Source organism: Pseudorca crassidens, chromosome 6, assembly GCF_039906515.1.
Source record: "Pseudorca crassidens isolate mPseCra1 chromosome 6, mPseCra1.hap1, whole genome shotgun sequence".
Lineage (NCBI taxonomy): Eukaryota > Metazoa > Chordata > Mammalia > Artiodactyla > Delphinidae > Pseudorca > Pseudorca crassidens.
This window is the reverse complement of record NC_090301.1, coordinates 111,073,869-111,141,875: the sequence shown is the minus strand read 5'-3', so window position 1 is coordinate 111,141,875 and position 68,007 is coordinate 111,073,869.

Sequence of the window (68,007 nt, the reverse complement as noted above, 5' to 3'; positions counted from 1 at the left end):
GTTAGTGTTAGCGTGCGAGTTAGGATTAGGGGACGGGTGAGGGTCAGGCTTCGGGGAAGTGTTAGGGTTAGGGTTCGGGCTAGGGTTAGTGTTAGGGGACGGGGACGGTTTAGGGTCCAGGGGAGGGTACGACAACGCTTTAGGGGGAGCGTACGTGTGAGGGCGAGGGTTAGTGTTAGCGTACGGGTTAGGATTAGGGGACGGGTGAGGGTCAGGCTTCGGGGAAGGGTTAGGGTTAGGGTTCGGGCTAGGGTTAGGGTTAGGGGTCGGGGACGGTTTAGGGTCCAGGGGAGGGTACGACAACGCTTTAGGGGGAGCGTACGTGTGAGGGCGCGGGTTAGTGTTAGCGTACGGGTTAGGATTAGGGGACGGGTGAGGGTCAGGCTTCGGGGAAGTGTTAGGGGTAGGGTTCGGGCTAGGGTTAGGGTTAGGGGACGGGGACGGTTTAGGGTCCAGGGGATGGTACGACAACGCTTTAGGGGGAGCGTACGTGTGAGGGCGCGGGTTAGTGTTAGCGTAAGGTTTAGGTATAGGGGACGGGTGAGGGTCAGGCTTCGGGGATCGGTTAGGGTTAGGGTTCGGGCTAGGGTTAGAGTTAGGGGACGGGGACGGTTTAGGGTCCAGGGGAGGGTACGACAACGCTTTAGGGGGAGCGTACATGTGAGGGCGCGGGTTAGTGTTAGCGTACGGGTTAGGATTAGGGGACGGGTGAGGGGCAGGCTTCGGGGAAGGGTTAGGGTTAGGGTTCGGGCTAGGGTTAGTGTTAGGGGACGGGGACGGTTTAGGGTCCAGGGGAGGGTACGACAACGCTTTAGGGGGAGCGTACGTGTGAGGGCGAGGGTTAGTGTTAGCGTACGGGTTAGGATTAGGGGACGGGTGAGGGTCAGGCTTCGGGGAAGGGTTAGGGTTAGGGTTCGGGCTAGGGTTAGGGTTAGGGGTGGGGGACGGTTTAGGGTCCAGGGGAGGGTACGACAACGCTTTAGGGGGAGCGTACGTGTGAGGGCGCGGGTTAGTGTTAGCGTACGGGTTAGGATTAGGGGACGGGTGAGGGTCAGGCTTCGGGGAAGGGTTAGGGTTAGGGTTCGGGCTAGGGTTAGGGTTAGGGGACGGGGAAGGTTTAGGGTCCAGGGGAGGGTGCGACAACGCTTTAGGGGGATCGTACGCGTGAGGGCGCGGGTTAGTGTTAGCGTACGGGTTAGGATTAGGGGACGGGTGAGGGTCAGGCTTCGGGGAACGGTTAGGGTTAGGGTTCGGGCTAGGGTTAGGGTTAGGGGACGGGGACGGTTTAGGGTCCAGGGGAGGGTACGACAACGCTTTAGGGGGAGCGTACGTGTGAGGGCGCGGGTTAGTGTTAGCGTGCGAGTTAGGATTAGGGGACGGGTGAGGGTCAGGCTTCGGGGAAGTGTTAGGGTTAGGGTTCGGGCTAGGGTTAGTGTTAGGGGACGGGGACGGTTTAGGGTCCAGGGGAGGGTACGACAACGCTTTAGGGGGAGCGTACGTGTGAGGCCGAGGGTTAGTGTTAGCGTACGGGTTAGGATTAGGGGACGGGTGAGGGTCAGGCTTCGGGGAAGGGTTAGGGTTAGGGTTCGGGCTAGGGTTAGGGTTAGGGGTCGGGGACGGTTTAGGGTCCAGGGGAGGGTACGACAACGCTTTAGGGGGAGCGTACGTGTGAGGGCGCGGGTTAGTGTTAGCGTACGGGTTAGGATTAGGGGACGGGTGAGGGTCAGGCTTCGGGGAAGTGTTAGGGGTAGGGTTCGGGCTAGGGTTAGGGTTAGGGGACGGGGACGGTTTAGGGTCCAGGGGATGGTACGACAACGCTTTAGGGGGAGCGTACGTGTGAGGGCGCGGGTTAGTGTTAGCGTAAGGGTTAGGTATAGGGGACGGGTGAGGGTCAGGCTTCGGGGATCGGTTAGGGTTAGGGTTCGGGCTAGGGTTAGAGTTAGGGGACGGGGACGGTTTAGGGTCCAGGGGAGGGTACGACAACGCTTTAGGGGGAGCGTACATGTGAGGGCGCGGGTTAGTGTTAGCGTACGGGTTAGGATTAGGGGACGGGTGAGGGGCAGGCTTCGGGGAAGGGTTAGGGTTAGGGTTCGGGCTAGGGTTAGGGTTAGGGGACGGGGACGGTTTGGCGTCCAGGGGAGGGTACGACAACGCTTTTGAGGGAGCGTACATGTGAGGGCGCGGGTTAGTGTTAGCGTACGGGTTAGGATTAGGGGACGGGTGAGGGTCAGGCTTCGGGGAAGTGTTAGGGTTAGGGTTGGGGCTAGGGTTAGGGTTAGGGTACGGGGACGGTTTAGGGTCCAGGGGAGGGTACGACAACGCTTTAGGGGGAGCGTACGCGTGAGGGCGCGGGTTAGTGTTAGCGTACGGGTTAGGATTAGGTGACGGGTGAGGGTCAGGCTTCGGGGAAGGGTTAGGGTTAGGTTTTGGGCTAGGGTTAGGGTTAGGGGACGGGGACGGTTTAGGGTCCAGGGGAGGGTACGACAACGCTTTAGGGGGAGCGTACGTGTGAGGGCGCGGGTTTGTGTTAGCGTACGGGTTAGGATTAGGGGACGGGTGAGGGTCAGGCTTCGGGGAAGGGTTAGGGTTAGGGTTCGGGCTAGGGTTAGGGTTAGGGGACGGGGAAGGTTTAGGGTCCAGGGGAGGGTGCGACAACGCTTTAGGGGGATCGTACGCGTGAGGGCGCGGGTTAGTGTTAGCGTACGGGTTAGGATTAGGGGACGGGTGAGGGTCAGGCTTCGGGGAACGGTTAGGGTTAGGGTTCGGGCTAGGGTTAGGGTTAGGAGACGGGGACGGTTTAGGGTCCAGGGGAGGGTACGACAACGCTTTAGGGGGAGCGTACGTGTGAGGGCGCGGGTTAGTGTTAGCGTACGGGTTAGGATTAGGGGACGGGTGAGGGTCAGGCTTCGGGGAAGGGTTAGGGTTAGGGTTCGGGCTAGGGTTAGGTTTAGGGGACGGGGACGGTTTAGGGTCCAGGGGAGGGTACGACAACGCTTTAGGGGGAGCGTACGTGTGAGGGCGCGGGTTAGTGTTAGCGTAAGGGTTAGGTTTAGGGGACGGGTGAGGGTCAGGCTTCGGGGAAGTGTTAGGGTTAAGGTTCGGGCTAGGGTTAGTGTTAGGGGACGGGGACGGTTTAGGGTCCAGGGGAGGGTACGACAACGCTTTAGGGGGAGCGTACGTGTGAGGGCGCGGGTTAGTGTTAGCGTACGGGTTAGGATTAAGGGACGGGTGAGGGTCAGGCTTCGGGGAAGGGTTAGGGTTAGGGTTCGGGCTAGGGTTAGGGTTAGGGGTCGGGGACGGTTTAGGGTCCAGGGGAGGGTACGACAACGCTTTAGGGGGAGCGTACGTGTGAGGGCGCGGGTTAGTGTTAGCGTACGGGTTAGGATTAGGGGACGGGTGAGGGTCAGGCTTCGGGGAAGTGTTAGGGGTAGGGTTCGGGCTAGGGTTAGGGTTAGGGGACGGGGACGGTTTAGGGTCCAGGGGATGGTACGACAACGCTCTAGGGGGAGCGTACGTGTGAGGGCGCGGGTTAGTGTTAGCGTAAGGGTTAGGTATAGGGGACGGGTGAGGATCAGGCTTCGGGGATCGGTTAGGGTTAGTGTTCGGGCTAGGGTTAGAGTTAGGGGACGGGGACGGTTTAGGGTCCAGGGGAGGGTACGACAACGCTTTAGGGGGAGCGTACATGTGAGGGCGCGGGTTAGTGTTAGCGTACGGGTTAGGATTAGAGGACGGGTGAGGGGCAGGCTTCGGGGAAGGGTTAGGGTTAGGGTTCGGGCTAGGGTTAGGGTTAGGGGACGGGGACGGTTTGGCGTCCAGGGGAGGGTACGACAACGCTTTTGAGGGAGCGTACATGTGAGGGCGCGGGTTAGTGTTAACGTACGTGTTAGGATTAGGGGACGGGTGAGGGCCAGGCTTCGGGGAAGTGTTAGGGTTAGGTTTGGGGCTAGGGTTAGGGTTAGGGGTCGGGGACGGTTTAGGGTCCAGGGGAGGGTACGACAACGCTTTAGGGGGAGCGTACGCGTGAGGGCGCGGGTTAGTGTTAGCGTACGGGTTAGGATTAGGGGACGGGTGAGGGTCAGGCTTCGGGGAAGGGTTAGGGTTAGGTTTTGGGCTAGGGTTAGGGTTAGGGGACGGGGACGGTTTAGGGTCCAGGGGAGGGTACGACAACGCTTTAGGGGGAGCGTACGTGTGAGGGCGCGGGTTTGTGTTAGCGTACGGGTTAGGATTAGGGGACGGGTGAGGGTCAGGCTTCGGGGAAGGGTTAGGGTTAGGGTTCGGGCTAGGGTTAGGGTTAGGGGACGGGGAAGGTTTAGGGTCCAGGGGAGGGTGCGACAACGCTTTAGGGGGATCGTACGCGTGAGGGCGCGGGTTAGTGTTAGCGTACGGGTTAGGATTAGGGGACGGGTGAGTGTCAGGCTTCGGGGAACGGTTAGGGTTAGGGTTCGGGCTAGGGTTAGGGTTAGGGGACGGGGACGGTTTAGGGTCCAGGGGAGGGTACGACAACGCTTTAGGGGGAGCGTACGTGTGAGGGCGCGGGTTAGTGTTAGCGTACGGGTTAGGATTAGGGGACGGGTGAGGGTCAGGCTTCGGGGAAGGGTTAGGGTTAGGGTTCGGGCTAGGGTTAGGTTTAGGGGACGGGGACGGTTTAGGGTCCAGGGGAGGGTACGACAACGCTTTAGGGGGAGCGTACGTGTGAGGGCGCGGGTTAGTGTTAGCGTAAGGGTTAGGTTTAGGGGACGGGTGAGGGTCAGGCTTCGGGGAAGTGTTAGGGTTAGGGTTCGGGCTAGGGTTAGTGTTAGGGGACGGGGACGGTTTAGGGTCCAGGGGAGGGTACGACAACGCTTTAGGGGGAGCGTACGTGTGAGGGCGCGGGTTAGTGTTAGCGTACGGGTTAGGATTAAGGGACGGGTGAGGGTCAGGCTTCGGGGAAGGGTTAGGGTTAGGGTTCGGGCTAGGGTTAGGGTTAGGGGTCGGGGACGGTTTAGGGTCCAGGGGAGGGTACGACAACGCTTTAGGGGGAGCGTACGTGTGAGGGCGCGGGTTAGTGTTAGCGTACGGGTTAGGATTAGGGGACGGGTGAGGGTCAGGCTTCGGGGAAGTGTTAGGGGTAGGGTTCGGGCTAGGGTTAGGGTTAGGGGACGGGGACGGTTTAGGGTCCAGGGGATGGTACGACAACGCTTTAGGGGGAGCGTACGTGTGAGGGCGCGGGTTAGTGTTAGCGTAAGGGTTAGGTATAGGGGACGGGTGAGGGTCAGGCTTCGGGGATCGGTTAGGGTTAGTGTTCGGGCTAGGGTTAGAGTTAGGGGACGGGGACGGTTTAGGGTCCAGGGGAGGGTACGACAACTCTTTAGGGGGAGCGTACATGTGAGGGCGCGGGTTAGTGTTAGCGTACGGGTTAGGATTAGGGGACGGGTGAGGGGCAGGCTTCGGGGAAGGGTTAGGGTTAGAGTTCGGGCTAGGGTTAGGGTTAGGGGACGGGGACGGTTTGGCGTCCAGGGGAGGGTACGACAACGCTTTTGAGGGAGCGTACATGTGAGGGCGCGGGTTAGTGTTAGCGTACGGGTTAGGATTAGGGGACGGGTGAGGGTCAGGCTTCGGGGAAGTGTTAGGGTTAGGGTTGGGGCTAGGGTTAGGGTTAGGGTACGGGGACGGTTTAGGGTCCAGGGGAGGGTACGACAACGCTTTAGGGGGAGCGTACGCGTGAGGGCGCGGGTTAGTGTTAGCGTACGGGTTAGGATTAGGGGACGGGTGAGGGTCAGGCTTCGGGGAAGGGTTAGGGTTAGGTTTTGGGCTAGGGTTAGGGTTAGGGGACGGGGACGGTTTAGGGTCCAGGGGAGGGTACGACAACGCTTTAGGGGGAGCGTACGTGTGAGGGCGCGGGTTTGTGTTAGCGTACGGGTTAGGATTAGGGGACGGGTGAGGGTCAGGCTTCGGGAAAGGGTTAGGGTTAGGGTTCGGGCTAGGGTTAGGGTTAGGGGACGGGGAAGGTTTAGGGTCCAGGGGAGGGTGCGACAACGCTTTAGGGGGATCGTACGCGTGAGGGCGCGGGTTAGTGTTAGCGTACGGGTTAGGATTAGGGGACGGGTGAGGGTCAGGCTTCGGGGAACGGTTAGGGTTAGGGTTCGGGCTAGGGTTAGGGTTAGGGGACGGGGACGGTTTAGGGTCCAGGGGAGGGTACGACAACGCTTTAGGGGGAGCGTACGTGTGAGGGCGCGGGTTAGTGTTAGCGTACGGGTTAGGATTAGGGGACGGGTGAGGGTCAGGCTTCGGGGAAGTGTTAGGGTTAGGGTTGGGGCTAGGGTTAGTGTTTGGGGACGGGGACGGTTTAGGGTCCAGGGGAGGGTACGACAACGCTTTAGGGGGAGCGTACGTGTGAGGGCGCGGTTTATTGTTAGCGTACGGGTTAGGATTAGGGGAGGGGTGAGGGTCAGGCTTCGGGGAAGGGTTAGGGTTAGGGTTCGGGCTAGGGTTAGGGTTAGGGGTCGGGGACGGTTTAGGGTCCAGGGGAGGGTGCGACAACGCTTTAGGGGGAGCGTACGTGGGAGGGCGCGGGTTAGTGTTAGCGTACGGGTTAGGATTAGGGGACGGGTGAGGGTCAGGCTTCAGGGAAGTGTTAGGGGTGGGGTTCGGGCTAGGGTTAGGGTTAGGGGACGGGGACGGTTTAGGGTCCAGGGGAGGGTACGACAACGCTTTAGGGGGAGCGTACGTGTGAGGGCGCGGGTTAGTGTTAGCGTAAGGGTTAGGTTTAGGGGACGGGTGAGGGTCAGGCTTCGGGGAAGGGTTAGGGTTAGGGTTCGGGCTACGGTTAGGGTTAGGGGACGGGGACGGTTTAGGGTCCAGGGGAGGGTACGACAACGCTTTAGGGGGAGCGTACGTGTGAGGGCGCGGGTTAGTGTTAGCGTACGGGTTAGGATTAGGGGACGGGTGACGGTCAGGCTTCGGGGAAGGGTTAGGGTTAGGGTTCGGGCTAGGGTTAGGGTTAGGGCACGGGGACGGTTTAGGGTCCAGGGGAGGGTACGACAACGCTTTAGGGGGAGTGTACGCGTGAGGGCGCGGGTTAGTTTTAGCGTACGGGTTAGATTTAGGGGACGCGTGAGAGTCAGGCTTCGGGGAAGGGTTAGGGTTGGGGCTAGGGTTAGAGTTAGGGGACGGGGAAGGTTTAGGGTCCAGGGGAGGGTACGACAACGCTTTAGGGAGAGCGTACGTGTGAGGGCGCGGGTTAGTGTTAGCGTACGGGTTAGGATTAGGGGACGGGTGTGGGTCAGGCTTCGGGGAAGGTTTAGGGTTAGGGTTCGGGCTAGGGTTAGGGTTAGGGGACGGGGACGGTTTAGGGTCCAGGGGAGGGTAGGACAACGCTTTAGGGGGAGCGTACGTGTGAGGGCGTGGGTTAGTGTTAGCGTACGGGTTAGGATTAGGGGACGGGTGAGGGTCAGGCTTCGGGGAAGGGTTAGGGTTAGGGTTCGGGCTAGGGTTAGGGTTAGGGGACGGGGACGGTTTAGGGTCCAGGGGAGGGTACGACAACGCTTTAGGGGGAGCGTACGTGTGAGGGTGCGGCTTAGTGTTAGAGTACGGGTTAGGATTAGGGGACGGGTGAGGGTCAGGCTTCGGGGAAGGGTTAGGGTTAGGGGACGGGGACTGTTTAAGGTCCAGGTGAGGGTACGACAATGCTTTAGGGGGAGCGTACGTGTGAGGGTGCGGCTTAGTGTTAGAGTACGGGTTAGGATTAGGGGACGGGTGAGGGTCAGGCTTCGGGGAAGGGTTAGGGTTAGGGTTCGGGCTAGGGTTAGGGTTAGGGGACGGGGACGGTTTAGGGTCCAGGGGAGGGTAAGACAACTCTTTAGGGGGAGCGTACGTGTGAGGGGGCGGGTTAGAGTTAGCGTACGGGTTAGCATTAGGGGACGGGTGAGGGTCAGTCTTCGGGGAAGGGTTAGGGTTAGGTTTCGGGCTAGGGTTAGGGTTAGGGGACGGGGACGGTTTAGGGTCCAGGGAAGGGTACGACAACGCTTTAGGGGGAGCGTACGTGTGAGGGGGCGGGTTAGTGTTAGCGTACGGGTTAGGATTAGGGGACGGGTGAGGGTCAGGGTTCGGGGAAGGGTTAGGGATAGGGTTCGGGCTAGGGTTAGAGTTAGGGGACGGGGACGGTTTAGGGTCCAGGGGAGGGTATGACAACGCTTTAGGGGGAGCGTACGCGTGAGGGCGCGGGTTAGTGTTAGCGTACGGGTTAGGATTAGGGGACGGGTGAGGGTCAGGCTTCGGGGAAGGGTTAGGGTTAGGGTTCGGGCTAGGGTTAGGGTTAGGGGACGGGGACGGTTTAGCGTCCAGGGGAGGGTACGACAACGCTTTAGGGGGAGCGTACGTGTGAGGCTGCGGTTTAGTGTTAGCGTACGGGTTAGGATTAGGGGACGGTTGAGTTTCAGGCTTCGGGGAAGGGTTAGGGTTAGGGTTCGGGCTAGGGTTAGGGTTAGGGGACGGGGACGGTTTAGGGTCCAGGGGAGGGTACGACAACGCTTTAGGGGGAGCGTACGTGTGAGGGCGCGGGTTAGTGTTAGCGTACGGATTAGGATTAGGGGACGGGTGAGGGTCAGGTTTCGGGGAAGTGTTAGGGTTAGGGTTCGGGCTAGGGTTAGGGCTAGCGGACGGGGACGGTTTAGCGTCCAGGGGAGGGTACGACAACGCTTTATGGGGAGCGTACGTGTGAGGGCGTGGGTTAGTGTTAGCGTACGGGTTAGGATTAGTGGACGGGAGAGGGTCAGGCTCCGGGGAAGGGTTAGGGTTAGGGTTCGGGCTAGGGTTAGGGTTAGGGGACGGCGATGGTTTAGGGTCCAGGGGAGGGTACGACAACGCTTTAGGGGGAGCGTACGTTTGAGGGCGCGGGTTAGTGTTAGCGTATGGGTTAGGATTAGTGGACGGGTGAGGGTCAGGCTTCGGGGAAGGGTTAGGGTTAGGGTTCGGGCTAGGGTTAGGGTTAGGGGACGGGGAAGGTTTAGGATCCGGAGGAGGGTACGACAACGCTTTAGGGGGAGCGTACGCGTGAGGGCGTGGGTTAGTGTTAGCGAACGGGTTAGGATTAGGGGACGGCTGAGGGTCAGGCTTCGGGGAAGGGTTAGGGTTAGGGTTCGGGCTACGGTTAGGGTTAGGGGACGGGAACGGTTTAGCGTCCAGGGGAGGGTACGACAATGCTTTACGGGGAGCGTACGTGTGAGGGCGCGGGTTAGTGTTAGCGTACGGGTTAGGATTAGGGGACGGGTGAGGGTCAGGCTCCGGGGAAGGGTTAGGGTCAGGGTTCGGGCTAGGGTTAGGGTTAGGGAACGGGGACGGTTTAGGGTCAAGTAGAGGGTACGACAACGCTTTAGGGGGAGCGTACATGTGAGGGCACGGGTTAGTGTTAGCGTACGCGTTAGGGTTAGGGGACGCCTGAGGGTCAGGCTTTGGGGAAGGGTTAGGGTTAGGGTTCGGGCTAGGGTTAGGGTTAGGGGAGGGGGACGGTTTAGGGTCCAGGGGAGGGTACGACAATGCTTTAGGGGGAGCGTACGTGTGAGGGGGCGGGTTAGAGTTAGCGTACGGGTTAGCATTAGGGGACGGGTGAGGGTCAGTCTTCGGGGAAGGGTTAGGGTTAGGTTTCGGGCTAGGGTTAGGGTTAGGGGACGGGGACGGTTTAGGGTCCAGGGAAGGGTACGACAACGCTTTAGGGGGAGCGTACGTGTGAGGGGGCGGGTTAGTGTTAGCGTAAGGGTTAGGATTAGGGGACGTGTGAGGGTCAGGGTTCGGGGAAGGGTTAGGGATAGGGTTCGGGCTAGGGTTAGAGTTAGGGGACGGGGACGGTTTAGGGTCCAGGGGAGGGTATGACAACGCTTTAGGGGGAGCGTACGCGTGAGGGCGCGGGTTAGTGTTAGCGTACGGGTTAGGATTAGGGGACGGGTGAGGGTCAGGCTTCGGGGAAGGGTTAGGGTTAGGGTTCGGGCTAGGGTTAGGGTTAGGGGACGGGGACGGTTTAGCGTCCAGGGGAGGGTACGACAACGCTTTAGGGGGAGCGTACGCGTGAGGGCGTGGGTTAGTGTTAGCGTACGGGTTAGGATTAGGGGACGGCTGAGGGTCAGGCTTCGGGGAAGGGTTAGGGTTAGGGTTCGGGCTACGGTTAGGGTTAGGGGACGGGAACGGTTTAGCGTCCAGGGGAGGGTACGACAATGCTTTACGGGGAGCGTACGTGTGAGGGCGCGGGTTAGTGTTAGCGTACGGGTTAGGATTAGGGGACGGGTGAGGGTCAGGCTCCGGGGAAGGGTTAGGGTCAGGGTTCGGGCTAGGGTTAGGGTTAGGGGACGGGGACGGTTTAGGGTCAAGTAGAGGGTACGACAACGCTTTAGGGGGAGCGTACATGTGAGGGCACGGGTTAGTGTTAGCGTACGCGTTAGGGTTAGGGGACGCCTGAGGGTCAGGCTTTGGGGAAGGGTTAGGGTTAGGGTTCGGGCTAGGGTTAGGGTTAGGGGAGGGGGACGGTTTAGGGTCCAGGGGAGGGTACGACAATGCTTTAGGGGGAGCGTACGTGTGAGGGCGCGGGTTAGTGTTAGCGTACGGGTTAGGATTAGGGATCGGGTGAGGGTCAGGCTTCGGGGAAGGGTTAGGGTTAGGGTTCGGGCTAGGGTTAGGGTTAGGGGACGGGGACGGTTTAGGGTCCAGGGGAGGGTACGACAACGCTTTAAGGGGAGCGTACGTGTGAGGGCGCGGGTTAGTGTTAGCGTACGGGTTAGGATTAGCGGATGGGTGAGGGTCAGGCTCCGGGAAAGGGTTAGGGTTAGGGTTCGGGCTAGGGTTAGGGTTAGGGGACAGGGACGGTTTAGGGTCCAGGGGAGGGTACGACAACGTTTTAGGGGGAGCGTACGTGTGAGGGCGCGGGTTAGTGTTAGCGTACGGGTTAGGATTAGGGGACGGGTGAGGGTCAGGCTTCGGGGAAGGGTTGGTGTTAGGGTTCGGGCTAGGGTTAGGGTTAGGGGACGGGGACGGTTTAGGGTCCAGGTGAGGGTATGACAACGCTTTAGGGGGAGCGTACGTGTGAGGGCGCGTGTTAGTGTTAGCGTACGGGTTAGGATTAGGGGACGGGTGAGGGTCAGGCTTCGGGGAAGGGTTAGGGTTAGGGTTCCGGCTAGGGTTAGGGTTAGGGGACGGGAACAGTTTAGAGTCCAGGGGAGGGTACGACAATGCTTTACGGGGAGCGTACGCGTGAGGGCGCGGGTTAGTGTTAGCGTATGGGTTAGGATTAGGGGACGGGTGAGGGTCAGGCTTCGGGGAAGGGATAGGGTTACTGTTCGGGCTAGGGTTAGGGTTAGGGGACGGGGACGGTTTAGGGTCCAGGGGAGGGTACGACAACACTTTAGAGGGAGAGTACGCGTGAGGGCGCGGGTTAGTGTTAGCGTACGGGTTAGATTTAGGGGACGGGTGAGGGTCAGGCTTCGGGGAAGGGTTAGGGTTAGGGTTCGGCCTAGGCTTAGGGATAGGGGACGGGGATGGTTTAGGGTCCAGGGGAAGGTACGACAACGCTTTAGGGGGAGCGTACGTGTGAGGGCGCGGGTTAGTGTTAGCGTACGGGTTAGGATAAGGGGACGGGTGAGGGTCAGGCTTCGGGGAAGGGTTAGGGTTAGGGTTCGGGCTAGGGTTAGGGTTAGGGGACGGGGACGGTTTAGGGTCCAGGTGAGGGTATGACAACGCTTTAGGGGGAGCGTACGTGTGAGGGCGCGGGTTAGTGTTAGCGTACGGGTTAGGATTAGGGGACGGGTGAGGGTCAGGCTTCGGGGAAGGGTTAGGGTTAGGGTTCCGGCTAGGGTTAGGGTTAGGGGACGGGAACGGTTTAGAGTCCAGGGGAGGGTACGACAATGCTTTACGGGGAGCGTACGCGTGAGGGCGCGGGTTAGTGTTAGCGTATGGGTTAGGATTAGGGGACGGGTGAGGGTCAGGCTTCGGGGAAGGGTTAGGGTTAGTGTTCGGGCTAGTGTTAGGGTTAGGGGACGGGGACGGTTTAGGGTCCAGGGGAGGGTACTACAACGCTTTAGAGGGAGAGTACGCGTGAGGGCGCGAGTTAGTGTTAGCGTACGGGTTAGATTTAGGGGACGGGTGAGGGTCAGGCTTCGGGGAAGGGTTAGGGTTAGGGTTCGGGCTAGGGTTAGGGTTAGGGGACGGGGACGGTTTAGGGTCCAGGGGAGGGTACGACAACGCTTTAGGGGGAGCGTACGTGTGAGGGCGTGGGTTAGTGTTAGCGTACGGGTTAGGATTAGGGGACGGGTGAGGGTCAGGCTTCGGGGAAGGGTTAGGGTTAGGGTTCGGGCTCGGGTTAGGGTTAGGGTCGGGGACGGTTTAGGGTCCAGGGGAGGGTACGACAACGCTTAGGGGGAGTGTACGTGTGAGGGCTTTGGTTAGTGTTAGCGTACGGGTTAGGGTTAGGGGACGGGTGAGGGTCAGGCTCCGGGGAAGGGTTAGGGTTAGGGTTCGGGCTAGGGTTAGGGTTAGGGGACGGGGACGGTTTAGGGTCCAGGGGAGGGTACGACAACGCTTTAGGGGGAGCGTATATGTGAGGGCGCGGGTTAGTGTTAGCGTACGGGTTAGGGTTAGGGGACGGGTGAGGGTCAGGCTTCGGGGAAGGGTTGGGGTTAGGGTTCGGGCTAGGGTTAGGGTTAGGGGACGGGGACGGTTTATGGTCCAGGGGAGGGTATGACAACGCTTTAGCGGGAGCGTACGTGTGAGGGCGCGGTTTAGTGTTAGCGTACGGGTTAGGATTAGGGGACGGGTGAGGGTCAGGCTTCGGGGAAGGGTTAGGGTTAGGGTTTGGCCTAGGGTTAGGGTTAGGGGACGGGGATGGTTTAGGGTCCAGGGGATGGTACGACAACGCTTTAGGGAGTGAGTACGTGTGAGGGCGCGGGTTAGTGTTAGCGTACGGGTTAGGATTAGGGGACTGGTGAGGGTCAGGCTTCGGGGAAGGGTTAGGGTTAGGGTTCGGGCTAGGGTTAGTTTTAGGGGACGGGGACGGTTTAGGGTCCAGGGGAGGGTACGACAACGCTTTAGGGGGAGCGTTCGTGTGAGGGCGCGGGTTAGTGTTAGCGTACGGATTAGGTTTAGGGGACCGGTGAGGGTCAGGATTCGAGGAAGGGTTAGGGTTAGGGTTCGGGCTAGGGTTAGAGTTAGGGGACGGGGACGGTTTAGGGTCCAGGGGAGGGTATGACAATGCTTTAGGGGGAGCGTACATGTGAGGGCGCGGGTTACTGTTATCGTACGGGTTAGGATTAGGGGACGGGTGAGGGTCAGGCTTCGGGGAAGTGTTAGGGTTAGGGTTCGGGCTAGGGTTAGGGTTAGGGGACGGGGACGGTTTAGGGTCCAGGGGAGGGTACGACAACGCTTTAGGGGGAGCGTACGTGTGAGGGCGTGGGTTAGTGTTAGCGTACGGGTTAGGATTAGGGGACGGGTGAGGGTCAGGCTTCGGGGAAGGGTTAGGGTTAGGGTTCGGGCTAGGGTTAGGGTTAGGGTCGGGGACGGTTTAGGGTCCAGGGGAGGGTACGACAACGCTTTAGGGGGAGCGTACGTGTGAGGGCGTGGGTTAGTGTTAGCGTACGGGTTAGGATTAGGGGACGGGTGAGGGTCAGGCTGCGGGGAAGCGTTAGGGTTAGGGTTCGGGCTAGGGTTAGGGTTAGGGGACGGGGACGGTTTAGGGTCCAGGGGAGGGTACGACAACGCTTTAGGCGGAGCGTACATGTGAGGGCGCGGGTTAGTGTTAGCGTACGGGTTAGGGTTAGGGGACGCCTGAGGGTCAGGCTTTGGGGAAGGGTTAGGGTTAGGGTTCGGGCTAGGGTTAGGGTTAGGGGACGGGGACGGTTTAGGGTCCAGGTGAGGGTACGACAACGCTTTAGGGGGAGCGTACGTGTGAGGGCGCGGGTTAGTGTTAGCGTACGGGTTAGGATTAGGGGACGGGTGAGGGTCAGGCTTCGGGGAAGCGTTAGGGTTAGGGTTCCGGCTAGGGTTAGGGTTAGGGGACGGGAACGGTTTAGAGTCCAGGGGAGGGTACGACAATGCTTTACGGGGAGCGTACGTGTGAGGGCGCGGGTTAGTGTTAGCGTATGGGTTAGGATTAGGGGACGGGTGAGGGTCAGGCTTCGGGGAAGGGTTAGGGTTAGTGTTCGGGCTAGGGTTAGGGTTAGGGGACGGGGACGGTTTAGGGTCCAGGGGAGGGTACGACAACGCTTTAGAGGGAGAGTACGCGTGAGGGCGCGGGTTAGTGTTAGCGTACGGGTTAGATTTAGTGGACGGGTGAGGATCAGGCTTCGGGGAAGGGTTAGGGTTAGGATTCGGTCTAGGGTTAGGGTTAGGGGACGGGGACGGTTTAGGGTCCAGGGGAGGGTACGACAACGCTTCAGGGGGAGCGTACGTGTGAGGGCGCGGGTTAGTGTTAGCGTACGGGTTAGGATTAGGGGACGGGTGAGGGTCAGGCTTCGGAGAAGGGTTAGGGTTAGGGTTAGGGCTAGGGTTAGGGTTAGGGGACGGGGACGGTTTAGGGTCCAGGGGAGGGTAGGACAACGCTTTAGGGGGAGCGTACGTGTGAGGGCGCGGGTTAGTGTTAGCGTACGGGTTAGGATTAGGGGACGGGTGAGGGTCAGGCTTCGGGGAAGGGTTAGGGTTAGGGTTCGGGCTAGGGTTAGGGTTAGGGGACGGGGACGGTTTAGGGTCCAGGGGAGGGTACGACAACGCTTTAGGGGGAGCGTACGTGTGAGGGCGCGGGTTAGTGTTAGCGTACGGGTTAGGATTAGGGGACGGGTGATGGGAAGGCTTCGGGGAAGGGTTAGGGTTAGGGTTCGGGCTAGGGTTAGGGTTAGGGGACGGGGACGGTTTAGGGTCCAGGTGAGGGTACGACAACGCTTTAGGGGGAGCGTACGTGTGAGGGCGCGGCTTAGTGTTAGCGTACGGTTTAGGATTAGGGGACGGGTGAGGGTCAGGCTTCGGGGAAGGGTTAGGGTTAGGGTTCGGGCTAGGGTTAGGGTTAGGGGACGGGGACGATTTAGGGTCCAGGGGAGGGTAAGACAACTCTTTAGGGGGAGCGTACGTGTGAGGGGGCGGGTTAGAGTTAGCGTACGGGTTAGCATTAGGGGACGGGTGAGGGTCAGGCTTCGGGGAAGGGTTAGGGTTAGGTTTCGGGCTAGGGTTAGGGTTAGGGGACGGGGACGGTTTAGGGTCCAGGGGAGGGTACGACAACGCTTTAGGGGGAGCGTACGTGTGAGGGCGCGGCTTAGTGTTAGCGTACGGGTTAGGATTAGGGGACGGGTGAGGGTCAGGCTTCGGGGAAGGGTTAGGGTTAGGGTTCGGGCTAGGGTTAGGGTTAGGGGACGGGGACGGTTTAGGGTCCAGGGGACGGTAAGACAACTCTTTAGGGGGAGCGTACGTGTGAGGGGGCGGGTTAGTGTTAGCGTACGGGTTAGGATTAGTGGACGGGAGAGGGTCAGGCTCCGGGGAAGGGTTAGGGTTAGGGTTCGGGCTAGGGTTAGGGTTAGGGGACGGCGATGGTTTAGGGTCCGAGGGAGCGTACGACAACGCTTTAGGGGGAGCGTACGTGTGAGGGCGTGGGTTAGTGTTAGCGTACGGGTTAGGATTAGGGGACGGTTGAGGGTCAGGCTTCGGGGAAGGGTTAGGGTTAGGGTTCGGGCTAGGGTTAGGGTTAGGGGACGGCAACGGTTTAGCGTCCAGGGGAGGGTACGACAATGCTTTACGGGGAGCGTACGTGTGAGGGCGCGGGTTAGTGTTAGCGTACGGGTTAGGATTAGGGGACGGGTGAGGGTCAGGCTCCGGGGAAGGGTTAGGGTTAGGGTTCGGGCTAGGGTTAGGGTTAGGGGACGGGGACGGTTTAGGGTCCAGTAGAGGGTACGACAACGCTTTAGGGGGAGCGTACATGTGAGGGCGCGTGTTAGTGTTAGCGTACGCGTTAGGGTTAGGGGACGCCTGAGGGTCAGGTTTCGGGGAAGGGTTAGGGTTAGGGTTCGGGCTAGGGTTAGGGTTAGGGGAGGGGGACGGTTTAGGGTCCAGGGGAGGGTACGACAATGCTTTAGGGGGAGCGTACGTGTGAGGGCGCGGGTTAGTGTTAGCGTACGAGTTAGGATTAGGGGACGGGTGAGGGGAAGGCTTCGGGGAAGGGTTAGGGTTAGGGTTCGGGCTAGGGTTAGGGTTAGGGGACGGGGACGGTTTAGGGTCCAGGGGAGGGTACGACAACGCTTTAGGGGGAGCGTACGTGTGAGGGCGTGGCTCAGTGTTAGCGTACGTGTTAGGATTAGGGAACGGGTGAGGGTCAGGCTTCGGGGAAGGGTTAGGGTTAGGGTTCGGCCTAGGGTTAGGGTTAGGGGACGGGGATGGTTTAGGGTCCAGGGGATGGTACGACAACGCTTTAGGGAGTGAGTACGTGTGAGGGCGCGGGTTAGTGTTAGCGTACGGGTTAGGGTTAGGGGACGCCTGAGGGTCAGGCTTTGGGGAAGGGTTAGGTTTAGGGTTCGGGCTAGGTTTAGGGTTAGGGGACGGGGACGGTTTAGGGTCCAGGTGAGGGTACGACAACGCTTTAGGGGGAGCGTACGTGTGAGGGCGCGGGTTAGTGTTAGCGTACGGGTTAGGATTAGGGGACGGGTGAGGGTCAGGCTTCGGTGAAGCGTTAGGGTTAGGGTTCCGGATAGGGTTAGGGTTAGGGGACGGGAACGGTTTAGAGTCCAGGGGAGGGTACGACAATGCTTTACGGGGAGCGTACGTGTGAGGGCGCGGGTTAGTGTTAGTGTATGGGTTAGGATTAGGGGACGGGTGAGGGTCAGGCTTCGGGGAAGGGTTAGGGTTAGTGTTCGGGCTAGGGTTAGGGTTAGGGGACGGGGACGGTTTAGGGTCCAGGGGAGGGTACGACAACGCTTTAGAGGGAGAGTACGCGTGAGGGCGCGGGTTAGTGTTAGCGTACGGGTTAGATTTAGGGGACGGGTGACGATCAGGCTTCGGGGAAGGGTTAGGGTTAGGATTCGGTCTAGGGTTAGGGTTAGGGGACGGGGACGGTTTAGGGTCCAGGGGAGGGTACGACAACGCTTCCGGGGGAGCGTACGTGTGAGGGCGCGGGTTAGTGTTAGCGTACGGGTTAGGATTAGGGGACGGGTGAGGGTCAGGCTTCGGGGAAGGGTTAGGGTTAGGGTTCGGGCTAGGGTTAGGGTTAGGGGACGGGGACGGTTTAGGGTCCAGGGGAGGGTAGGACAACGCTTTAGGGGGAGCGTACGTGTGAGGGCGCGGGTTAGTGTTAGCGTACGGGTTAGGATTAGGGGACGGGTGAGGGTCAGGCTTCGGGGAAGGGTTAGGGTTAGGGTTCGGGCTAGGGTTAGGGTTAGGGGACGGGGACGGTTTAGGGTCCAGGGGAGGGTACGACAACGCTTTAGGGGGAGCGTACGTGTGAGGGCGCGGGTTAGTGTTAGCGTACGGGTTAGGATTAGGGGACGGGTGATGGGAAGGCTTCGGGGAAGGGTTAGGGTTAGGGTTCGGGCTAGGGTTAGGGTTAGGGGACGGGGACGGTTTAGGGTCCAGGGGAGGGTACGACAACGCTTTAGGGGGAGCGTACGTGTGAGGGCGCGGCTTAGTGTTAGCGTACGGGTTAGGATTAGGGGACGGGTGAGGGTCAGGCTTCGGGGAACGGTTAGGGTTAGGGTTCGGGCTAGGGTTAGGGTTAGGGGACGGGGACGGTTTAGGGTCCAGGGGAGGGTAAGACAACTCTTTAGGGGGAGCGTACGTGTGAGGGGGCGGGTTAGAGTTAGCGTACGGGTTAGCATTAGTGGACGGGTGAGGGTCAGGCTTCGGGGAAGGGTTAGGGTTAGGTTTCGGGCTAGGGTTAGGGTTAGGGGACGGGGACGGTTTAGGGTCCAGGGAAGGGTACGACAACGCTTTAGGGGGAGCGTACGTGTGAGGGGGCGGGTTAGTGTTAGCGTACGGGTTAGGATTAGGGGACGGGTGAGGGTCAGGCTTCGGGGAAGGGTTAGGGATAGGGTTCGGGCTAGGGTTAGAGTTAGGGGACGGGGACGGTTTAGGGTCCAGGGGAGGGTATGACAACGCTTTAGGGGGAGCGTACGTGTGAGGGCGCGGGTTAGTGTTAGCGTACGGGTTAGGATTAGGGGACGGGTGAGGGTCAGGCTTCGAGGAAGGGTTAGGGTTAGGGTTCGGGCTAGGGTTAGGGTTAGGGGACGGGGACGGTTTAGGGTCCAGGGGAGGGTACGACAACGCTTTAGGGGGAGCGTACGTGTGAGGCTGCGGTTTAGTGTTAGCGTACGGGTTAGGATTAGGGGACGGTTGAGGTTCAGGCTTCGGGGAAGGGTTAGGGTTAGGGTTCGGGCTAGGGTTAGGGTTAGGGGACGGGGACGGTTTAGGGTCCAGGGGAGGGTACGACAACGCTTTAGGGGGAGCGTACGTGTGAGGGCGCGGGTTAGTGTTAGCGTACGGGTTAGGATTAGGGGACGGGTGAGGGTCAGGTTTCGGGGAAGTGTTAGGGTTAGGGTTCGGGCTAGGGTTAGGGTTAGCGGACTGGGACGGTTTAGCGTCCAGGGGAGGGTACGACAACGCTTTATGGGGAGCGTACGTGTGAGGGCGTGGGTTAGTGTTAGCGTACGGGTTAGGATTAGTGGACGAGAGAGGGTCAGGCTCCGTGGAAGGGTTAGGGTTAGGATTCGGGCTAGGGTTAGGGTCAGGGGACGGCGATGGTTTAGCGTCCAGGGGAGGGTACGACAACGCTTTAGGGGGAGCGTACGTGTGAGGGCGCGGGTTAGTGTTAGCGTATGGGTTAGGATTAGTGGACGGGTGAGGGTCAGGCTTCGGGGAAGGGTTAGGGTTACTGTTTGGGCTAGGGTTAGGGTTAGGGGACGGGGACGGTTTAGGGTCCAGGGGAGGGTACGACAACGCTTTAGAGGGAGAGTACGCGTGAGGGCGCGGGTTAGTGTTAGCGTACGGGTTAGGATTAGGGGACGGGTGAGGATCAGGCTTCGGGGAAGGGTTAGGGTTAGGATTCGGTCTAGGGTTAGGGTTAGGGGACGGGGACGGTTTAGGGTCCAGGGGAGGGTACGACAACGCTTCAGGGGGAGCGTACGTGTGAGGGCGCGGGTTAGTGTTAGCGTACGGGTTAGGATTAGGGGACGGGTGAGGGTCAGGCTTTGGGGAAGGGTTAGGGTTAGGGTTCGGGCTAGGGTTAGGGTTAGGGGACGGGGACGGTTTAGGGTCCAGGGGAGGGTAGGACAACGCTTTAGGGGGAGCGTACGTGTGAGGGCGTGGGTTAGTGTTAGCGTACGGGTTAGGATTAGGGGACGGGTGAGGGTCAGGCTTCGGGGAAGGGTTAGGGTTAGGGTTCGGGCTAGGGTTAGGGTTAGGGGACGGGGACGGTTTAGGGTCCAGGGGAGGGTACGACAACGCTTTAGGGGGAGCGTACGTGTGAGGGCGCGGGTTAGTGTTAGCGTACGGGTTAGGATTAGGGGACGGGTGATGGGAAGGCTTCGGGGAAGGGTTAGGGTTAGGGGACGGGGACTGTTTAAGGTCAAGGTGAGGGTACGACAACGCTTTAGGGGGAGCGTACGTGTGAGGGTGCGGCTTAGTGTTAGCGTACGGGTTAGGATTAGGGGACGGGTGAGGGTCAGGCTTCGGGGAAGGGTTAGGGTTAGGGTTCGGGCTAGGGTTAGGGTTAGGGGACGGGGACGGTTTAGGGTCCAGGGGAGGGTAAGACAACTCTTTAGGGGGAGCGTACGTGTGAGGGGGCGGGTTAGAGTTAGCGTACGGGTTAGCATTAGGGGACGGGTGAGGGTCAGTCTTCGGGGAAGGGTTAGGGTTAGGTTTCGGGCTAGGGTTAGGGTTAGGGGACGGGACGGTTTAGGGTCCAGGGAAGGGTACGACAACGCTTTAGGGGGAGCGTACGTGTGAGGGGGCGGGTTAGTGTTAGCGTAAGGGTTAGGATTAGGGGACGTGTGAGGGTCAGGGTTCGGGGAAGGGTTAGGGATAGGGTTCGGGCTAGGGTTAGAGTTAGGGGACGGGGACGGTTTAGGGTCCAGGGGAGGGTATGACAACGCTTTAGGGGGAGCGTACGCGTGAGGGCGCGGGTTAGTGTTAGCGTACGGGTTAGGATTAGGGGACGGGTGAGGGTCAGGCTTCGGGGAAGGGTTAGGGTTAGGGTTCGGGCTAGGGTTAGGGTTAGGGGACGGGGACGGTTTAGCGTCCAGGGGAGGGTACGACAACGCTTTAGGGGGAGCGTACGTGTGAGGCTGCGGTTTAGTGTTAGCGTACGGGTTAGGATTAGGGGACGGTTGAGGTTCAGGCTTCGGGGAAGGGTTAGGGTTAGGGTTCGGGCTAGGGTTAGGGTTAGGGGACGGGGACGGTTTAGGGTCCAGGGGAGGGTACGACAACGCTTTAGGGGGAGCGTACGTGTGAGGGCGCGGGTTAGTGTTAGCGTACGGGTTAGGATTAGGGGACGGGTGAGGGTCAGGTTTCGGGGAAGTGTTAGGGTTAGGGTTCGGGCTAGGGTTAGGGCTAGCGGACGGGGACGGTTTAGCGTCCAGGGGAGGGTACGACAACGCTTTATGGGGAGCGTACGTGTGAGGGCGTGGGTTAGTGTTAGCGTACGGGTTAGGATTAGTGGACGGGAGAGGGTCAGGCTCCGGGGAAGGGTTAGGGTTAGGGTTCGGGCTAGGGTTAGGGTTAGGGGACGGCGATGGTTTAGGGTCCAGGGGAGGGTACGACAACGCTTTAGGGGGAGCGTACGTTTGAGGGCGCGGGTTAGTGTTAGCGTATGGGTTAGGATTAGTGGACAGGTGAGGGTCAGGCTTCGGGGAAGGGTTAGGGTTAGGGTTCGGGCTAGGGTTAGGGATAGGGGACGGGGATGGTTTAGGGTCCAGGGGAAGGTACGACAACGCTTTAGGGGGAGCGTACGTGTGAGGGCGCGGGTTAGTGTTAGCGTACGGGTTAGGATTAGGGGACGGGTGAGGGTCAGGCTTCGGGGAAGGGTTAGGGTTAGGGTTCGGGCTAGGGTTAGTGTTAGGGGACGGGGACGGTTTAGGGTCCAGGTGAGGGTATGACAACGCTTTAGGGGGAGCGTACGTGTGAGGGCGCGGGTTAGTGTTAGCGTACGGGTTAGGATTAGGGGACGGGTGAGGGTCAGGCTTCGGGGAAGGGTTAGGGTTAGGGTTCCGGCTAGGGTTAGGGTTAGGGGACGGGAACGGTTTAGAGTCCAGGGGAGGGTACGACAATGCTTTACGGGGAGCGTACGCGTGAGGGCGCGGGTTAGTGTTAGCGTATGGGTTAGGATTAGGGGACGGGTGAGGGTCAGGCTTCGGGGAAGGGTTAGGGTTAGTGTTCGGGCTAGTTTTAGGGTTAGGGGACGGGGACGGTTTAGGGTCCAGGGGAGGGCACTACAACGCTTTAGAGGGAGAGTACGCGTGAGGGCGCGAGTTAGTGTTAGCGTACGGGTTAGATTTAGGGGACGGGTGAGGGTCAGGCTTCGGGGAAGCGTTAGGGTTAGGGTTCGGGCTAGGGTTAGGGTTAGGGGACGGGGACGGTTTAGGGTCCAGGGGAGGGTACGACAACGCTTTAGGGGGAGCGTACGTGTGAGGGCGTGGCTTAGTGTTAGCGTACGGGTTAGGATTAGGGGACGGGTGAGGGTCAGGCTTCGGGGAAGGGTTAGGGTTAGGGTTCGGCCTAGGGTTAGGGATAGGGGACGGGGATGGTTTAGGGTCCAGGGGATGGTACGACAACGCTTTAAGGGGAGCGTACGTGTGAGGGCGCGGGTTAGTGTTAGCGTACGGGTTAGGATTAGGGGACGGGTGAGTGTCAGGCTTCGGGGAAGGGTTAGGGTTAGGGTTCGGGCTAGGGTTAGGGTTAGGGGACGGGGACGGTTTAGGGTCCAGGGGAGGGTACGACAACGCTTTAGGGGGAGCGTACTTGTGAGGGCGCGGGTTAGTGTTAGCGTACGGATTAGGTTTAGGGGACCGGTGAGGGTCAGGCTTCGGGGAAGGGTTAGGGTTAGGGTTCGGGCTAGGGTTAGAGTTAGGGGACGGGGACGGTTTAGGGTCCAGGGGAGGGTACGACAACGCTTTAGGGGGAGCGTACATGTGAGGGCGCGGGTTAGTGTTATCGTACGGGTTAGGATTAGGGGACGGGTGAGGGGAAGGCTTCGGGGAAGGGTTAGGGTTAGGGTTCGGGCTAGGGTTAGGGTTAGGGGACGGGGACGGTTTAGGGTCCAGGGGAGGGTACGACAACGCTTTAGGGGGAGCGTACGTGTGAGGGCGTGGCTTAGTGTTAGCGTACGGGTTAGGATTAGGGGACGGGTGAGGGTCAGGCTTCGGGGAAGGGTTAGGGTTAGGGTTCGGGCTCGGGTTAGGGTTAGGGTCGGGGACGGTTTAGGGTCCAGGGGAGGGTACGACAACGCTTAGGGGGAGTGTACGTGTGAGGGCTTTGGTTAGTGTTAGCGTACGGGTTAGGGTTAGGGGACGGGTGAGGGTCAGGCTCCGGGGAAGGGTTAGGGTTAGGGTTCGGGCTAGGGTTAGGGTTAGGGAACGGGGACGGTTTAGGGTTCAGGGGAGGGTACGACAACGCTTTAGGGGGAGCGTATATGTGAGGGCGCGGGTTAGTGTTAGCGTACGGGTTAGGGTTATGGGACGGGTGAGGGTCAGGCTTCGGGGAAGGGTTGGGGTTAGGGTTCGGGCTAGGGTTAGGGTTAGGGGACGGGGACGGTTTAGGGTCCAGGGGAGGGTATGACAACGCTTTAGGGGGAGCGTACGTGTGAGGGCGCGGGTTAGTGTTAGCGTACGGGTTAGGATTAGGGGACGGGTGAGGGTCAGGCTTCGGGGAAGGGTTAGGGTTAGGGTTTGGCCTAGGGTTAGGGTTAGGGGACGGGGATGGTTTAGGGTCCAGGGGATGGTACGACAACGCTTTAGGGAGTGAGTACGTGTGAGGGCGCGGGTTAGTGTTAGCGTACGGTTTAGGATTAGGGGACTGGTGAGGGTCAGGCTTCGGGGAAGGGTTAGGGTTAGGGTTCGGGCTAGGGTTAGTTTTAGGGGACGGGGACGGTTTAGGGTCCAGGGGAGGGTACGACAACGCTTTAGGGGGAGCGTACGTGTGAGGGCGCGGGTTAGTGTTAGCGTACGTATTAGGTTTAGGGGACCGGTGAGGGTCAGGATTCGAGGAAGGCTTAGGGTTAGGGTTCGGGCTAGGGTTAGAGTTAGGGGACGGGGACGGTTTAGGGTCCAGGGGAGGGTATGACAATGCTTTAGGGGGAGCGTACATGTGAGGGCGCGGGTTAGTGTTATCGTACGGGTTAGGATTAGGGGACGGGTGAGGGTCAGGCTTCGGGGAAGTGTTAGGGTTAGGGTTCGGGCTAGGGTTAGGGTTAGGGGACGGGGACGGTTTAGGGTCCAGGGGAGGGTACGACAACGCTTTAGGGGGAGCATACGTGTGAGGGCGTGGGTTAGTGTTAGCGTACGGGTTAGGATTAGGGGACGGGTGAGGGTCAGGCTTCGGGGAAGGGTTAGGGTTAGGGTTCGGGCTAGGGTTAGGGTTAGGGTCGGGGACGGTTTAGGGTCCAGGGGAGGGTACGACAACGCTTTAGGGGGAGCGTACGTGTGAGGGCGTGGGTTAGTGTTAGCGTACGGGTTAGGATTAGGGGAAGGGTGAGGGTCAGGCTGCGGGGAAGCGTTAGGGTTAGGGTTCGGGCTAGGGTTAGGGTTAGGGTACGGGGACGGTTTAGGGTCCAGGGGAGGGTACGACAACGCTTTAGGCGGAGCGTACATGTGAGGGCGCGGGTTAGTGTTAGCGTACGGGTTAGGGTTAGGGGACGCCTGAGGGTCAGGCTTTGGGGAAGGGTTAGGGTTAGGGTTCGGGCTAGGGTTAGGGTTAGGGGACGGGGACGGTTTAGGGTCCAGGTGAGGGTACGACAACGCTTTAGGGGGAGCGTACGTGTGAGGGCGCGGGTTAGTGTTAGCGTACGGTTTAGGATTAGGGGACGGGTGAGGGTCAGGCTTCGGGGAAGCGTTAGGGTTAGGGTTCCGGCTAGGGTTAGGGTTAGGGGACGGGAACGGTTTAGAGTCCAGGGGAGGGTACGACAATGCTTTACGGGGAGCGTACGTGTGAGGGCGCGGGTTAGTGTTAGCGTATGGGTTAGGATTAGGGGACGGGTGAGGGTCAGGCTTCGGGGAAGGGTTAGGGTTAGTGTTCGGGCTAGGGTTAGGGTTAGGGGACGGGGACGGTTTAGGGTCCAGGGGAGGGTACGACAACGCTTTAGAGGGAGAGTACGCGTGAGGGCGCGGGTTAGTGTTAGCGTACGGGTTAGATTTAGTGGACGGGTGAGGATCAGGCTTCGGGGAAGGGTTAGGGTTAGGATTCGGTCTAGGGTTAGGGTTAGGGGACGGGGACGGTTTAGGGTCCAGGGGAGGGTACGACAACGCTTCAGGGGGAGCGTACGTGTGAGGGCGCGGGTTAGTGTTAGCGTACGGGTTAGGATTAGGGGACGGGTGAGGGTCAGGCTTCGGAGAAGGGTTAGGGTTAGGGTTCGGGCTAGGGTTAGGGTTAGGGGACGGGGACGGTTTAGGGTCCAGGGGAGGGTAGGACAACGCTTTAGGGGGAGCGTACGTGTGAGGGCGCGGGTTAGTGTTAGCGTACGGGTTAGGATTAGGGGACGGGTGAGGGTCAGGCTTCGGGGAAGGGTTAGGGTTAGGGTTCGGGCTAGGGTTAGGGTTAGGGGACGGGGACGGTTTAGGGTCCAGGGGAGGGTACGACAACGCTTTAGGGGGAGCGTACGTGTGAGGGCGCGGGTTAGTGTTAGCGTACGGGTTAGGATTAGGGGACGGGTGATGGGAAGGCTTCGGGGAAGGGTTAGGGTTAGGGTTCGGGCTAGGGTTAGGGTTAGGGGACGGGGACGGTTTAGGGTCCAGGTGAGGGTACGACAACGCTTTAGGGGGAGCGTACGTGTGAGGGCGCGGCTTAGTGTTAGCGTACGGTTTAGGATTAGGGGACGGGTGAGGGTCAGGCTTCGGGGAAGGGTTAGGGTTAGGGTTCGGGCTAGGGTTAGGGTTAGGGGACGGGGACGATTTAGGGTCCAGGGGAGGGTAAGACAACTCTTTAGGGGGAGCGTACGTGTGAGGGGGCGGGTTAGAGTTAGCGTACGGGTTAGCATTAGGGGACGGGTGAGGGTCAGGCTTCGGGGAAGGGTTAGGGTTAGGTTTCGGGCTAGGGTTAGGGTTAGGGGACGGGGACGGTTTAGGGTCCAGGGGAGGGTACGACAACGCTTTAGGGGGAGCGTACGTGTGAGGGCGCGGCTTAGTGTTAGCGTACGGGTTAGGATTAGGGGACGGGTGAGGGTCAGGCTTCGGGGAAGGGTTAGGGTTAGGGTTCGGGCTAGGGTTAGGGTTAGGGGACGGGGACGGTTTAGGGTCCAGGGGAGTGTAAGACAACTCTTTAGGGGGAGCGTACGTGTGAGGGGGCGGGTTAGTGTTAGCGTACGGGTTAGGATTAGTGGACGGGAGAGGGTCAGGCTCCGGGGAAGGGTTAGGGTTAGGTTTCGGGCTAGGGTTAGGGTTAGGGGACGGCGATGGTTTAGGGTCCGAGGGAGCGTACGACAACGCTTTAGGGGGAGCGTACGTGTGAGGGCGTGGGTTAGTGTTAGCGTACGGGTTAGGATTAGGGGACGGCTGAGGGTCAGGCTTCGGGGAAGGGTTAGGGTTAGGGTTCGGGCTAGGGTTAGGGTTAGGGGACGGCAACGGTTTAGCGTCCAGGGGAGGGTACGACAATGCTTTACGGGGAGCGTACGTGTGAGGGCGCGGGTTAGTGTTAGCGTACGGGTTAGGATTAGGGGACGGGTGAGGGTCAGGCTCCGGGGAAGGGTTAGGGTTAGGGTTCGGGCTAGGGTTAGGGTTAGGGGTCGGGGACGGTTTAGGGTCCAGGGGAGGGTACGACAACGCTTTAGGGGGAGCGTACGTGTGAGGGCGCAGGTTAGTGTTAGCGTACGGGTTAGGATTAGGGGACGGGTGAGGGTCAGGCTTCGGGGAAGTGTTAGGGGTAGGGTTCGGGCTAGGGTTAGGGTTAGGGGACGGGGACGGTTTAGGGTCCAGGGGATGGTACGACAACGCTTTAGGGGGAGCGTACGTGTGAGGGCGCGGGTTAGTGTTAGCGTAAGGGTTAGGTATAGGGGACGGGTGAGGGTCAGGCTTCGGGGATCGGTTAGGGTTAGTGTTCGGGCTAGGGTTAGAGTTAGGGGACGGGGACGGTTTAGGGTCCAGGGGAGGGTACGACAACGCTTTAGGGGGAGCGTACATGTGAGGGCGCGGGTTAGTGTTAGCGTACGGGTTAGGATTAGGGGACGGGTGAGGGGCAGGCTTCGGGGAAGGGTTAGGGTTAGGGTTCGGGCTAGGGTTAGGGTTAGGGGACGGGGACGGTTTGGCGTCCAGGGGAGGGTACGACAACGCTTTTGAGGGAGCGTACATGTGAGGGCGCGGGTTAGTGTTAGCGTACGGGTTAGGATTAGGGGACGGGTGAGGGTCAGGCTTCGGGGAAGTGTTAGGGTTAGGGTTGGGGCTAGGGTTAGGGTTAGGGTACGGGGACTGTTTAGGGTCCAGGGGAGGGTACGACAACGCTTTAGGGGGAGCGTACGCGTGAGGGCGCGGGTTAGTGTTAGCGTACGGGTTAGGATTAGGGGACGGGTGAGGGTCAGGCTTCGGGGAAGGGTTAGGGTTAGGGTTCGGGCTAGGGTTAGGGTTAGGGGACGGGGAAGGTTTAGGGTCCAGGGGAGGGTGCGACAACGCTTTAGGGGGATCGTACGCGTGAGGGCGCGGGTTAGTGTTAGTGTACGGGTTAGGATTAGGGGACGGGTGAGGGTCGGCCTTCGGGGAACGGTTAGGGTTAGGGTTCGGGCTAGGGTTAGGGTTAGGGGACGGGGACGGTTTAGGGTCCAGGGGAGGGTACGACAACGCTTTAGGGGGAGCGTACGTGTGAGGGCGCGGGTTAGTGTTAGCGTACGGGTTAGGATTAGGGGACGGGTGAGGGTCAGGCTTCGGGGAAGAGTTAGGGTTAGGGTTCGGGCTAGGGTTAGGTTTAGGGGACGGGGACGGTTTAGGGTCCAGGGGAGGGTACGACAACGCTTTAGGGGGAGCGTACGTGTGAGGGCGCGGGTTAGTGTTAGCGTAAGGGTTAGGTTTAGGGGACGGGTGAGGGTCAGGCTTCGGGGAAGGGTTAGGGTTAGGGTTCGGGCTAGGGTTAGAGTTAGGGGACGGGGACGGTTTAGGGTCCAGGGGAGGGTACGACAACGCTTTAGGGGGAGCGTACGTGTGAGGGCGTGGGTTAGTGTTAGCGTACGGGTTAGGATTAGGGAACGGGTGAGGGTCAGGCTTCGGGGAAGGGTTAGGGTTAGGGTTCGGGCTAGGGTTAGTGTTAGGGGACGGGGAAGGTTTAGGGTCCAGGGGAGGGTACGACAACGCTTTAGGGGGAGCGTACGTGTGAGGGCGCGGGTTAGTGTTAGCGTACGGGTTAGGTTTAGGGGACGGGTGAGGGTCAGGCTTCGGGGATCGGTTAGGGTTAGGGTTCGGGTTAGGCTTAGAGTTAGGGGACGGGGACGGTTTAGGGTCCAGGGGAGGGTACGACAACGCTTTAGGGGGAGCGTACGCGTGAGGGCGCGGGTTAGTGTTAGCGTACGGGTTAGGATTAGGGGACGGGTGAGGGTCAGGCTTCGGGGAAGGGTTAGGGTTAGGGTTCGGGTTAGGGGACGGGGACGGTTTAGGGTCCAGGGGAGGGTACGACAACGCTTTAGGGGGAGCGTACGTGTGAGGGCGCGGGTTAGTGTTAGCGTACGGGTTAGGATTAGGGGACGGGTGAGGGTCAGACTTCGGGTAAGGGTTAGGGTTAGGGGACGGGGACGGTTTAGGGTCCAGGGGAGGGTACGACAACGCATTAGGGGGAGCGTACGTGTGAGGGCGTGGGTTAGTGTTAGCGTACGGGTTAGGATTAGGGGACGGGTGAGGGTCAGGCTTCGGGGAAGGGTTAAGGTTAGGGTTCGGGCTAGGGTTAGGGTTAGGGGACGGGGACGGTTTAGGGTCCAGGGGAGGGTACGACAACGCTTTAGGGGGAGCGTACGTGTGAGGGCGCGGTTTAGTGTTAGCGTACGGGTTAGGATTAGGGGACGGGTGAGGGTCAGGCTTCGGGGAAGTGTTAGGGTTAGGGTTGGGGCTAGGGTTAGTGTTTGGGGACGGGGACGGTTTAGGGTCCAGGGGAGGGTACGACAACGCTTTAGGGGGAGCGTACGTGTGAGGGCGCGGTTCAGTGTTAGCGTACGGGTTAGGATTAGGGGACGGGTGAGGGTCAGGCTTCGGGGAAGGGTTAGGGTTAGGGTTCGGGCTAGGGTTAGGGTTAGGGGTCGGGGACGGTTTAGGGTCCAGGGGAGGGTACGACAACGCTTTAGGGGGAGCGTACGTGGGAGGGCGCGGGTTAGTGTTAGCGTACGGGTTAGGATTAGGGGACGGGTGAGGGTCAGGCTTCAGGGAAGTGTTAGGGGTGGGGTTCGGGCTAGGGTTAGGGTTAGGGGACGGGGACGGTTTAGGGTCCAGGGGAGGGTACGACAACGCTTTAGGGGGAGCGTACGTGTGAGGGCGCGGGTTAGTGTTAGCGTAAGGGTTAGGTTTAGGGGACGGGTGAGGGTCAGGCTTCGGGGAAGGGTTAGGGTTAGGGTTCGGGCTACGGTTAGGGTTAGGGGACGGGGACGGTTTAGGGTCCAGGGGAGGGTACGACAACGCTTTAGGGGGAGCGTACGTGTGAGGGCGCGGGTTAGTGTTAGCGTACGGGTTAGGATTAGGGGACGGGTGACGGTCAGGCTTCGGGGAAGGGTTAGGGTTAGGGTTCGGGCTAGGGTTAGGGTTAGGGGACGGGGACGGTTTAGGGTCCAGGGGAGGGTACGACAACGCTTTAGGGGGAGTGTACGCGTGAGGGCGCGGGTTAGTTTTAGCGTACGGGTTAGATTTAGGGGACGCGTGAGAGTCAGGCTTCGGGGAAGGGTTAGGGTTAGGGTTGGGGCTAGGGTTAGAGTTAGGGGACGGGGAAGGTTTAGGGTCCAGGGGAGGGTACGACAACGCTTTAGGGAGAGCGTACGTGTGAGGGCGCGGGTTAGTGTTAGCGTACGGGTTAGGATTAGGGGACGGGTGAGGGTCAGGCTTCGGGGAAGGTTTAGGGTTAGGGTTCGGGCTAGGGTTAGAGTTAGGGGACAGGGACGGTTTAGGGTCCAGGGGAGGGTACGACAACGCTTTAGGGGGAGCGTACGTGTGAGGGCGCGTATTAGTGTTAGCGTACGGGTTAGGATTAGGGGACGGGTGAGTGTCAGGCTTCGGGGAAGGGTTAGTGTTAGGGTTCGGGCTAGGGTTAGGGTTAGGGGACGGGGACGGTTTAGGGTCCAGGGGAGGGTACGACAATGCTTTAGGGGGAGTGTAAGCATGAGGGCGCGGGTTAGTGTTAGCGTACGGGTTAGGATTAGGGGACGGGTGAGGGTCAGGCTTCGGGGAAGGGTTAGGGTTAGGGTTCGGGCTAGGGTTAGGGTTAGGGTTAGGGGAAGGTTTAGGGTCCAGGGGAGGGTACAACAACGCTTTAGGGGGAGCGTACAAGTGAGGGCGCGGGTTAGTGTTAGCATACGGGTTAGGATTAGGGGACGGGTGAGGGTCAGGCTTCGGGGAAGGGTTAGGGTTAGGCTTCGGGCTAGGGTTAGAGTTAGGGGACGGGGACGGTTTAGGGTCCAGGGGAGGGTACGACAACGCTTTAGGGGGAGCGTACGTGTGAGGGCGCGGGTTAGTGTTAGCGTACGGGTTAGGATTAGGGGACGGGTGAGGGTCAGGCTTCGGGGAAGGGTTAGGGTTAGGGTTCGGGCTAGGGTTAGGGTTAGGGGACGGGGACGGTTTAGGGTCCAGGGGAGGGTACGACAACGCTTTAGGGGGAGCGTACGTGTGAGGGCGCGGGTTAGTGTTACCGTACGTTTTAGGTTTAGGGGACGGGTGAGGGTCAGGCTTCGGGGAAGGGTTAGGGTTAGGGTTCGGGCTAGGGTTAGAGTTAGGGGACGGGGACGGTTTAGGGTCCAGGGGAGGGTACGACAACGATTTAGGGGGAGCGTAAGTGTGAGGGCGCGGGTTAGTGTTAGCGTACGGGTTAGGATTAGGGGACGGGTGAGGGTCAGGCTTCGGGGAATGGTTAGGGTTAGGGTTCGGGCTAGGGTTAGGGTTAGGGGACGGGGACGGTTTAGGGTCCAGGGGAGGGTACGACAACTCTTTAGGGGGAGCGTACGTGAGAGGGCGCGGGTTAGTGTTAGCGTACGGGTTAGGATTAGGGGACGGGTGAGGGTCAGGCTTCGGGGAAGGGTTAGGGTTAGGGTTCGGGCTAGGGTTAGGGTTAGGGGACGGGGACGGTTTAGGGTCCAGGGGAGGGTACGACAACGCTTTAGGGGGAGCGTACGTGTGAGGGCGCGGGTTAGTGTTAGCGTACGGGTTAGGATTAGGGGACGGGTGAGGGTCAGGCTTCGGGGAAGGGTTAGGGTTAGGGTTCGGGCTAGGGTTAGGGATAGGGGACGGGGACGGTTTAGGGTCCAGGGAAGGGTACGACAACGCTTTAGGGGGAGCGTACATGTGAGGGCGCGGGTTAGTGTTAGCGTACGGGTTAGGATTAGGGGACGGGTGAGGGTCAGGCTTCGGGGAAGTGTTAGGGTTAGTGTTCGGGCTAGGGTTAGGGTTAGGGGACGGGGACGGTTTAGGGTCCAGGGGAGGGTACGACAACGCTTTAGGGGGAGCGTACGTGTGAGGGCGCGGGTTAGTGTTACCGTACGTGTTAGGTTTAGGGGACGGGTGAGGGTCAGGCTTCGGAGAAGGGTTAGGGTTAGGGTTCGGGCTAGGGTTAGAGTTAGGGGACGGGGACGGTTTAGGGTCCAGGGGAGGGTACAACAACGCTTTAGGGGGAGCGTACATGTGATGGCGCGGGTTAGTGTTAGCGTACGGGTTAGGATTAGGGGACGGGTGAGGGTCAGGCTTCGGGGAAGGGTTAGGGTTAGGGTTCGGGCTAGGGTTAGGTTTACGGTACGGGGAAGGTTTAGGGTCCGGGGGAGGGTACGACAACGCTTTAGGGGGAGCGTACGCGTGAGTGCGCGGGTTAGTGTTAGCGTACGGGTTAGGATTAGGGGACGGGTGAGGGTCAGGCTTCGGGGAAGTGTTAGGGGTAGGGTTCGGGCTAGGGTTAGGGTTAGGGGACGGGGACGGTTTAGGGTCCAGGGGAGGGTACGACAACGCTTTAGGGGGAGCGTACGTGTGAGGGCGCGGGTTAGTGTTAGCATAAGGGTTAGGTTTAGGGGACGGGTGAGGGTCAGGCTTCGGGGATCGGTTAGGGTTAGGGTTCGGGCTAGGGTTAGAGTTAGGGGACGGGGACGGTTTAGGGTCCAGGGGAGGGTACGACAATGCTTTAGGGGGAGCGTACATGTGAGGGCGCGGGTTAGTGTTAGCGTACGGGTTAGGATTAGGGGACGGGTGAGGGTCAGGCTTCGGGGAAGGGTTAGGGTTAGGGTTCGGGCTAGGGTTAGGGTTAGGGGACGGGGACGGTTTGGGGTCCAGGGGAGGGTACGACAACGCTTTAGGGGGAGCGTACATGTGAGGGCGCGGGTTAGTGTTAGCGTACGGGTTAGGATTAGGGGACGGGTGAGGGTCAGGCTTCGGGGAAGGGTTAGGGTTAGGGTTCGGGCTAGGGTTAGGTTTAGGGTACGGGGAAGGTTTAGGGTCCGGGGGAGGGTACGACAACGCTTTAGGGGGAGCGTACATGTGAGGGCGCGGGTTAGTGTTAGCGTACGGGTTAGGATTAGGGGACGGGTGAGGGTCAGGCTTCGGGGAAGGGTTAGGGTTAGGGTTCGGGCTAGGGTTAGGGTTAGGGGACGGGGACGGTTTAGGGTCCAGGGGAGGGTACGACAACGCTTTAGGGGGAGCGTACGTGTGAGGGCGAGGGTTAGTGTTAGCGTAAGGGTTAGGTATAGGGGACGGGTGAGGGTCAGGCTTCGGGGATCGGTTAGGGTTAGGGTTCGGGCTAGGGTTAGAGTTAGGGGACGGGGACGGTTTAGGGTCCAGGGGAGGGTACGACAACGCTTTAGGGGGAGCGTACATGTGAGGGCGCGGGTTAGTGTTAGCGTACGGGTTAGGATTAGGGGACGGGTGAGGGGCAGGCTTCGGGGAAGGGTTAGGGTTAGGGTTCGGGCTAGGGTTAGGGTTAGGGGACGGGGACGGTTTGGCGTCCAGGGGAGGGTACGACAACGCTTTTGAGGGAGCGTACATGTGAGGGCGCGGGTTAGTGTTAGCGTACGGGTTAGGATTAGGGGACGGGTGAGGGTCAGGCTTCGGGGAAGTGTTAGGGTTAGGGTTGGGGCTAGGGTTAGGGTTAGGGTACGGGGACGGTTTAGGGTCCAGGGGAGGGTACGACAACGCTTTAGGGGGAGCGTACGCGTGAGGGCGCGGGTTAGTGTTAGCGTACGGGTTAGGATTAGGTGACGGGTGAGGGTCAGGCTTCGGGGAAGGGTTAGGGTTAGGTTTTGGGCTAGGGTTAGGGTTAGGGGACGGGGACGGTTTAGGGTCCAGGGGAGGGTACGACAACGCTTTAGGGGGAGCGTACGTGTGAGGGCGCGGGTTTGTGTTAGCGTACGGGTTAGGATTAGGGGACGGGTGAGGGTCAGGCTTCGGGGAAGGGTTAGGGTTAGGGTTCGGGCTAGGGTTAGGGTTAGGGGACGGGGAAGGTTTAGGGTCCAGGGGAGGGTGCGACAACGCTTTAGGGGGATCGTACGCGTGAGGGCGCGGGTTAGTGTTAGCGTACGGGTTAGGATTAGGGGACGGGTGAGGGTCAGGCTTCGGGGAACGGTTAGGCTTAGGGTTCGGGCTAGGGTTAGGGTTAGGAGACGGGGACGGTTTAGGGTCCAGGGGAGGGTACGACAACGCTTTAGGGGGAGCGTACGTGTTAGGGCGCGGGTTAGTGTTAGCGTACGGGTTAGGATTAGGGGACGGGTGAGGGTCAGGCTTCGGGGAAGGGTTAGGGTTAGGGTTCGGGCTAGGGTTAGGTTTAGGGGACGGGGACGGTTTAGGGTCCAGGGGAGGGTACGACAACGCTTTAGGGGGAGCGTACGTGTGAGGGCGCGGGTTAGTGTTAGCGTAAGGGTTAGGTTTAGGGGACGGGTGAGGGTCAGGCTTCGGGGAAGTGTTAGGGTTAGGGTTCGGGCTAGGGTTAGTGTTAGGGGACGGGGACGGTTTAGGGTCCAGGGGAGGGTACGACAACGCTTTAGGGGGAGCGTACGTGTGAGGGCGCGGGTTAGTGTTAGCGTACGGGTTAGGATTAAGGGACGGGTGAGGGTCAGGCTTCGGGGAAGGGTTAGGGTTAGGGTTCGGGCTAGGGTTAGGGTTAGGGGTCGGGGACGGTTTAGGGTCCAGGGGAGGGTACGACAACGCTTTAGGGGGAGCGTACGTGTGAGGGCGCGGGTTAGTGTTAGCGTACGGGTTAGGATTAGGGGACGGGTGAGGGTCAGGCTTCGGGGAAGTGTTAGGGGTAGGGTTCGGGCTAGGGTTAGGGTTAGGGGACGGGGACGGTTTAGGGTCCAGGGGATGGTACGACAACGCTTTAGGGGGAGCGTACGTGTGAGGGCGCGGGTTAGTGTTAGCGTAAGGGTTAGGTATAGGGGACGGGTGAGGGTCAGGCTTCGGGGATCGGTTAGGGTTAGTGTTCGGGCTAGGGTTAGAGTTAGGGGACGGGGACGGTTTAGGGTCCAGGGGAGGGTACGACAACGCTTTAGGGGGAGCGTACATGTGAGGGCGCGGGTTAGTGTTAGCGTACGGGTTAGGATTAGGGGACGGGTGAGGGGCAGGCTTCGGGGAAGGGTTAGGGTTAGGGTTCGGGCTAGGGTTAGGGTTAGGGGACGGGGACGGTTTGGCGTCCAGGGGAGGGTACGACAACGCTTTTGAGGGAGCGTACATGTGAGGGCGCGGGTTAGTGTTAGCGTACGGGTTAGGATTAGGGGACGGGTGAGGGCCAGGCTTCGGGGAAGTGTTAGGGTTAGGGTTGGGGCTAGGGTTAGGGTTAGGGGTCGGGGACGGTTTAGGGTCCAGGGGAGGGTACGACAACGCTTTAGGGGGAGCGTACGCGTGAGGGCGCGGGTTAGTGTTAGCGTACGGGTTAGGATTAGGGGACGGGTGAGGGTCAGGCTTCGGGGAAGGGTTAGGGTTAGGTTTTGGGCTAGGGTTAGGGTTAGGGGACGGGGACGGTTTAGGGTCCAGGGGAGGGTACGACAACGCTTTAGGGGGAGCGTACGTGTGAGGGCGCGGGTTTGTGTTAGCGTACGGGTTAGGATTAGGGGACGGGTGAGGGTCAGGCTTCGGGGAAGGGTTAGGGTTAGGGTTCGGGCTAGGGTTAGGGTTAGGGGACGGGGAAGGTTTAGGGTCCAGGGGAGGGTGCGACAACGCTTTAGGGGGATCGTACGCGTGAGGGCGCGGGTTAGTGTTAGCGTACGGGTTAGGATTAGGGGACGGGTGAGGGTCAGGCTTCGGGGAACGGTTAGGGTTAGGGTTCGGGCTAGGGTTAGGGTTAGGGGACGGGGACGGTTTAGGGTCCAGGGGAGGGTACGACAACGCTTTAGGGGGAGCGTACGTGTGAGGGCGCGGGTTAGTGTTAGCGTACGGGTTAGGATTAGGGGACGGGTGAGGGTCAGGCTTCGGGGAAGGGTTAGGGTTAGGGTTCGGGCTAGGGTTAGAGTTAGGGGACGGGGACGGTTTAGGGTCCAGGGGAGGGTACGACAACGCTTTAGGGGGAGCGTACGTGTGAGGGCGTGGGTTAGTGTTAGCGTACGGGTTAGGATTAGGGAACGGGTGAGGGTCAGGCTTCGGGGAAGGGTTAGGGTTAGGGTTCGGGCTAGGGTTAGTGTTAGGGGACGGGGAAGGTTTAGGGTCCAGGGGAGGGTACGACAACGCTTTAGGGGGAGCGTACGTGTGAGGGCGCGGGTTAGTGTTAGCGTACGGGTTAGGTTTAGGGGACGGGTGAGGGTCAGGCTTCGGGGATCGGTTAGGGTTAGGGTTCGGGTTAGGCTTAGAGTTAGGGGACGGGGACGGTTTAGGGTCCAGGGGAGGGTACGACAACGCTTTAGGGGGAGCGTACGCGTGAGGGCGCGGGTTAGTGTTAGCGTACGGGTTAGGATTAGGGGACGGGTGAGGGTCAGGCTTCGGGGAAGGGTTAGGGTTAGGGTTCGGGTTAGGGGACGGGGACGGTTTAGGGTCCAGGGGAGGGTACGACAACGCTTTAGGGGGAGCGTACGTGTGAGGGCGCGGGTTAGTGTTAGCGTACGGGTTAGGATTAGGGGACGGGTGAGGGTCAGACTTCGGGGAAGGGTTAGGGTTAGGGGACGGGGACGGTTTAGGGTCCAGGGGAGGGTACGACAACGCATTAGGGGGAGCGTACGTGTGAGGGCGTGGGTTAGTGTTAGCGTACGGGTTAGGATTAGGGGACGGGTGAGGGTCAGGCTTCGGGGAAGGGTTAAGGTTAGGGTTCGGGCTAGGGTTAGGGTTAGGGGACGGGGACGGTTTAGGGTCCAGGGGAGGGTACGACAACGCTTTAGGGGGAGCGTACGTGTGAGGGCGCGGTTTAGTGTTAGCGTACGGGTTAGGATTAGGGGACGGGTGAGGGTCAGGCTTCGGGGAAGTGTTAGGGTTAGGGTTGGGGCTAGGGTTAGTGTTTGGGGACGGGGACGGTTTAGGGTCCAGGGGAGGGTACGACAACGCTTTAGGGGGAGCGTACGTGTGAGGGCGCGGTTTAGTGTTAGCGTACGGGTTAGGATTAGGGGACGGGTGAGGGTCAGGCTTCGGGGAAGGGTTAGGGTTAGGGTTCGGGCTAGGGTTAGGGTTAGGGGTCGGGGACGGTTTAGGGTCCAGGGGAGGGTACGACAACGCTTTAGGGGGAGCGTACGTGGGAGGGCGCGGGTTAGTGTTAGCGTACGGGTTAGGATTAGGGGACGGGTGAGGGTCAGGCTTCAGGGAAGTGTTAGGGGTGGGGTTCGGGCTAGGGTTAGGGTTAGGGGACGGGGACGGTTTAGGGTCCAGGGGAGGGTACGACAACGCTTTAGGGGGAGCGTACGTGTGAGGGCGCGGGTTAGTGTTAGCGTAAGGGTTAGGTTTAGGGGATGGGTGAGGGTCAGGCTTCGGGGAAGGGTTAGGGTTAGGGTTCGGGCTACGGTTAGGGTTAGGGGACGGGGACGGTTTAGGGTCCAGGGGAGGGTACGACAACGCTTTAGGGGGAGCGTACGTGTGAGGGCGCGGGTTAGTGTTAGCGTACGGGTTAGGATTAGGGGACGGGTGACGGTCAGGCTTCGGGGAAGGGTTAGGGTTAGGGTTCGGGCTAGGGTTAGGGTTAGGGGACGGGGACGGTTTAGGGTCCAGGGGAGGGTACGACAACGCTTTAGGGGGAGTGTACGCGTGAGGGCGCGGGTTAGTTTTAGCGTACGGGTTAGATTTAGGGGACGCGTGAGAGTCAGGCTTCGGGGAAGGGTTAGGGTTAGGGTTGGGGCTAGGGTTAGAGTTAGGGGACGGGGAAGGTTTAGGGTCCAGGGGAGGGTACGACAACGCTTTAGGGAGAGCGTACGTGTGAGGGCGCGGGTTAGTGTTAGCGTACGGGTTAGGATTAGGGGACGGGTGAGGGTCAGGCTTCGGGGAAGGTTTAGGGTTAGGGTTCGGGCTAGGGTTAGGGTTAGGGGACGGGGACGGTTTAGGGTCCAGGGGAGGGTAGGACAACGCTTTAGGGGGAGCGTACGTGTGAGGGCGTGGGTTAGTGTTAGCGTACGGGTTAGGATTAGGGGACGGGTGAGGGTCAGGCTTCGGGGAAGGGTTAGGGTTAGGGTTCGGGCTAGGGTTAGGGTTAGGGGACGGGGACGGTTTAGGGTCCAGGGGAGGGTACGACAACGCTTTAGGGGGAGCGTACGTGTGAGGGTGCGGCTTAGTGTTAGAGTACGGGTTAGGATTAGGGGACGGGTGAGGGTCAGGCTTCGGGGAAGGGTTAGGGTTAGGGGACGGGGACTGTTTAAGGTCCAGGTGAGGGTACGACAATGCTTTAGGGGGAGCGTACGTGTGAGGGTGCGGCTTAGTGTTAGAGTACGGGTTAGGATTAGGGGACGGGTGAGGGTCAGGCTTCGGGGAAGGGTTAGGGTTAGGGTTCGGGCTAGGGTTAGGGTTAGGGGACGGGGACGGTTTAGGGTCCAGGGGAGGGTAAGACAACTCTTTAGGGGGAGCGTACGTGTGAGGGGGCGGGTTAGAGTTAGCGTACGGGTTAGCATTAGGGGACGGGTGAGGGTCAGTCTTCGGGGAAGGGTTAGGGTTAGGTTTCGGGCTAGGGTTAGGGTTAGGGGACGGGGACGGTTTAGGGTCCAGGGAAGGGTACGACAACGCTTTAGGGGGAGCGTACGTGTGAGGGGGCGGGTTAGTGTTAGCGTACGGGTTAGGATTAGGGGACGGGTGAGGGTCAGGGTTCGGGGAAGGGTTAGGGATAGGGTTCGGGCTAGGGTTAGAGTTAGGGGACGGGGACGGTTTAGGGTCCAGGGGAGGGTATGACAACGCTTTAGGGGGAGCGTACGCGTGAGGGCGCGGGTTAGTGTTAGCGTACGGGTTAGGATTAGGGGACGGGTGAGGGTCAGGCTTCGGGGAAGGGTTAGGGTTAGGGTTCGGGCTAGGGTTAGGGTTAGGGGACGGGGACGGTTTAGCGTCCAGGGGAGGGTACGACAACGCTTTAGGGGGAGCGTACGTGTGAGGCTGCGGTTTAGTGTTAGCGTACGGGTTAGGATTAGGGGACGGTTGAGTTTCAGGCTTCGGGGAAGGGTTAGGGTTAGGGTTCGGGCTAGGGTTAGGGTTAGGGGACGGGGACGGTTTAGGGTCCAGGGGAGGGTACGACAACGCTTTAGGGGGAGCGTACGTGTGAGGGCGCGGGTTAGTGTTAGCGTACGGATTAGGATTAGGGGACGGGTGAGGGTCAGGTTTCGGGGAAGTGTTAGGGTTAGGGTTCGGGCTAGGGTTAGGGCTAGCGGACGGGGACGGTTTAGCGTCCAGGGGAGGATACGACAACGCTTTATGGGGAGCGTACGTGTGAGGGCGTGGGTTAGTGTTAGCGTACGGGTTAGGATTAGTGGACGGGAGAGGGTCAGGCTCCGGGGAAGGTTTAGGGTTAGGGTTCGGGCTAGGGTTAGGGTTAGGGGACGGCGATGGTTTAGGGTCCAGGGGAGGGTACGACAACGCTTTAGGGGGAGCGTACGTTTGAGGGCGCGGGTTAGTGTTAGCGTATGGGTTAGGATTAGTGGACGGGTGAGGGTCAGGCTTCGGGGAAGGGTTAGGGTTAGGGTTCGGGCTAGGGTTAGGGTTAGGGGACGGGGAAGGTTTAGGATCCGGAGGAGGGTACGACAACGCTTTAGGGGGAGCGTACGCGTGAGGGCGTGGGTTAGTGTTAGCGTACGGGTTAGGATTAGGGGACGGCTGAGGGTCAGGCTTCGGGGAAGGGTTAGGGTTAGGGTTCGGGCTACGGTTAGGGTTAGGGGACGGGAACGGTTTAGCGTCCAGGGGAGGGTACGACAATGCTTTACGGGGAGCGTACGTGTGAGGGCGCGGGTTAGTGTTAGCGTACGGGTTAGGATTAGGGGACGGGTGAGGGTCAGGCTCCGGGGAAGGGTTAGGGTCAGGGTTCGGGCTAGGGTTAGGGTTAGGGAACGGGGACGGTTTAGGGTGAAGTAGAGGGTACGACAACGCTTTAGGGGGAGCGTACATGTGAGGGCACGGGTTAGTGTTAGCGTACGCGTTAGGGTTAGGGGACGCCTGAGGGTCAGGCTTTGGGGAAGGGTTAGGGTTAGGGTTCGGGCTAGGGTTAGGGTTAGGGGAGGGGGACGGTTTAGGGTCCAGGGGAGGCTACGACAATGCTTTAGGGGGAGCGTACGTGTGAGGGCGCGGGTTAGTGTTAGCGTACGGGTTAGGATTAGGGATCGGGTGAGGGTCAGGCTTCGGGGAAGGGTTAGGGTTAGGGTTCGGGCTAGGGTTAGGGTTAGGGGACGGGGACGGTTTAGGGTCCAGGGGAGGGTACGACAACGCTTTAGGGGGAGCGTACGTGTGAGGGCGCGGGTTAGTGTTAGCGTACGGGTTAGGATTAGCGGACGGGTGAGGGTCAGGCTCCGGGAAAGGGTTAGGGTTAGGGTTCGGGCTAGGGTTAGGGTTAGGGGACAGGGAAGGTTTAGGGTCCAGGGGAGGGTACGACAACGTTTTAGGGGGAGCGTACGTGTGAGGGCGCGGGTTAGTGTTAGCGTACGGGTTAGGATTAGGGGACGGGTGAGGGTCAGGCTTCGGGGAAGGGTTGGTGTTAGGGTTCGGGCTAGGGTTAGGGTTAGGGGACGGGGACGGTTTAGGGTCCAGGTGAGGGTATGACAACGCTTTAGGGGGAGCGTACGTGTGAGGGCGCGTGTTAGTGTTAGCGTACGGGTTAGGATTAGGGGACGGGTGAGGGTCAGGCTTCGGGGAAGGGTTAGGGTTAGGGTTCCGGCTAGGGTTAGGGTTAGGGGACGGGAACAGTTTAGAGTCCAGGGGAGGGTACGACAATGCTTTACGGGGAGCGTACGCGTGAGGGCGCGGGTTAGTGTTAGCGTATGGGTTAGGATTAGGGGACGGGTGAGGGTCAGGCTTCGGGGAAGGGATAGGGTTACTGTTCGGGCTAGGGTTAGGGTTAGGGGACGGGGACGGTTTAGGGTCCAGGGGAGGGTACGACAACACTTTAGAGGGAGAGTACGCGTGAGGGCGCGGGTTAGTGTTAGCGTACGGGTTAGATTTAGGGGACGGGTGAGGGTCAGGCTTCGGGGAAGGGTTAGGGTTAGGGTTCGGCCTAGGGTTAGGGATAGGGGTCGGGGATGGTTTAGGGTCCAGGGGAAGGTACGACAACGCTTTAGGGGGAGCGTACGTGTGAGGGCGCGGATTAGTGTTAGCGTACGGGTTAGGATTAGGGGACGGGTGAGGGTCAGGCTTCGGGGAAGGTTTAGGGTTAGGGTTCGGGCTAGGGTTAGGGTTAGGGGACGGGGACGGTTTAGGGTCCAGGTGAGGGTATGACAACGCTTTAGGGGGAGCGTACGTGTGAGGGCGCGGGTTAGTGTTAGCGTACGGGTTAGGATTAGGGGACGGGTGAGGGTCAGGCTTCGGGGAAGGGTTAGGGTTAGGGTTCCGGCTAGGGTTAGGGTTAGGGGACGGGAACGGTTTAGAGTCCAGGGGAGGGTACGACAATGCTTTACGGGGAGCGTACGCGTGAGGGCGCGGGTTAGTGTTAGCGTATGGGTTAGGATTAGGGGACGGGTGAGGGTCAGGCTTCGGGGAAGGGTTAGGGTTAGTGTTCGGGCTAGTGTTAGGGTTAGGGGACGGGGACGGTTTAGGGTCCAGGGGAGGGTACTACAACGCTTTAGAGGGAGAGTACGCGTGAGGGCGCGGGTTAGTGTTAGCGTACGGGTTAGATTTAGGGGACGGGTGAGGGTCAGGCTTCGGGGAAGGGTTAGGGTTAGGGTTCGGGCTAGGGTTAGGGTTAGGGGACGGGGACGGTTTAGGGTCCAGGGGAGGGTACGACAACGCTTTAGGGGGAGCGTACGTGTGAGGGCGTGGCTTAGTGTTAGCGTACGGGTTAGGATTAGGGGACGGGTGAGGGTCAGGCTTCGGGGAAGGGTTAGGGTTAGGGTTCGGCCTAGGGTTAGGGATAGGGGACGGGGATGGTTTAGGGTCCAGGGGATGGTACGACAACGCTTTAAGGGGAGCGTACGTGTGAGGGCGCGGGTTAGTGTTAGCGTACGGGTTAGGATTAGGGGACGGGTGAGTGTCAGGCTTCGGGGAAGGGTTAGGGTTAGGGTTCGGGCTAGGGTTAGGGTTAGGGGACGGGGACGGTTTAGGGTCCAGGGGAGGGTACGACAACGCTTTAGGGGGAGCGTACGTGTGAGGGCGCGGGTTAGTGTTAGCGTACGGATTAGGTTTAGGGGACCGGTGAGGGTCAGGCTTCGGGGAAGGGTTAGGGTTAGGGTTCGGGCTAGGGTTAGAGTTAGGGGACGGGGACGGTTTAGGGCCCAGGGGAGGGTACGACAACGCTTTAGGGGGAGCGTACATGTGAGGGCGCGGGTTAGTGTTATCGTACGGGTTAGGATTAGGGGACGGGTGAGGGGAAGGCTTCGGGGAAGGGTTAGGGTTAGGGTTCGGGCTAGGGTTAGGGTTAGGGGACGGGGACGGTTTAGGGTCCAGGGGAGGGTACGACAACGCTTTAGGGGGAGCGTACGTGTGAGGGCGTGGGTTAGTGTTAGCGTACGGGTTAGGACTAGGGGACGGGTGAGGGTCAGGCTTCGGGGAAGGGTTAGGGTTAGGGTTCGGGCTCGGGTTAGGGTTAGGGTCGGGGACGGTTTAGGGTCCAGGGGAGGGTACGACAACGCTTTAGGGGGAGTGTACGTGTGAGGGCGTGGGTTAGTGTTAGCGTACGGGTTAGGGTTAGGGGACGGGTGAGGGTCAGGCTCCGGGGAAGGGTTAGGGTTAGGGTTCGGGCTAGGGTTAGGGTTAGGGGACGGGGACGGTTTAGGGTCCAGGGGAGGGTACGACAACGCTTTAGGGGGAGCGTATATGTGAGGGCGTGGGTTAGTGTTAGCGTACGGGTTAGGGTTAGGGGACGGGTGAGGGTCAGGCTTCGGGGAAGGGTTGGGGTTCGGGTTCGGGCTAGGGTTAGGGTTAGGGGACGGGGACGGTTTAGGGTCCAGGGGAGGGTATGACAACGCTTTAGGGGGAGCGTACGTGTGAGGGCGCGGGTTAGTGATAGCGTACGGGTTAGGATTAGGGGACGGGTGAGGGTCAGGCTTCGGGGAAGGGTTAGGGTTAGGGTTTGGCCTAGGGTTAGGGTTAGGGGACGGGGATGGTTTAGGGTCCAGGGGATGGTACGACAACGCTTTAGGGAGTGAGTACGTGTGAGGGCGCGGGTTAGTGTTAGCGTACGGGTTAGGATTAGGGGACTGGTGAGGGTCAGGCTTCGGGGAAGGGTTAGGGTTAGGGTTCGGGCTAGGGTTAGTTTTAGGGGACGGGGACGGTTTAGGGTCCAGGGGAGGGTACGACAACGCTTTAGGGGGAGCGTACGTGTGAGGGCGCGGGTTAGTGTTAGCGTACGGATTAGGTTTAGGGGACCGGTGAGGGTCAGGATTCGAGGAAGGGTTAGGGTTAGGGTTCGTGCTAGGGTTAGAGTTAGGGGACGGGGACGGTTTAGGGTCCAGGGGAGGGTACGACAACGCTTTAGGGGGAGTGTACGTGTGAGGGCGCGGGTTAGTGTTAGCGTACGGGTTAGGTTTAGGGGACGGGTGAGGGTCAGGCTTCGGGGATCGGTTAGGGTTAGGGTTCGGGTTAGGGTTAGAGTTAGGGGACGGGGACGGTTTAGGGTCCAGGGGAGGGTACGACAACGCTTTAGGGGGAGCGTAAGCGTGAGGGCGCGGGTTAGTGTTAGCGTACGGGTTAGGATTAGGGGACGGGTGAGGGTCAGGCTTCGGGGAAGGGTTAGGGTTAGGGTTCGGGCTAGGGTTAGGGTTAGGGGACGGGGACGGTTTAGGGTCCAGGGGAGGGTACGACAACGCTTTAGGGGGAGCGTACGTGTGAGGGCGCGGGTTAGTGTTAGCGTACGGGTTAGGATTAGGGGACGGGTGAGGGTCAGACTTCGGGGAAGGGTTAGGGTTAGGGTTCGGGCTAGGGTTAGGGTTAGGGGACGGGGACGGTTTAGGGTCCAGGGGAGGGTACGACAACGCTTTAGGGGGAGCGTACGTGTGAGGGCGTGGGTTAGTGTTAGCGTACGGGTTAGGATTAGGGGACGGGTGAGGGTCAGGCTTCGGGGAAGGGTTAAGGTTAGGGTTCGGGCTAGGGTTAGGGTTAGGGGACGGGGAAGGTTTAGGGTCCACGGGAGGGTTTGACAACGCTTTAGGGGGAGCGTACGTGTGAGGGCGCGGGTTAGTGTTAGCGTACGGGTTAGTTTTAAGGGACGGGTGAGGATCAGGCTTCGGGGAAGGGTTAGGGTTAGGGTTCGGGCTAGGGTTACGGTTAGGGGACGGGAACGGTTTAGGGTCCAGGGGAGGGTACGACAACGCTTTAGGGGGAGCGTACGTGTGAGGGCGCGGGTTAGTGTTAGCGTGCGAGTTAGGATTAGGGGACGGGTGAGGGTCAGGCTTCGGGGAAGTGTTAGGGTTAGGGTTCGGGCTAGGGTTAGTGTTAGGGGACGGGGACGGTTTAGGGTCCAGGGGAGGGTACGACAACGCTTTAGGGGGAGCGTACGTGTGAGGGCGAGGGTTAGTGTTAGCGTACGGGTTAGGATTAGGGGACGGGTGAGGGTCAGGCTTCGGGGAAGGGTTAGGGTTAGGGTTCGGGCTAGGGTTAGGGTTAGGGGTCGGGGACGGTTTAGGGTCCAGGGGAGGGTACGACAACGCTTTAGGGGGAGCGTACGTGTGAGGGCGCGGGTTAGTGTTAGCGTACGGGTTAGGATTAGGGGACGGGTGAGGGTCAGGCTTCGGGGAAGTGTTAGGGGTAGGGTTCGGGCTAGGGTTAGGGTTAGGGGACGGGGACGGTTTAGGGTCCAGGGGATGGTACGACAACGCTTTAGGGGGAGCGTACGTGTGAGGGCGCGGTTAGTGTTAGCGTAAGGGTTAGGTATAGGGGACGGGTGAGGGTCAGGCTTCGGGGATCGGTTAGGGTTAGGGTTCGGGCTAGGGTTAGAGTTAGGGGACGGGGACGGTTTAGGGTCCAGGGGAGGGTACGACAACGCTTTAGGGGGAGCGTACATGTGAGGGCGCGGGTTAGTGTTAGCGTACGGGTTAGGATTAGGGGACGGGTGAGGGGCAGGCTTCGGGGAAGGGTTAGGGTTGGGGTTCGGGCTAGGGTTACGGTTAGGGGACGGGAACGGTTTAGGGTCCAGGGGAGGGTACGACAACGCTTTAGGGGGAGCGTACGTGTGAGGGCGCGGGTTAGTGTTAGCGTGCGAGTTAGGATTAGGGGACGGGTGAGGGTCAGGCTTCGGGGAAGGGTTAGGGTTAGGGTTCGGGCTAGGGTTAGTGTTAGGGGACGGGGACGGTTTAGGGTCCAGGGGATGGTACGACAACGCTTTAGGGGGAGCGTACGTGTGAGGGCGAGGGTTAGTGTTAGCGTACGGGTTAGGATTATGGGACGGGTGAGGGTCAGGCTTCGGGGAAGGGTTAGGGTTAGGGTTCGGGCTAGGGTTAGGGTTAGGGGTCGGGGACGGTTTAGGGTCCAGGGGAGGGTACGACAACGCTTTAGGGGGAGCGTACGTGTGAGGGCGCGGGTTAGTGTTAGCGTACGGGTTAGGATTAGGGGACGGGTGAGGGTCAGGCTTCGGGGAAGGGTTAGGGTTAGGGTTCGGGCTAGGGTTAGGGTTAGGGGACGGGGAAGGTTTAGGGTCCAGGGGAGGGTGCGACAACGCTTTAGGGGGATCGTACGCGTGAGGGCGCGGGTTAGTGTTAGCGTACGGGTTAGGATTAGGGGACGGGTGAGGGTCAGGCTTCGGGGAACGGTTAGGGTTAGGGTTCGGGCTAGGGTTAGGGTTAGGGGACGGGGACGGTTTAGGGTCCAGGGGAGGGTACGACAACGCTTTAGGGGGAGCGTACGTGTGAGGGCGCGGGTTAGTGTTAGCGTGCGAGTTAGGATTAGGGGACGGGTGAGGGTCAGGCTTCGGGGAAGTGTTAGGGTTAGGGTTCGGGCTAGGGTTAGTGTTAGGGGACGGGGACGGTTTAGGGTCCAGGGGAGGGTACGACAACGCTTTAGGGGGAGCGTACGTGTGAGGCCGAGGGTTAGTGTTAGCGTACGGGTTAGGATTAGGGGACGGGTGAGGGTCAGGCTTCGGGGAAGGGTTAGGGTTAGGGTTCGGGCTAGGGTTAGGGTTAGGGGTCGGGGACGGTTTAGGGTCCAGGGGAGGGTACGACAACGCTTTAGGGGGAGCGTACGTGTGAGGGCGCGGGTTAGTGTTAGCGTACGGGTTAGGATTAGGGGACGGGTGAGGGTCAGGCTTCGGGGAAGTGTTAGGGGTAGGGTTCGGGCTAGGGTTAGGGTTAGGGGACGGGGACAGTTTAGGGTCCAGGGGATGGTACGACAACGCTTTAGGGGGAGCGTACGTGTGAGGGCGCGGGTTAGTGTTAGCGTAAGGGTTAGGTATAGGGGACGGGTGAGGGTCAGGCTTCGGGGATCGGTTAGGATTTGGGTTCGGGCTAGGGTTAGAGTTAGGGGACGGGGACGGTTTAGGGTCCAGGGGAGGGTACGACAACGCTTTAGGGGGAGCGTACATGTGAGGGCGCGGGTTAGTGTTAGCGTACGGGTTAGGATTAGGGGACGGGTGAGGGGCAGGCTTCGGGGAAGGGTTAGGGTTAGGGTTCGGGCTAGGGTTAGGGTTAGGGGACGGGGACGGTTTGGCGTCCAGGGGAGGGTACCACAACGCTTTTGAGGGAGCGTACATGTGAGGGCGCGGGTTAGTGTTAGCGTACGGGTTAGGATTAGGGGACGGGTGAGGGTCAGGCTTCGGGGAAGTGTTAGGGTTAGGGTTGGGGCTAGGGTTAGGGTTAGGGTACGGGGACGGTTTAGGGTCCAGGGGAGGGTACGACAACGCTTTAGGGGGAGCGTACGCGTGAGGGCGCGGGTTAGTGTTAGCGTACGGGTTAGGATTAGGTGACGGGTGAGGGTCAGGCTTCGGGGAAGGGTTAGGGTTAGGTTTTGGGCTAGGGTTAGGGTTAGGGGACGGGGACGGTTTAGGGTCCAGGGGAGGGTACGACAACGCTTTAGGGGGAGCGTACGTGTGAGGGCGCGGGTTTGTGTTAGCGTACGGGTTAGGATTAGGGGACGGGTGAGGGTCAGGCTTCGGGGAAGGGTTAGGGTTAGGGTTCGGGCTAGGGTTAGGGTTAGGGGACGGGGAAGGTTTAGGTTCCAGGGGAGGGTGCGACAACGCTTTAGGGGGATCGTACGCGTGAGGGCGCGGGTTAGTGTTAGCGTACGGGTTAGGATTAGGGGACGGGTGAGGGTCAGGCTTCGGGGAACGGTTAGGGTTAGGGTTCGGGCTAGGGTTAGGGTTAGGAGACGGGGACGGTTTAGGGTCCAGGGGAGGGTACGACAACGCTTTAGGGGGAGCGTACGTGTTAGGGCGCGGGTTAGTGTTAGCGTACGGGTTAGGATTAGGGGACGGGTGAGGGTCAGGCTTCGGGGAAGGGTTAGGGTTAGGGTTCGGGCTAGGGTTAGGTTTAGGGGACGGGGACGGTTTAGGGTCCAGGGGAGGGTACGACAACGCTTTAGGGGGAGCGTACGTGTGAGGGCGCGGGTTAGTGTTAGCGTACGGGTTAGGATTAAGGGACGGGTGAGGGTCAGGCTTCGGGGAAGGGTTAGGGTTAGGGTTCGGGCTAGGGTTAGGGTTAGGGGTCGGGGACGGTTTAGGGTCCAGGGGAGGGTACGACAACGCTTTAGGGGGAGCGTACGTGTGAGGGCGCGGGTTAGTGTTAGCGTACGGGTTAGGATTAGGGGACGGGTGAGGGTCAGGCTTCGGGGAAGTGTTAGGGGTAGGGTTCGGGCTAGGGTTAGGGTAGGGGACGGGGACGGTTTAGGGTCCAGGGGATGGTACGACAACGCTTTAGGGGGAGCGTACGTGTGAGGGCGCGGGTTAGTGTTAGCGTAAGGGTTAGGTATAGGGGACGGGTGAGGGTCAGGCTTCGGGGATCGGTTAGGGTTAGTGTTCGGGCTAGGGTTAGAGTTAGGGTGCGGGGACGGTTTAGGGTCCAGGGGAGGGTACGACAACGCTTTAGGGGGAGCGTACATGTGAGGGCGCGGGTTAGTGTTAGCGTACGGGTTAGGATTAGGGGACGGGTGAGGGGCAGGCTTCGGGGAAGGGTTAGGGTTAGGGTTCGGGCTAGGGTTAGGGTTAGGGGACGGGGACGGTTTGGCGTCCAGGGGAGGGTACGACAACGCTTTTGAGGGAGCGTACATGTGAGGGCGCGGGTTAGTGTTAGCGTACGGGTTAGGATTAGGGGACGGGTGAGGGCCAGGCTTCGGGGAAGTGTTAGGGTTAGGGTTGGGGCTAGGGTTAGGGTTAGGGGTCGGGGACGGTTTAGGGTCCAGGGGAGGGTACGACAACGCTTTAGGGGGAGCGTACGCGTGAGGGCGCGGGTTAGTGTTAGCGTACGGGTTAGGATTAGGGGACGGGTGAGGGTCAGGCTTCGGGGAAGGGTTAGGGTTAGGTTTTGGGCTAGGGTTAGGGTTAGGGGACGGGGACGGTTTAGGGTCCAGGGGAGGGTACGACAACGCTTCAGGGGGAGCGTACGTGTGAGGGCGCGGGTTAGTGTTAGCGTACGGGTTAGGATTAGGGGACGGGTGAGGGTCAGGCTTCGGGGAAGGGTTAGGGTTAGGGTTCGGGCTAGGGTTAGGGTTAGGGGACGGGGACGGTTTAGGGTCCAGGGGAGGGTGCGACAACGCTTTAGGGGGATCGTACGCGTGAGGGCGCGGGTTAGTGTTAGCGTACGGGTTAGGATTAGGGGACTGGTGAGGGTCAGGCTTCGGGGAACGGTTAGGGTTAGGGTTCGGGCTAGGGTTAGGGTTAGGGGACGGGGACGGTTTAGGGTCCAGGGGAGGGTACGACAACGCTTTAGGGGGAGCGTACGTGTGAGGGCGCGGGTTAGTGTTAGCGTACGGGTTAGGATTAGGGGACGGGTGAGGGTCAGGCTTCGGGGAAGGGTTAGGGTTAGGGTTCGGGCTAGGGTTAGGTTTAGGGGACGGGGACGGTTTAGGGTCCAGGGGAGGGTACGACAACGCTTTAGGGGGAGCGTACGTGTGAGGGCGCGGGTTAGTGTTAGCGTAAGGGTTAGGTTTAGGGGACGGGTGAGGGTCAGGCTTCGGGGAAGTGTTAGGGTTAGGGTTCGGGCTAGGGTTAGTGTTAGGGGACGGGGACGGTTTAGGGTCCAGGGGAGGGTACGACAACGCTTTAGGGGGAGCGTACGTGTGAGGGCGCGGGTTAGTGTTAGCGTACGGGTTAGGATTAAGGGACGGGTGAGGGTCAGGCTTCGGGGAAGGGTTAGGGTTAGGGTTCGGGCTAGGGTTAGGGTTAGGGGTCGGGGACGGTTTAGGGTCCAGGGGAGGGTACGACAACGCTTTAGGGGGAGCGTACGTGTGAGGGCGCGGGTTAGTGTTAGCGTACGGGTTAGGATTAGGGGACGGGTGAGGGTCAGGCTTCGGGGAAGTGTTAGGGGTAGGGTTCGGGCTAGGGTTAGGGTTAGGGGACGGGGACGGTTTAGGGTCCAGGGGATGGTACGACAACGCTTTAGGGGGAGCGTACGTGTGAGGGGGCGGGTTAGAGTTAGCGTACGGGTTAGCATTAGGGGACGGGTGAGGGTCAGGCTTCGGGGAAGGGTTAGGGTTAGGTTTCGGGCTAGGGTTAGGGTTAGGGGACGGGGACGGTTTAGGGTCCAGGGGAGGGTACGACAACGCTTTAGGGGGAGCGTACGTGTGAGGGCGCGGCTTAGTGTTAGCGTACGGGTTAGGATTAGGGGACGGGTGAGGGTCAGGCTTCGGGGAAGGGTTAGGGTTAGGGTTCGGGCTAGGGTTAGGGTTAGGGGACGGGGACGGTTTAGGGTCCAGGGGAGTGTAAGACAACTCTTTAGGGGGAGCGTACGTGTGAGGGGGCGGGTTAGTGTTAGCGTACGGGTTAGGATTAGTGGACGGGAGAGGGTCAGGCTCCGGGGAAGGGTTAGGGTTAGGTTTCGGGCTAGGGTTAGGGTTAGGGGACGGCGATGGTTTAGGGTCCGAGGGAGCGTACGACAACGCTTTAGGGGGAGCGTACGTGTGAGGGCGTGGGTTAGTGTTAGCGTACGGGTTAGGATTAGGGGACGGCTGAGGGTCAGGCTTCGGGGAAGGGTTAGGGTTAGGGTTCGGGCTAGGGTTAGGGTTAGGGGACGGCAACGGTTTAGCGTCCAGGGGAGGGTACGACAATGCTTTACGGGGAGCGTACGTGTGAGGGCGCGGGTTAGTGTTAGCGTACGGGTTAGGATTAGGGGACGGGTGAGGGTCAGGCTCCGGGGAAGGGTTAGGGTTAGGGTTCGGGCTAGGGTTAGGGTTAGGGGTCGGGGACGGTTTAGGGTCCAGGGGAGGGTACGACAACGCTTTAGGGGGAGCGTACGTGTGAGGGCGCAGGTTAGTGTTAGCGTACGTGTTAGGATTAGGGGACGGGTGAGGGTCAGGCTTCGGGGAAGTGTTAGGGGTAGGGTTCGGGCTAGGGTTAGGGTTAGGGGACGGGGACGGTTTAGGGTCCAGGGGATGGTACGACAACGCTTTAGGGGGAGCGTACGTGTGAGGGCGCGGGTTAGTGTTAGCGTAAGGGTTAGGTATAGGGGACGGGTGAGGGTCAGGCTTCGGGGATCGGTTAGGGTTAGTGTTCGGGCTAGGGTTAGAGTTAGGGGACGGGGACGGTTTAGGGTCCAGGGGAGGGTACGACAATGCTTTAGGGGGAGCGTACATGTGAGGGCGCGGGTTAGTGTTAGCGTACGGGTTAGGATTAGGGGACGGGTGAGGGGCAGGCTTCGGGGAAGGGTTAGGGTTAGGGTTCGGGCTAGGGTTAGGGTTAGGGGACGGGGACGGTTTGGCGTCCAGGGGAGGGTACGACAACGCTTTTGAGGGAGCGTACATGTGAGGGCGCGGGTTAGTGTTAGCGTACGGGTTAGGATTAGGGGACGGGTGAGGGTCAGGCTTCGGGGAAGTGTTAGGGTTAGGGTTGGGGCTAGGGTTAGGGTTAGGGTACGGGGACTGTTTAGGGTCCAGGGGAGGGTACGACAACGCTTTAGGGGGAGCGTACGCGTGAGGGCGCGGGTTAGTGTTAGCGTACGGGTTAGGATTAGGGGACGGGTGAGGGTCAGGCTTCGGGGAAGGGTTAGGGTTAGGGTTCGGGCTAGGGTTAGGGTTAGGGGACGGGGAAGGTTTAGGGTCCAGGGGAGGGTGCGACAACGCTTTAGGGGGATCGTACGCGTGAGGGCGCGGGTTAGTGTTAGTGTACGGGTTAGGATTAGGGGACGGGTGAGGGTCAGCCTTCGGGGAACGGTTAGGGTTAGGGTTCGGGCTAGGGTTAGGGTTAGGGGACGGGGACGGTTTAGGGTCCAGGGGAGGGTACGACAACGCTTTAGGGGGAGCGTACGTGTGAGGGCGCGGGTTAGTGTTAGCGTACGGGTTAGGATTAGGGGACGGGTGAGGGTCAGGCTTCGGGGAAGAGTTAGGGTTAGGGTTCGGGCTAGGGTTAGGGTTAGGGGACGGGGACGGTTTAGGGTCCAGGGGAGGGTACGACAACGCTTTAGGGGGAGCGTACGTGTGAGGGCGCGGGTTAGTGTTACCGTACGTTTTAGGTTTAGGGGACGGGTGAGGGTCAGGCTTCGGGGAAGGGTTAGGGTTAGGGTTCGGGCTAGGGTTAGAGTTAGGGGACGGGGACGGTTTAGGGTCCAGGGGAGGGTACGACAACGCTTTAGGGGGAGCGTAAGTGTGAGGGCGCGGGTTAGTGTTAGCGTACGGGTTAGGATTAGGGGACGGGTGAGGGTCAGGCTTCGGGGAATGGTTAGGGTTAGGGTTCGGGCTAGGGTTAGGGTTAGGGGACGGGGACGGTTTAGGGTCCAGGGGAGGGTACGACAACTCTTTAGGGGGAGCGTACGTGAGAGGGCGCGGGTTAGTGTTAGCGTACGGGTTAGGATTAGGGGACGGGTGAGGGTCAGGCTTCGGGGAAGGGTTAGGTTTAGGGTTCGGGCTAGGGCTAGGGTTAGGGGACGGGGACGGTTTAGGGTCCAGGGGAGGGTACGACAACGCTTTAGGGGGAGCGTACGTGTGAGGGCGCGGGTTAGTGTTAGCGTACGGGTTAGGATTAGGGGACGGGTGAGGGTCAGGCTTCGGGGAAGTGTTAGGGTTAGGGTTCGGGCTAGGGTTAGGGTTAGGGGACGGGGACGGTTTAGGGTCCAGGGAAGGGTACGACAACGCTTTAGGGGGAGCGTACATGTGAGGGCGCGGGTTAGTGTTAGCGTACGGGTTAGGATTAGGGGACGGGTGAGGGTCAGGCTTCGGGGAAGTGTTAGGGTTAGTGATCGGGCTAGGGTTAGGGTTAGGGGACGGGGACGGTTTAGGGTCCAGGGGAGGGTACGACAACGCTTTAGTGGGAGCGTACGTGTGAGGGCGCGGGTTAGTGTTACCGTACGTGTTATGTTTAGGGGACGGGTGAGGGTCAGGCTTCGGAGAAGGGTTAGGGTTAGGGTTCGGGCTAGGGTTAGAGTTAGGGGACGGGGACGGTTTAGGGTCCAGGGGAGGGTACGACAACGCTTTAGGGGGAGCGTACATGTGAGGGCGCGGGTTAGTGTTAGCGTACGGGTTAGGATTAGGGGACGGGTGAGGGTCAGGCTTCGGGGAAGGGTTAGGGTTAGGGTTCGGGCTAGGGTTAGGTTTAGGGTACGGGGAAGGTTTAGGGTCCGGGGGAGGGTACGACAACGCTTTAGGGGGAGCGTACGCGTGAGTGCGCGGGTTAGTGTTAGCGTACGGGTTAGGATTAGGGGACGGGTGAGGGTCAGGCTTCGGGGAAGTGTTAGGGGTAGGGTTCGGGCTAGGGTTAGGGTTAGGGGACGGGGACGGTTTAGGGTCCAGGGGAGGGTACGACAACGCTTTAGGGGGATCGCACGCGTGAGGGCGCGGGTTAGTGTTAGCATAAGGGTTAGGTTTAGGGGACGGGTGAGGGTCAGGCTTCGGGGATCGGTTAGGGTTAGGGTTCGGGCTAGGGTTAGAGTTAGGGGACGGGGACGGTTTAGGGTCCAGGGGAGGGTACGACAATGCTTTAGGGGGAGCGTACATGTGAGGGCGCGGGTTAGTGTTAGCGTACGGGTTAGGATTAGGGGACGGGTGAGGGTCAGGCTTCGGGGAAGGGTTAGGGTTAGGGTTCGGGCTAGGGTTAGGGTTAGGGGACGGGGACGGTTTGGGGTCCAGGGGAGGGTACGACAACGCTTTAGGGGGAGCGTACATGTGAGGGCGCGGGTTAGTGTTAGCGTACGGGTTAGGATTAGGGGACGGGTGAGGGTCAGGCTTCGGGGAAGGGTTAGGGTTAGGGTTCGGGCTAGGGTTAGGTTTAGGGTACGGGGAAGGTTTAGTGTCCGGGGGAGGGTACGACAACGCTTTAGGGGGAGCGTACATGTGAGGGCGCGGGTTAGTGTTAGCGTACGGGTTAGGATTAGGGGACGGGTGAGGGTCAGGCTTCGGGGAAGGGTTAGGGTTAGGGTTCGGGCTAGGCTTAGGGTTAGGGGTCGGGGACGGTTTAGGGTCCAGGGGAGGGTACGACAACGCTTTAGGGGGAGCGTACGTGTGAGGGCGAGGGTTAGTGTTAGCGCACGGGTTAGGATTAGGGGACGGGTGAGGTTCAGGCTTCGGGGAAGGGTTAGGGTTAGGGTTCGGGCTAGGGTTAGGGTTAGGGGAAGGGGACCGTTTAGGGTCCAGGGGAGGGTACGACAACGCTTTAGGTGGAGCGTACATGTGAGGGCGCGGGTTAGTGTTAGCGTACGGGTTAGGATTAGGGGACGGGTGAGTGTCAGGCTTCGGGGAAGGGTTAGGGTTAGGGTTCGGGCTAGGGTTAGGGTTAGGGAACGGGGACGGTTTAGGGTCCAAGGGAGGGTACGACAACGCTTTAGGGGGAGCGTACGCGTGAGGGCGTGGGTTAGTGTTAGCGTACGGGTTAGGATTAGGGGACGGGTGAGGGTCAGGCTTCGGGGAAGGGTTAGGGTTAGGGTTCGGGCTAGGGTTAGGGTTAGGGGACGGGGACGGTTTAGGGTCCAGGGGAGGGTACGACAACGCTTTAGGGGGAGCGTACGTGTGAGGGCGCTGGCTAGTGTTAGCGTACGGGTTAGGATTAGGGGACGGGTGAGGGTCAGGCTTCGGGGAAGGGTTAGGGTTAGGGTTCGGACTAGGGTTAGGGTTAGGGGACAGGGACGGTTTAGGGTCCAGGGGAGGGTACGACAACGCTTTAGGGGGAGCGTACGTGTGAGGGCGCGGGTTAGTGTTAGCGTACGGGTTAGGATTAGGGGACGGGTGAGGGTCAGGCTTCGGGGAAGGGTTAGGGTTAGGGTTCGGGCTAGGGTTAGGTTTAGGGGACGGGGACGGTTTAGGGTCCAGGGGAGGGTACGACAACGCTTTAGGGGGAGCGTACGTGTGAGGGCGCGGGTTAGTGTTAGCGTAAGGGTTAGGTTTAGGGGACGGGTGAGGGTCAGGCTTCGGGGAAGTGTTAGGGTTAGGGTTCGGGCTAGGGTTAGTGTTAGGGGACGGGGACGGTTTAGGGTCCAGGGGAGGGTACGACAACGCTTTAGGGGGAGCGTACGTGTGAGGGCGCGGGTTAGTGTTAGCGTACGGGTTAGGATTAAGGGACGGGTGAGGGTCAGGCTTCGGGGAAGGGTTAGGGTTAGGGTTCGGGCTAGGGTTAGGGTTAGGGGTCGGGGACGGTTTAGGGTCCAGGGGAGGGTACGACAACGCTTTAGGGGGAGCGTACGTGTGAGGGCGCGGGTTAGTGTTAGCGTACGGGTTAGGATTAGGGGACGGGTGAGGGTCAGGCTTCGGGGAAGTGTTAGGGGTAGGGTTCGGGCTAGGGTTAGGGTTAGGGGACGGGGACGGTTTAGGGTCCAGGGGATGGTACGACAACGCTTTAGGGGGAGCGTACGTGTGAGGGCGCGGGTTAGTGTTAGCGTAAGGGTTAGGTATAGGGGACGGGTGAGGGTCAGGCTTCGGGGATCGGTTAGGGTTAGTGTTCGGGCTAGGGTTAGAGTTAGGGGACGGGGACGGTTTAGGGTCCAGGGGAGGGTACGACAACGCTTTAGGGGGAGCGTACATGTGAGGGCGCGGGTTAGTGTTAGCGTACGGGTTAGGATTAGGGGACGGGTGAGGGGCAGGCTTCGGGGAAGGGTTAGGGTTAGAGTTCGGGCTAGGGTTAGGGTTAGGGGACGGGGACGGTTTGGCGTCCAGGGGAGGGTACGACAACGCTTTTGAGGGAGCGTACATGTGAGGGCGCGGGTTAGTGTTAGCGTACGGGTTAGGATTAGGGGACGGGTGAGGGTCAGGCTTCGGGGAAGTGTTAGGGTTAGGGTTGGGGCTAGGGTTAGGGTTAGGGTACGGGGACGGTTTAGGGTCCAGGGGAGGGTACGACAACGCTTTAGGGGGAGCGTACGCGTGAGGGCGCGGGTTAGTGTTAGCGTACGGGTTAGGATTAGGGGACGGGTGAGGGTCAGGCTTCGGGGAAGGGTTAGGGTTAGGTTTTGGGCTAGGGTTAGGGTTAGGGGACGGGGACGGTTTAGGGTCCAGGGGAGGGTACGACAACGCTTTAGGGGGAGCGTACGTGTGAGGGCGCGGGTTTGTGTTAGCGTACGGGTTAGGATTAGGGGACGGGTGAGGGTCAGGCTTCGGGAAAGGGTTAGGGTTAGGGTTCGGGCTAGGGTTAGGGTTAGGGGACGGGGAAGGTTTAGGGTCCAGGGGAGGGTGCGACAACGCTTTAGGGGGATCGTACGCGTGAGGGCGCGGGTTAGTGTTAGCGTACGGGTTAGGATTAGGGGACGGGTGAGGGTCAGGCTTCGGGGAACGGTTAGGGTTAGGGTTCGGGCTAGGGTTAGGGTTAGGGGACGGGGACGGTTTAGGGTCCAGGGGAGGGTACGACAACGCTTTAGGGGGAGCGTACGTGTGAGGGCGCGGGTTAGTGTTAGCGTACGGGTTAGGATTAGGGGACGGGTGAGGGTCAGGCTTCGGGGAAGGGTTAGGGTTAGGGTTCGGGCTAGGGTTAGGTTTAGGGGACGGGGACGGTTTAGGGTCCAGGGGAGGGTACGACAACGCTTTAGGGGTGCGTACGTGTGAGGGCGCGGGTGTTAGCGTAAGGGTTAGGTTTAGGGGACGGGTGAGGGTCAGGCTTCGGGGAAGGGTTAGGGTTAGGGTTCGGGCTAGGGTTAGAGTTAGGGGACGGGGACGGTTTAGGGTCCAGGGGAGGGTACGACAACGCTTTAGGGGGAGCGTACGTGTGAGGGCGTGGGTTAGTGTTAGCGTACGGGTTAGGATTAGGGAACGGGTGAGGGTCAGGCTTTGGGGAAGGGTTAGGGTTAGGGTTCGGGCTAGGGTTAGTGTTAGGGGACGGGGAAGGTTTAGGGTCCAGGGGAGGGTACGACAACGCTTTAGGGGGAGCGTACGTGTGAGGGCGCGGGTTAGTGTTAGCGTACGGGTTAGGTTTAGGGGACGGGTGAGGGTCAGGCTTCGGGGATCGGTTAGGGTTAGGGTTCGGGTTAGGCTTAGAGTTAGGGGACGGGGACGGTTTAGGGTCCAGGGGAGGGTACGACAACGCTTTAGGGGGAGCGTACGCGTGAGGGCGCGGGTTAGTGTTAGCGTACGGGTTAGGATTAGGGGACGGGTGAGGGTCAGGCTTCGGGGAAGGGTTAGGGTTAGGGTTCGGGTTAGGGGACGGGGACGGTTTAGGGTCCAGGGGAGGGTACGACAACGCTTTAGGGGGAGCGTACGTGTGAGGGCGCGGGTTAGTGTTAGCGTACGGGTTAGGATTAGGGGACGGGTGAGGGTCAGACTTCGGGGAAGGGTTAGGGTTAGGGGACGGGGACGGTTTAGGGTCCAGGGGAGGGTACGACAACGCATTAGGGGGAGCGTACGTGTGAGGGCGTGGGTTAGTGTTAGCGTACGGGTTAGGATTAGGGGACGGGTGAGGGTCAGGCTTCGGGGAAGGGTTAAGGTTAGGGTTCGGGCTAGGGTTAGGGTTAGGGGACGGGGACGGTTTAGGGTCCAGGGGAGGGTACGACAACGCTTTAGGGGGAGCGTACGTGTGAGGGCGCGGTTTAGTGTTAGCGTACGGGTTAGGATTAGGGGACGGGTGAGGGTCAGGCTTCGGGGAAGGGTTAGGGTTAGGGTTCGGGCTAGGGTTAGGGTTAGGGGACGGGGACGGTTTAGGGTCCAGGGGAGGGTACGACAACGCTTTAGGGGGAGCGTACGTGTGAGGGCGCGGGTTAGTGTTACCGTACGTTTTAGGTTTAGGGGACGGGTGAGGGTCAGGCTTCGGGGAAGGGTTAGGGTTAGGGTTCGGGCTAGGGTTAGAGTTAGGGGACGGGGACGGTTTAGGGTCTAGGGGAGGGTACGACAACGCTTTAGGGGGAGCGTAAGTGTGAGGGCGCGGGTTAGTGTTAGCGTACGGGTTAGGATTAGGGGACGGGTGAGGGTCAGGCTTCGGGGAATGGTTAGGGTTAGGGTTCGGGCTAGGGTTAGGGTTAGGGGACGGGGACGGTTTAGGGTCCAGGGGAGGGTACGACAACTCTTTAGGGGGAGCGTACGTGAGAGGGCGCGGGTTAGTGTTAGCGTACGGGTTAGGATTAGGGGACGGGTGAGGGTCAGGCTTCGGGGAAGGGTTAGGTTTAGGGTTCGGGCTAGGGCTAGGGTTAGGGGACGGGGACGGTTTAGGGTCCAGGGGAGGGTACGACAACGCTTTAGGGGGAGCGTACGTGTGAGGGCGCGGGTTAGTGTTAGCGTACGGGTTAGGATTAGGGGACGGGTGAGGGTCAGGCTTCGGGGAAGTGTTAGGGTTAGGGTTCGGGCTAGGGTTAGGGTTAGGGGACGGGGACGGTTTAGGGTCCAGGGAAGGGTACGACAACGCTTTAGGGGGAGCGTACATGTGAGGGCGCGGGTTAGTGTTAGCGTACGGGTTAGGATTAGGGGACGGGTGAGGGTCAGGCTTCGGGGAAGTGTTAGGGTTAGTGATCGGGCTAGGGTTAGGGTTAGGGGACGGGGACGGTTTAGGGTCCAGGGGAGGGTACGACAACGCTTTAGTGGGAGCGTACGTGTGAGGGCGCGGGTTAGTGTTACCGTACGTGTTATGTTTAGGGGACGGGTGAGGGTCAGGCTTCGGAGAAGGGTTAGGGTTAGGGTTCGGGCTAGGGTTAGAGTTAGGGGACGGGGACGGTTTAGGGTCCAGGGGAGGGTACGACAACGCTTTAGGGGGAGCGTACATGTGAGGGCGCGGGTTAGTGTTAGCGTACGGGTTAGGATTAGGGGACGGGTGAGGGTCAGGCTTCGGGGAAGGGTTAGGGTTAGGGTTCGGGCTAGGGTTAGGTTTAGGGTACGGGGAAGGTTTAGGGTCCGGGGGAGGGTACGACAACGCTTTAGGGGGAGCGTACGCGTGAGTGCGCGGGTTAGTGTTAGCGTACGGGTTAGGATTAGGGGACGGGTGAGGGTCAGGCTTCGGGGAAGTGTTAGGGGTAGGGTTCGGGCTAGGGTTAGGGTTAGGGGACGGGGACGGTTTAGGGTCCAGGGGAGGGTACGACAACGCTTTAGGGGGAGCGTACGCGTGAGGGCGCGGGTTAGTGTTAGCATAAGGGTTAGGTTTAGGGGACGGGTGAGGGTCAGGCTTCGGGGATCGGTTAGGGTTAGGGTTCGGGCTAGGGTTAGAGTTAGGGGACGGGGACGGTTTAGGGTCCAGGGGAGGGTACGACAATGCTTTAGGGGGAGCGTACATGTGAGGGCGCGGGTTAGTGTTAGCGTACGGGTTAGGATTAGGGGACGGGTGAGGGTCAGGCTTCGGGGAAGGGTTAGGGTTAGGGTTCGGGCTAGGGTTAGGGTTAGGGGACGGGGACGGTTTGGGGTCCAGGGGAGGGTACGACAACGCTTTAGGGGGAGCGTACGTGTGAGGGCGCGGGTTAGTGTTAGCGTACGGGTTAGGATTAGGGGACGGGTGAGTGTCAGGCTTCGGGGAAGGGTTAGGGTTAGGGTTCGGGCTAGGGTTAGTGTTAGGGGACGGGGAAGGTTTAGGGTCCAGGGGAGGGTACGACAACGCTTTAGGGGGAGTGTACGTGTGAGGGCGCGGGTTAGTGTTAGCGTACGGGTTAGGTTTAGGGGACGGGTGAGGGTCAGGCTTCGGGGATCGGTTAGGGTTAGGGTTCGGGTTAGGGTTAGAGTTAGGGGACGGGGACGGTTTAGGGTCCAGGGGAGGGTACGACAACGCTTTAGGGGGAGCGTACGCGTGAGGGCGTGGGTTAGTGTTAGCGTACGGGTTAGGATTAGGGGACGGGTGAGGGTCAGGCTTCGGGGAAGGGTTAGGGTTAGGGTTCGGGCTAGGGATAGGGTTAGGGGACGGGGACGGTTTAGGGTCCAGGGGAGGGTACGACAACGCTTTAGGGGGAGCGTACGTGTGAGGGCGCGGGTTAGTGTTAGCGTACGGGTTAGGATTAGGGGACGGGTGAGGGTCAGACTTCGGGGAAGGGTTAGGGTTAGGGTTCGGGCTAGGGTTAGGGTTAGGGGACGGGGACGGTTTAGGGTCCAGGGGAGGGTACGACAACGCTTTAGGGGGAGCGTACGTGTGAGGGCGTGGGTTAGTGTTAGCGTACGGGTTGGGATTAGGGGACGGGTGAGGGTCAGGCTTCGGGGAAGGGTTAAGGTTAGGGTTCGGGCTAGGGTTAGGGTTAGGGGACGGGGAAGGTTTAGGGTCCACGGGAGGGTTCGACAACGCTTTAGGGGGAGCGTACGTGTGAGGGCGCGGGTTAGTGTTAGCGTACGGGTTAGTTTTAAGGGACGGATGAGGATCAGGCTTCGGGGAAGGGTTAGGGTTAGGGTTCGGGCTAGGGTTACGGTTAGGGGACGGGAACGGTTTAGGGTCCAGGGGAGGGTACGACAACGCTTTAGGGGGAGCGTACGTGTGAGGGCGCGGGTTAGTGTTAGCGTGCGAGTTAGGATTAGGGGACGGGTGAGGGTCAGGCTTCGGGGAAGTGTTAGGGTTAGGGTTCGGGCTAGGGTTAGTGTTAGGGGACGGGGACGGTTTAGGGTCCAGGGGAGGGTACGACAACGCTTTAGGGGGAGCGTACGTGTGAGGGCGCGGGTTAGTGTTAGCGTACGGGTTAGGATTAGGGGACGGGTGAGGGTCAGGCTTCGGGGAAGGGTTAGGGTTCGGGCTAGGGTTAGGGTTAAGGGTCGGGGACGGTTTAGGGTCCAGGGGAGGGTACGACAACGCTTTAGGGGGAGCGTACGTGCGAGGGCGCGGGTTAGTGTTAGCGTAAGGGTTAGGTATAGGGGACGGGTGAGGGTCAGGCTTCGGGGATCGGTTAGGGTTAGGGTTCGGGCTAGGGTTAGAGTTAGGGGACGGGGACGGTTTAGGGTCCAGGGGAGGGTACGACAACGCTTTAGGGGGAGCGTACATGTGAGGGCGCGGGTTAGTGTTAGCGTACGGGTTAGGATTAGGGGACGGGTGAGGGGCAGGCTTCGGGGAAGGGTTAGGGTTAGGGTTCGGGCTAGGGTTAGGGTTAGGGGACGGGGACGGTTTGGCGTCCAGGGGAGGGTACGACAACGCTTTTGAGGGAGCGTACATGTGAGGGCGCGGGTTAGTGTTAGCGTACGGGTTAGGATTAGGGGACGGGTGAGGGTCAGGCTTCGGGGAAGTGTTAGGGTTAGGGTTGGGGCTAGGGTTAGGGTTAGGGTACGGGGACGGTTTAGGGTCCAGGGGAGGGTACGACAACGCTTTAGGGGGAGCGTACGAGTGAGGGCGCGGGTTAGTGTTAGCGTACGGGTTAGGATTAGGGGACGGGTGAGGGTCAGGCTTCGGGGAAGGGTTAGGGTTAGGTTTTGGGCTAGGGTTAGGGTTAGGGGACGGGGACGGTTTAGGGTCCAGGGGAGGGTACGACAACGCTTTAGGGGGAGCGTACGTGTGAGGGCGCGGGTTTGTGTTAGCGTACGGGTTAGGATTAGGGGACGGGTGAGGGTCAGGCTTCGGGGAAGGGTTAGGGTTAGGGTTCGGGCTAGGGTTAGGGTTAGGGGACGGGGAAGGTTTAGGGTCCAGGGGAGGGTGCGACAACGCTTTAGGGGGATCGTACGTGTGAGGGCGCGGGTTAGTGTTAGCGTACGGGTTAGGATTAGGGGACGGGTGAGGGTCAGGCTTCGGGGAAGGGTTAGGGTTAGGGTTCGGGCTAGGGTTAGGGTTAGGGGACGGGGACGGTTTAGGGTCCAGGGGAGGGTATGACAACGCATTAGGCGGAGCGTACGTGTGAGGGCGTGGGTTAGTGTTAGCGTACGGGTTAGGATTAGGGGACGGGTGAGGGTCAGGCTTCGGGGAAGGGTTAAGGTTAGGGTTCGGGCTAGGGTTAGGGTTAGGGGACGGGGAAGGTTTAGGGTCCACGGGAGGGTTCGACAACGCTTTAGGGGGAGCGTACGTGTGAGGGCGCGGGTTAGTGTTAGCGTACGGGTTAGGTTTAGGGGACGGGTGAGGATCAGGCTTCGGGGAAGGGTTAGGGTTAGGGTTCGGGCTAGGGTTACGGTTAGGGGACGGGAACGGTTTAGGGTCCAGGGGAGGGTACGACAACGCTTTAGGGGGAGCGTACGTGTGAGGGCGCGGGTTAGTGTTAGCGTACGGGTTAGGATTAGGGGACGGGTGAGGGTCAGGCTTCGGGGAAGGGTTAGGGTTAGGGTTCGGGCTAGGGTTAGGGTTAGGGGTCGGGGACGGTTTAGGGTCCAGGGGAGGGTACGACAACGCTTTAGGGGGAGCGTACGTGGGAGGGCGCGGGTTAGTGTTAGCGTACGGGTTAGGATTAGGGGACGGGTGAGGGTCAGGCTTCAGGGAAGTGTTAGGGGTGGGGTTCGGGCTAGGGTTAGGGTTAGGGGACGGGGACGGTTTAGGGTCCAGGGGAGGGTACGACAACGCTTTAGGGGGAGCGTACGTGTGAGGCTGCGGGTTAGTGTTAGCGTACGGGTTAGGATTAGGGGACGGTTGAGGTTCAGGCTTCGGGGAAGGGTTAGGGTTAGGGTTCGGGCTAGGGTTAGGGTTAGGGGACGGGGACGGTTTAGGGTCCAGGGGAGGGTACGACAACGCTTTAGGGGGTGCGTACGTGTGAGGGCGCGGGTTAGTGTTAGCGTGCGGGTTAGGATTAGGGGACGGGTGAGGGTCAGGCTTCAGGGAAGTGTTAGGGTTAGGGTTCGGGCTAGGGTTAGTTTTAGGGGACGGGGACGGTTTAGGGTCCAGGGGAGGGTACGACAACGCTTTAGGGGGAGCGTACGTGTGAGGGCGCGGGTTAGTGTTAGCGTACGGGTTAGGATTAGGGGACGGGTGAGGGTCAGGCTTCGGGGAAGTGTTAGGGGTAGGGTTCGGGCTAGGGTTAGGGTTAGGGGACGGGGACGGTTTAGGGTCCAGGGGAGGGTACGACAACGCTTTAGGGGGAGCGTACGTGTGAGGGCGCGGGTTAGTGTTAGCGTAAGGGTTAGGTTTAGGGGACGGGTGAGGGTCAGGCTTCGGGGATCGGTTAGGGTTAGGGTTCGGGCTAGGGTTAGAGTTAGGGGACGGGGACGGTTTAGGCTCCAGGGGAGGGTACGACAACGCTTTAGGGGGAGCGTACATGTGAGGGCGCGGGTTAGTGTTAGCGTACGGGTTAGGATTAGGGGACGGGTGAGGGTCAGGCTTCGGGGAAGGGTTAGGGTTAGGGTTCGGGCTAGGGTTAGGGTTAGGGCACGGGGACGGTTTAGGGTCCAGGGGAGGGTACGACAACGCTTTAGGGGGAGCGTACGTGTGAGGGCGTGGGTTAGTGTTAGCGTACGGGTTAGGTTTAGGGGACGGGTGAGGGTCAGGCTTCGGGGAAGGGTTAGGGTTAGGGTTCGGGCTCGGGTTAGGGTTAGGGTCGGGGACGGTTTAGGGTCCAGGGGAGGGTACGACAACGCTTTAGGGGAGTGTACGTGTGAGGGCGTGGGTTAGTGTTAGCGTACGGGTTAGGGTTAGGGGACGGGTGAGGGTCAGGCTCCGGGGAAGGGTTAGGGTTAGGGTTCGGGCTAGGGTTAGGGTTAGGGGACGGGGACGGTTTAGGGTCCAGGGGAGGGTACGACAACGCTTTAGGGGGAGCGTATATGTGAGGGCGCGGGTTAGTGTTAGCGTACGGGTTAGGGTTAGGGGACGGGTGAGGGTCAGGCTTCGGGGAAGGGTTGGGGTTAGGGTTCGGGCTAGGGTTAGGGTTAGGGGACGGGGACGGTTTAGGGTCCAGGGGAGGGTATGACAACGCTTTAGGGGGAGCGTACGTGTGAGGGCGCGGGTTAGTGTTAGCGTACGGGTTAGGATTAGGGGACGGGTGAGGGTCAGGCTTCGGGGAAGGGTTAGGGTTAGGGTTTGGCCTAGGGTTAGGGTTAGGGGACGGGGATGGTTTAGGGTCCAGGGGATGGTACGACAACGCTTTAGGGAGTGAGTACGTGTGAGGGCGCGGGTTAGTGTTAGCGTACGGGTTAGGATTAGGGGACTGGTGAGGGTCAGGCTTCGGGGAAGGGTTAGGGTTAGGGTTCGGGCTAGGGTTAGTTTTAGGGGACGGGGACGGTTTAGGGTCCAGGGGAGGGTACGACAACGCTTTAGGGGGAGCGTACGTGTGAGGGCGCGGGTTAGTGTTAGCGTACGGATTAGGTTTAGGGGACCGGTGAGGGTCAGGATTCGAGGAAGGGTTAGGGTTAGGGTTCGGGCTAGGGTTAGGGTTAGGGGTCGGGGACGGTTTAGGGTCCAGGGGAGGGTACGACAACGCTTTAGGGGGAGCGTACGTGGGAGGGCGCGGGTTAGTGTTAGCGTACGGGTTAGGATTAGGGGACGGGTGAGGGTCAGGCTTCAGGGAAGTGTTAGGGGTGGGGTTCGGGCTAGGGTTAGGGTTAGGGGACGGGGACGGTTTAGGGTCCAGGGGAGGGTACGACAACGCTTTAGGGGGAGCGTACGTGTGAGGGCGCGGGTTAGTGTTAGCGTACGGGTTAGGATTAGGGGACGGTTGAGGTTCAGGCTTCGGGGAAGGGTTAGGGTTAGGGTTCGGGCTAGGGTTAGGGTTAGGGGACGGGGACGGTTTAGGGTCCAGGGGAGGGTACGACAACGCTTTAGGGGGAGCGTACGTGTGAGGGCGCGGGTTAGTGTTAGCGTGCGGGTTAGGATTAGGGGACGGGTGAGGGTCAGGCTTCAGGGAAGTGTTAGGGTTAGGGTTCGGGCTAGGGTTAGTTTTAGGGGACGGGGACGGTTTAGGGTCCAGGGGAGGGTACGACAACGCTTTAGGGGGAGCGTACGTGTGAGGGCGCGGTGTGGTGTTAGCGTACGGGTTAGGATTAGGGGACGGGTGAGGGTCAGGCTTCGGGGAAGTGTTAGGGGTAGGGTTCGGGCTAGGGTTAGGGTTAGGGGACGGGGACGGTTTAGGGTCCAGGGGAGGGTACGACAACGCTTTAGGGGGAGCGTACGTGTGAGGGCGTGGGTTAGTGTTAGCGTACGGGTTAGGATTAGGGGACGGGTGAGGGTCAGGCTTCGGGGAAGGGTTAGGGTTAGGGTTCGGGCTCGGGTTAGGGTTAGGGTCGGGGACGGTTTAGGGTCCAGGGGAGGGTACGACAACGCTTTAGGGGGAGTGTACGTGTGAGGGCGTGGGTTAGTGTTAGCGTACGGGTTAGGGTTAGGGGACGGGTGAGGGTCAGGCTCCGGGGAAGGGTTAGGGTTAGGGTTCGGGCTAGGGTTAGGGTTAGGGGACGGGGACGGTTTAGGGTCCAGGGGAGGGTACGACAACGCTTTAGGGGGAGCGTATATGTGAGGGCGCGGGTTAGTGTTAGCGTACGGGTTAGGATTAGGGGACGGGTGAGGGTCAGGCTCCGGGGAAGGGTTAGGGTTAGGGTTCGGGCTAGGGTTAGGGTTAGGGGTCGGGGACGGTTTAGGGTCCAGGGGAGGGTACGACAGCGCTTTAGGGGGAGCGTACGTGTGAGGGCGCGGGTTAGTGTTAGCGTACGGGTTAGGATTAGGGGACGGGTGAGGGTCAGGCTTCGGGGAAGTGTTAGGGGTAGGGTTCGGGCTAGGGTTAGGGTTAGGGGACGGGGACGGTTTAGGGTCCAGGGGATGGTACGACAACGCTTTAGGGGGAGCGTACGTGTGAGGGCGCGGGTTAGTGTTAGCGTAAGGGTTAGGTATAGGGGACGGGTGAGGGTCAGGCTTCGGGGATCGGTTAGGGTTAGTGTTCGGGCTAGGGTTAGAGTTAGGGGACGGGGACGGTTTAGGGTCCAGGGGAGGGTACGACAACGCTTTAGGGGGAGCGTACATGTGAGGGCGCGGGTTAGTGTTAGCGTACGGGTTAGGATTAGGGGACGGGTGAGGGTCAGGCTTCGGGGAAGTGTTAGGGTTAGGGTTCGGGCTAGGGTTAGGGTTAGGGGACGGGGACGGTTTAGGGTCCAGGGGAGGGTACGACAACGCTTTAGGGGGAGCGTACGTGTGAGGGCGCGGGTTAGTGTTAGCGTACGGGTTAGGATTAGGGGACGGGTGAGGGTCAGGCTTCGGGGAAGGGTTAGGGTTAGGGTTCGGGCTAGGGTTAGGTTTAGGGTACGGGGAAGGTTTAGGGTCCGGGGGAGGGTACGACAACGCTTTAGGGGGAGCGTACGCGTGAGTGCGCGGGTTAGTGTTAGCGTACGGGTTAGGATTAGGGGACGGGTGAGGGTCAGGCTTCGGGGAAGTGTTAGGGGTAGGGTTCGGGCTAGGGTTAGGGTTAGGGGACGGGGACGGTTTAGGGTCCAGGGGAGGGTACGACAACGCTTTAGGGGGAGCGTACGCGTGAGGGCGCGGGTTAGTGTTAGCATAAGGGTTAGGTTTAGGGGACGGGTGAGGGTCAGGCTTCGGGGATCGGTTAGGGTTAGGGTTCGGGCTAGGGTTAGAGTTAGGGGACGGGGACGGTTTAGGGTCCAGGGGAGGGTACGACAATGCTTTAGGGGGAGCGTACATGTGAGGGCGCGGGTTAGTGTTAGCGTACGGGTTAGGATTAGGGGACGGGTGAGGGTCAGGCTTCGGGGAAGGGTTAGGGTTAGGGTTCGGGCTAGGGTTAGTTTTAGGGGACGGGGACGGTTTAGGGTCCAGGGGAGGGTACGACAACGCTTTAGGGGGAGCGTACGTGTGAGGGCGCGGGTTAGTGTTAGCGTACGGATTAGGTTTAGGGGACCGGTGAGGGTCAGGATTCGAGGAAGGGTTAGGGTTAGGGTTCGGGCTAGGGTTAGGGTTAGGGGTCGGGGACGGTTTAGGGTCCAGGGGAGGGTACGACAACGCTTTAGGGGGAGCGTACGTGGGAGGGCGCGGGTTAGTGTTAGCGTACGGGTTAGGATTAGGGGACGGGTGAGGGTCAGGCTTCAGGGAAGTGTTAGGGGTGGGGTTCGGGCTAGGGTTAGGGTTAGGGGACGGGGACGGTTTAGGGTCCAGGGGAGGGTACGACAACGCTTTAGGGGGAGCGTACGTGTGAGGGCGCGGGTTAGTGTTAGCGTACGGGTTAGGATTAGGGGACGGTTGAGGTTCAGGCTTCGGGGAAGGGTTAGGGTTAGGGTTCGGGCTAGGGTTAGGGTTAGGGGACGGGGACGGTTTAGGGTCCAGGGGAGGGTACGACAACGCTTTAGGGGGAGCGTACGTGTGAGGGCGCGGGTTAGTGTTAGCGTGCGGGTTAGGATTAGGGGACGGGTGAGGGTCAGGCTTCAGGGAAGTGTTAGGGTTAGGGTTCGGGCTAGGGTTAGTTTTAGGGGACGGGGACGGTTTAGGGTCCAGGGGAGGGTACGACAACGCTTTAGGGGGAGCGTACGTGTGAGGGCGCGGTGTGGTGTTAGCGTACGGGTTAGGATTAGGGGACGGGTGAGGGTCAGGCTTCGGGGAAGTGTTAGGGGTAGGGTTCGGGCTAGGGTTAGGGTTAGGGGACGGGGACGGTTTAGGGTCCAGGGGAGGGTACGACAACGCTTTAGGGGGAGCGTACGTGTGAGGGCGTGGGTTAGTGTTAGCGTACGGGTTAGGATTAGGGGACGGGTGAGGGTCAGGCTTCGGGGAAGGGTTAGGGTTAGGGTTCGGGCTCGGGTTAGGGTTAGGGTCGGGGACGGTTTAGGGTCCAGGGGAGGGTACGACAACGCTTTAGGGGGAGTGTACGTGTGAGGGCGTGGGTTAGTGTTAGCGTACGGGTTAGGGTTAGGGGACGGGTGAGGGTCAGGCTCCGGGGAAGGGTTAGGGTTAGGGTTCGGGCTAGGGTTAGGGTTAGGGGACGGGGACGGTTTAGGGTCCAGGGGAGGGTACGACAACGCTTTAGGGGGAGCGTATATGTGAGGGCGCGGGTTAGTGTTAGCGTACGGGTTAGGATTAGGGGACGGGTGAGGGTCAGGCTCCGGGGAAGGGTTGGGGTTAGGGTTCGGGCTAGGGTTAGGGTTAGGGGTCGGGGACGGTTTAGGGTCCAGGGGAGGGTACGACAGCGCTTTAGGGGGAGCGTACGTGTGAGGGCGCGGGTTAGTGTTAGCGTACGGGTTAGGATTAGGGGACGGGTGAGGGTCAGGCTTCGGGGAAGTGTTAGGGGTAGGGTTCGGGCTAGGGTTAGGGTTAGGGGACGGGGACGGTTTAGGGTCCAGGGGATGGTACGACAACGCTTTAGGGGGAGCGTACGTGTGAGGGCGCGGGTTAGTGTTAGCGTAAGGGTTAGGTATAGGGGACGGGTGAGGGTCAGGCTTCGGGGATCGGTTAGGGTTAGTGTTCGGGCTAGGGTTAGAGTTAGGGGACGGGGACGGTTTAGGGTCCAGGGGAGGGTACGACAACGCTTTAGGGGGAGCGTACATGTGAGGGCGCGGGTTAGTGTTAGCGTACGGGTTAGGATTAGGGGACGGGTGAGGGTCAGGCTTCGGGGAAGTGTTAGGGTTAGGGTTCGGGCTAGGGTTAGGGTTAGGGGACGGGGACGGTTTAGGGTCCAGGGGAGGGTACGACAACGCTTTAGGGGGAGCGTACGTGTGAGGGCGCGGGTTAGTGTTAGCGTACGGGTTAGGATTAGGGGACGGGTGAGGGTCAGGCTTCGGGGAAGGGTTAGGGTTAGGGTTCGGGCTAGGGTTAGGGTTAGGGGTCGGGGACGGTTTAGGGTCCAGGGGAGGGTACGACAACGCTTTAGGGGGAGCGTACGTGGGAGGGCGCGGGTTAGTGTTAGCGTACGGGTTAGGATTAGGGGACGGGTGAGGGTTAGGCTTCAGGGAAGTGTTAGGGGTGGGGTTCGGGCTAGGGTTAGGGTTAGGGGACGGGGACGGTTTAGGGTCCAGGGGAGGGTACGACAACGATTTAGGGGGAGCGTACGTGTGAGGCTGCGGGTTAGTGTTAGCGTACGGGTTAGGATTAGGGGACGGTTGAGGTTCAGGCTTCGGGGAAGGGTTAGGGTTAGGGTTCGGGCTAGGGTTAGGGTTAGGGGACGGGGACGGTTTAGGGTCCAGGGGAGGGTACGACAACGCTTTAGGGGGAGCGTACGTGTGAGGGCGCGGGTTAGTGTTAGCGTGCGGGTTAGGATTAGGGGACGGGTGAGGGTCAGGCTTCAGGGAAGTGTTAGGGTTAGGGTTCGGGCTAGGGTTAGTTTTAGGGGACGGGGACGGTTTAGGGTCCAGGGGAGGGTACGACAACGCTTTAGGGGGAGCGTACGTGTGAGGGCGCGGGTTAGTGTTAGCGTACGGGTTAGGATTAGGGGACGGGTGAGGGTCAGGCTTCGGGGAAGTGTTAGGGGTAGGGTTCGGGCTAGGGTTAGGGTTAGGGGACGGGGACGGTTTAGGGTCCAGGGGAGGGTACGACAACGCTTTAGGGGGAGCGTACGTGTGAGGGCGCGGGTTAGTGTTAGCGTAAGGGTTAGGTTTAGGGGACGGGTGAGGGTCAGGCTTCGGGGAAGGGTTAGGGGTAGGGTTCGGGCTAGGGTTAGGGTTAGGGCACGGGGACGGTTTAGGGTCCAGGGGAGGGTACGACAACGCTTTAGGGGGAGCGTACGTGTGAGGGCGTGGGTTAGTGTTAGCGTACGGGTAAGGATTAGGGGACGGGTGAGGGTCAGGCTTCGGGGAAGGGTTAGGGTTAGGGTTCGGGCTAGGGTTAGGGTTAGGGCACGGGGACGGTTTAGGGTCCAGGGGAGGGTACGACAACGCTTTAGGGGGAGCGTACGTGTGAGGGCGTGGGTTAGTGTTA